The 71,689-nt window shown below is 39.6% G+C and overlaps 4 protein-coding genes and 1 long non-coding RNA gene across 19 annotated transcripts in view; 4 read left to right on the top strand and 1 right to left on the bottom strand.

The window, feature by feature from the left end:
• LOC130737461 (uncharacterized) overlaps positions 1 to 7,476 on the top strand; it is a 10,129-nt gene extending 2,653 nt beyond the window's left edge. For 2 of the 13 annotated variants that reach the window (XR_009018708.1, XR_009018706.1), the window contains exons 5-10: positions 104 to 2,259; positions 2,771 to 2,858; positions 3,085 to 3,184; positions 3,675 to 3,725; positions 4,051 to 4,843; positions 5,092 to 7,476. This is a non-coding gene — a long non-coding RNA (uncharacterized LOC130737461). The remainder of the gene's footprint in view (positions 1 to 103; positions 2,260 to 2,770; positions 2,859 to 3,084; positions 3,185 to 3,674; positions 3,726 to 4,050; positions 4,844 to 5,091) is intronic. The other 11 variants (XR_009018718.1, XR_009018717.1, XR_009018715.1 and 8 more) reach the window with 11 other exon arrangements.
• A 7,674-nt stretch (positions 7,477 to 15,150) lies between these two features.
• On the bottom strand, positions 15,151 to 16,911 carry LOC130735967 (uncharacterized). The gene is made up of 2 exons (XM_057587834.1): positions 16,423 to 16,911; positions 15,151 to 16,338 (listed from the first exon to the last, which is right to left on the bottom strand). The coding sequence occupies exons 1-2, from the start codon at positions 16,909 to 16,911 to the stop codon at positions 15,151 to 15,153; spliced, it is 1,677 nt and encodes a 558-aa protein (XP_057443817.1).
• A 5,476-nt stretch (positions 16,912 to 22,387) lies between these two features.
• On the top strand, positions 22,388 to 23,926 carry LOC130735966 (protein KNATM-like). Its single transcript, XM_057587833.1, has 3 exons — positions 22,388 to 22,540; positions 23,378 to 23,500; positions 23,756 to 23,926. Exons 1-3 carry the CDS (start codon positions 22,388 to 22,390, stop codon positions 23,924 to 23,926), a joined length of 447 nt encoding a protein of 148 aa, XP_057443816.1.
• An 8,791-nt stretch (positions 23,927 to 32,717) lies between these two features.
• Positions 32,718 to 52,651, top strand: LOC130735965 (S-type anion channel SLAH3-like). The gene is made up of 3 exons (XM_057587832.1): positions 32,718 to 33,068; positions 33,603 to 33,880; positions 52,252 to 52,651. The coding sequence occupies exons 1-3, from the start codon at positions 32,718 to 32,720 to the stop codon at positions 52,649 to 52,651; spliced, it is 1,029 nt and encodes a 342-aa protein (XP_057443815.1).
• A 2,819-nt stretch (positions 52,652 to 55,470) lies between these two features.
• LOC130737459 (glucan endo-1,3-beta-glucosidase 5-like) lies at positions 55,471 to 64,999 on the top strand. 3 transcript variants are annotated; one of them, XM_057589226.1, is made up of 6 exons: positions 55,471 to 55,716; positions 56,079 to 56,526; positions 56,784 to 56,842; positions 62,232 to 63,275; positions 63,729 to 64,556; positions 64,650 to 64,776. In XM_057589226.1, the coding sequence occupies exons 4-6, from the start codon at positions 62,755 to 62,757 to the stop codon at positions 64,666 to 64,668; spliced, it is 1,368 nt and encodes a 455-aa protein (XP_057445209.1). In that variant the 5' UTR covers positions 55,471 to 55,716; positions 56,079 to 56,526; positions 56,784 to 56,842; positions 62,232 to 62,754; the 3' UTR covers positions 64,669 to 64,776. The 3 variants fall into 3 exon arrangements, with proteins under 3 accessions (XP_057445209.1, XP_057445208.1, XP_057445207.1); XM_057589225.1 differs by having other exon boundaries at positions 55,475 to 55,716; positions 64,706 to 64,999; XM_057589224.1 differs by lacking the exons at positions 62,232 to 63,275; positions 63,729 to 64,556; positions 64,650 to 64,776 and having other exon boundaries at positions 55,495 to 55,716; positions 56,784 to 60,224.
• The last annotated feature ends 6,690 nt before the right edge of the window (positions 65,000 to 71,689 follow it).

Below are 71,689 nucleotides of genomic sequence, written 5' to 3'. Positions count from 1 at the left end.
TACTTTTATATGCTGATTTATGAATCTGTTCCTTTTAACACTATTAGTTTTTCTTCTGAGACTAATGTTATCATTCTCTTCACTGTGACTATGCGAGCCAAAGAAGGAACATGACAGATCAAGAGGAAGTAGCAGATGATTTGGCTTACCAATTGCTCCATGAAGTGCAGCGAGACATTACTTATTTGCAGGTCAAAATTTCAGAGCTAGCCTGTGTATGTGAAAAAGAAGGGGAGAAGAGAGAAAAATGCTGAACAAAGTGGTTTGATAACCTTTATCATCATGAATCAGGGCAGTATCATTCCCCTCTTTGTTGGTGTTTCCTAATTTAGCTTCATAGTTCCTTACAATCTTTTCTGTTAGAATTGCTGATTGCTTTCCAAAGCATTTCATGAAATTTAGAAATCTTCGACTCTGAAATTTCTCTTGGATAGTATTAGAGTATAAGGCAATTATGCTTTGCTATATACATTGTAACTGTTAGTTACAAGCTGGTTAAGTTTGTTAGTCAGTTGAGTTTGTTATAAGTCAGTTACGGTTAGTTGCTAACTATGGTTAGCCTAACTGTTAACTATAGTCAGTTTAGTTAGCTTGCTATGTAAGTCTCTCTCACAATATAAATACTGAGATACACTCTTGTAATCTTCACCTTTCAATGAATATTATTTTCAGTTCAATTCTCAGATTCAGTTTGGGTTCTCAACAGATAGTTTTAATCTTAGTCAGGATTGCATGATTGAAAGTATTAGTGTTGAATGTAAGAAGTGATGGGATAGTGCTATGTTTTATTCGAACCTCACTTGCTGGCTTCACGTTATTTAATGACTAGAAACTGATTGAAGATATAACTGAGTACTTGCTTCTAAGCATTTCACCTGTCTGACACATGATTAAATGAATATTCATGTTATTAACGTTGGTTTGTGATTTACTAATCAATGCAAAAGATGGACATCTACCTAGTTCTTGAAAACTGATTTTCCAAATCATACTTGTAAATTTCTCCTATGCTTGTACTGATTAAATCTGGAATATTTTATTAAAGTCGGTAATCTGAATATATGATATATGCTTTGTGGTCTTTAAGAGGGTGAAGTCATCTTGCATTTCATATGTCTGACAGAATGTGTAAAATGAGCAATTTTTCTTGTTCAGATCATTCAAATAGGCCATAATTTTATAGGAGAAGTGACTGACTGAATACTTCTCTTTTTCTTCATGTTTCTGCTGAATTTAAGATGAACATCAAGAAGCATGCCCCATTCGAAGAATGCTTGGAATCTGGAAACAGGATAACATGCCTGGTTTGCATAATATCCCTTTTCATATTCTTGAAATGATTAAAGATGGTATAATTTCAGAGGTTTATAGGAAGCATCACCTTTTTCTTGGGGTGTTTTCTCCATTCTCTTTTATAAATTGATTCAATTTAAATATACTCTAATGTGGAATGTTGATGTGGTATCTAAGTCAGAGGGAATTGATGAAGTCCTTCAATAGATAACACTTATTTCCTGCTAGATTTGTATATACCTGTTTGGAAGATTATATCTTGATGAGCTCTTAAATAAATGCTCTTCAATGTGGCTGTGTTTGTGTTTTGTAATTTTCTTTGTGTAAGCAAAGTTAATAATTTAATATTACTGGTTTCAGGTCAATTGTTCTCTTCCTTCTTTCTACAGGTAATAAATCAATAGTATTTATATAGTATTTAACTGAAATGAACTCGGTCAGATTTGATCCCCATCAACATCTCCATTATGCTGTCATTTTCTATCACTTTTTATTTTTTTAATGAATGGATTGACAAGAGGCTGGTTAGCAAAGTCGGAAAAGAAAGTATGCGCTCTCTCTCTTTGCACAAGCTCCATTATTGAGCATAAGCATAATGTTTTTTGTTTCAGCTGGCTACCATAGGTGTAGCTATAGATGAGAACCCAGTTAATTGATGTGGTTCTTTGATGGATTCTGTATGGTTCAACTTTGTATTTGGATTGACTTGTGTGGCAGGTTTGGGCATCTTCTAGGTGTTAATCTCCAAAGCATTGAGTGATCCATCAGGTTCTTTGTAAACCTTTACTATCACTTCATTGAGTGATCCAAAGCATTGAGTGATCCAAAGCATAGTGATATCAAGAGCGATAAATGAAATATTTTCAGGACGCTCCCATGAGAAGGGAGAAGGTTGCAGCTGATGTTCTGGGAAAAGAGTTGCTGAATTGAAGATAGAGTTTTGGAGTGAAAAGTTTCTTCCTATAGGTAAATGGACTTTTAATTAGCTTTACTTTGGGTGGAAAGAAACTAGGCTTGTAGATGGCTAGTATTTAATTTCTGGTATGCACCTATCCTCTCTTGAAGTTAGTTGGGGCAGGGCGTTAGGATTTATGTACAATGTGCAGGTAGCTGTTGGGGATGTTATATATATATAATATATTGTGTATGTTTTATTTTCTAATTTAACTTTCATTTTATTACTCTTTTAATTTAAAACAGTAATCTGGTCTCAAAACTTCTAGCCTGCTTCGTGCTGCTGGAAAACTTTCATTTTCTAACTTAACTTTCATTTTATTCTCTTTCATGTTATCAAGTGCAATTTCTGGTCTCATAGTTATTGATACTATAGCTTCTAATTTTTTACTTTGTTCTTGTCATAATAGCTCTTGATTGTGTGCAGATATCAATTTTCAAGTGCTACTTGTGTAAATTTATCAATATGGAAAACTATCTTAACCTTCTGTAGTTTTTCTGACTGTCTCTTTGATACTTCTAGGAGATTCAAGTTTTGAAAACCCTGCAGCAGAATGAAAATGTATTTGCTTCCAATTTTGTTCCTTTGTGGATGAAGCCATTTTACTCAGGTATTCTTAATATAAGGAAGGGATTTCTGTTGATTGCACATAGAGAATGCCTTTAACACTTTTGTCAGTTTCACTTTTCCTTCTTGATGTCAAACAAACACCACTAACTCAAATTTACTTGACATTTGGGAGATATTTTATTTAATGGGTATATATCTGCCTCTGATTTTTTGAAAAAGAACTTCCTGTGTTTCAAGTTGATAGTTATTATGGTTTATATTTGAAGATTCTTCACTTGTGGGTAGTGTTGTTGAAAGTCTCAAAACTTCTGGCCTGCTTCGTGCTGCTGAAATTGCAACTTCTTTGAGTGATTCAGGACAAAAGTGGTAAGTAATAAGTAATTTCCCAGGTTGATGATTCCATGAAAAAGGATAAACAACCATTTTTATCTCAATTTTTCTCTTCCTTCTTTCTACAGGTAATAAATCAATAGTATTTATATAGAGTATTTAACTGAAATGAACTAGGTCAGATTTGATCCCCATCAACATCTCCATTATGCTGTCATTTTCTATCACTTTTTATTTTTTTAATGAATGGATTGACAAGAGGCTGGTTAGGAAAGTCAAAAAAGAAAGTATGCTCTCTCTCTCTCTCTCTCTCTGCACAAGCTCCATTATTGAGCATAAGCATGAAGTTTTTTGTTTCAGCTGGCTACCATAGGTTTAGCTGTAGATGAGAACCTAGTTAATTGGTGTGGTTCTTTGATGGATTCTGTATGGTTCAACTATTAATTTTCTATCTTTAAATATGTTTTTGGGTTTAATATGAGCATGTAGTGGCCAAACTTCATATTTGGATTGACTTGTGTGGCAGGTTTGGGCATCTTCTAGGTGTTAATCTCCAAAGCATTGAGTGATCCATCAGGTTCTTTGTAAACCTTTATATCACTTCATTTATCAATTACTTTCATAATTCTTTGGAATTTAGATGTTCTATCTGTTTTCCATATACATATTCTTTGATGCCAAAAGATCATGAAACTTGCTTTTTAAATACAAAACTATTCTTTCATCTTTTCTTTACATACAAAGACTTGCATTGTTATCTAACTGTTAAAAGAGAAAGAATTATTCTGAATTGAAATTGTGTGTGATTTAATTATGTGTGATGACAAAGCTGTTGAAATTGCTGCTGAAATTGAGCTATTTAAACTGCTTCTTGGGACTGTTATTTGCATTTTGAATTGCAGGGAACAAAGATGACAAGGGGAGCTATCTCCATGAAGTGATGCACAATAGGAAGATTTTTTGCAAGTTGTTGCAGGGCCACGTCTTCTTGCTCTTGTTGGATCGCCCTCCTTGTTGCTTGTCATCTATGCATTGTTCAATTTTCTGGTTTAGGATTTGGTGCCAGTGTTGATTAGGCCGGTACTAAATGTTGTAGTTTAATATTTTGTATGTATGTGCTGACTATGAGGATAATATGATATTTTATATATATTTTAAATTTTCCTTTCTAATGGTTGGAATACCCTTTGTCTCTCCCGTCAATTAATTATTGTTGATATGCAAGCAATTGAAACTGAGAAATTCTGCTCTAAAATATGCCACGATTCCCCAATTGACTGTGACATTACAAGATACTTATTGCCACGGTTCCCCACTTGACCGTGGCAATAGATGCAACATATTGCCACGGGTCCATGCTTGACCGTGGCAATAGAGGCCACATATTGCCACGGTTGCCTTTTTTCACCGTGGCAACAGGCGAAGCAATTGCCACGGTTTGCCCTTGAACCGTGGCAATTGAGCAATTGCCACGCAGGCTATCGCCACGGTTGAACCGTGGCAAAAGGGCGTGCGGAACCGTGGCGAAAAGCCTTTTTTGTAGTAGTGAAAAGACTATCTGATTTAACTGATCCTGTAATTCTACCTGTTGACTTTACCTTCCAGATTATGTAAAGAAACCTTTTTGTCATTATTGGAATGCATCATATCTACGATCTTGTGTACGCAGCAATTCCAGGACCTACGCAACCTTTGGTGAGTATATGTTTATATAGAATGAAGAGAGTGTGCAACATCACTTATGTGTGTTGCTTTTTGTAGGGTTAGCATGTGGCTTTGTGATGCTCTTATTTATGAAGTTATTTGGTGCAACAACACTTTTCAGTACTAGAAACAGAGTGCTTTAGCCACTAACACATTCTGGATAACAAGAATTGCTAATTCATGAAGGAAAACAGAGCTAATTTTGTGATTGATGAGTTTGTTTTTGTATCTTTTTCCAGGTTTTACTAGGCCAAAAAATGTACATGGAGTACCTAGAGAGAAACACTTCTGTCCAGGTTTGTTTTCTCTATATAAAATGGGGTGGAGTGTAGATTATCTGGCAAACCTTGAGGGGGTGAATGTATTTTACCCTAAATTTAAATTAAAGAAATCATTGACGAACGCACTGTCCTGATGCGTGCCAAAGTATTCTGCTTTGAATGCAGTACAAGGTGATGAACACCAGGATCGATCTCACAAGGACTTGATAAATTATTAATTGATATTAGAGTAAAATAAAGCAATTAAAAAGGGGATTTTTTGATTGATTTGATAGAATGTATCAAACAGAAATTAAAAGAGATTTAATTCAGATAAAAGAAAGTGTTAGTTATCGGATTATAACATTCAAGTGCAACAAACCTTCATTGGTTACAAAAGATTAATTCTTCCTTATTGTTTCCCTAATTCATGAGAGTTGATTAACTAAGCGAAAATCAATTCACAATTTCCTAAACTAAGCGATTAAGAAACAGTTACGAACTAACATGAACTAAGCGAACATGCATCAACTCTTATTTCTAAAACTACGGAATTAAGCAAACCCTAGATCAGAAATAGAGATGAAGAGAATTAATAAAGAAGAAATTTGCATTAAGAATAGAACCTCAAGTTTGCAAACACAAGAATATTAAAAATCCTAAGACTAACTATTGAGTTTAGCAGCTCATATTAGAAAAGATGGAGAGAGATATTAGGAGAAGGTGGAGGAGGTGATGGTGAGATGTGGTGAGGTGGTGAGGTCTAACAAAAGCCTAAACTCACTTATTTGTACTAATAAATAAACTTGTTCATCAAGTAACAATCTTTGTTATCTAAATCTTTTCTAAATCTTCACAAAATCGGGCTCACATAAAGGAGTAAGCTGCTGAACAATCAGGCATTCGGGAGTCCCACAAGAAGTCTGAATCTTCAATTGAGGTAAACATGAGAGTTGTAGCTCTTTAAGTCAGCTTCGCGGGCCTTCAATCGGATCCTAATTCGGAGTTCTGTAGCCCAAGATATGATCATTTTAGTGCAGACTGTTCCAGACTCGCAAGATTAGCGACAACAACTTTGCAAGGCCATTTTGACCATGTTAGAGGCTTGTTCTTCAATTGCGCTGAACATGAAAGTTGTAGGGCTTCGAGTTAGCTTTCCAACGACATATTATGGGCCTTATTTCGATATTGCTAGCTCCATATTCAATCTGTTCTAGCAAAACAGTCGTAGAAACTAAAAGTGTAGAATTAAGCTCTTTTCCATGAATAATCCAAATAAACACCAATGGTCAAAACATGGCTAAGTCATAACAATTAAGCACAAAAATGTAAATAATGAAGCTTAGAAAGACACACGTAAAGTGCATCAATTATGCGCTTATCAATCATACAATACTTAATGGAGGGTAGGAATTAATTTCCACTTTTATTTCTTTGAAAGATAAATACAAGTATTATGCCAACCATTTCTTCTTTGAACATTAAGTACATTTTGTTTTGGATACTGTTAAAGATCATCTGGGGTAAGTTCTTTACGTGGTAGTGTGTAATATCTTATTCAAGTAATAGTAATAATAGTATTTCCCCCCTTAAATCCTATAAATATTAGAATCTGATTTGAGTCACTCTAGCTTTATAAATTGCTCTTTTATTTATCTCTTAATACCTTTTCAGCTTTATTCACTTGGTTTTTGTGTGCTCTCTTCTTTCGCTAAGTTTCCTACTATATTTTCCTTCATTTTTTTCCGTTATTGTGTGAGGGAAACTAGCTTTGATGCTTCATTGTAATCTTATATTTGTTCCCTTTTACTTTTCCTCATGTTTTCGTATGTTCTCGTGTCTACTTTTAGGGTCTACAAACATCTCTCCTTCATTCATGTGACTCAATGGAAAAACAAAGATGTACCCATTTATCCTTCTGTAGAATTTCCAAATTTCAATTCTTCAAGATCGAATGGGTTAGGAATTAGTGGAGGTGGTTAGAATGGGTAGGAATTAGAGGAGGTGGCTTAAAGGGATTAGGTATAAGGGGAGGTGGCTGAAATGGGTTAGGGATGCTGGTGGTAGAAATGACATCTTATGGGTTAGTAACTATTTTACTTGAGGTACTTTTTTTTGCAGCAGGGGATTGGCTTCTTCACAAGTTTGAATGAGAAAATCCAGCTGAGTATGTGTTCACCCTGCCTTCATGACTAGAGGCTTAGTGAAGAGAAGTAGTAGCTGAGGACACAACACATTGTGGCTCACTGCTACTTAACAACTTAAAATTACATCCCTTGATAATTGTTCGCATGTATATATATTGTTATTGTTCTTATTCTCAAATACATGAATGTAGAGTTTTCACGTCCCACCCTTCCATCATTCATGAGTTAGTGTTTTTGGTGGGTGAGAAATATTTTCATGATTGTAAAACCACTGTATGTTGAGGCTCAAGTGCCCGTGATAATCGTTTCAACTAATTAGTTAAGTTTTATGATAATGTTATAATGGTCCCTGAATTTCCTTTTTGAGGAATGGTTGACTGGTTTGATTATATTTTTTTTTACGGGAGGTTTGGTTTGATTATATATGTGCTACATTGACATTTTTTAAAACTTATTCCGCTATGTACTTTTATTGCCCAATGCTTCTCATTCTCAAAGCAGGGGATATGATTAACTAAAGTTTCAATAAATTTATTCTGATAAAAGCCATTATTGAAACAAATGTAATATATAATTTTCTATATCGTTAAATCCTCCCGTATATAACGATTATATCAAAAACTTAATATATTATATTTTAAATAATATATATCGCATTGATTGATAAATTGTAGATAGGTATAGGGTTTAGGGTGGAACCATATACTAATATGTACTTTCGGTTTTGTTAAATTACTTATTTTATTTGCAAGACAATTTTGTTTGAAGTTAAAATTGAATTAAATATTAAATGGTCAAATTAAATTTTATTATATTATATTTAATAATAAATTCATTATATTTATTAACAAATTATAATCTAATACATATTTTAATTTTTTAAAATTTTGCGACCGTGCATCGCACGGGTAACTACCTAGTTTGGTACAAGGTAAAAAGATGCAGAAAGTTATGTCACTAATCCTAATGGCACTACTTTACTTTTGGGTTAATGATGTTTTTGGTCCAGATGAAAAAAGTGAGATTTGATTTTAGTCCTTCATCGAAAGAAAGTTGCTAAAAGATCTTGATGTTTGGGAAATAACTCACTTTTAGTCCTCATATGAGGCTTAACTCCAACAACTGCCCCATAAACGCATAACGCTTTACTTTTCTTAATAGTTTAAGTAATTTAAGAAAGACTGCAAATAAACTCTCAATTTTCCAGTTACATACTTATAACAGAATTGTAATGATGATGATGAACTTTTGAATTAGTAGACTACATTTGTTCTAAGTCATACATGTAAATAAGCACAACGACAACAGTCACCACCAAAGCCAGAATAACAAATAAAAAGGAGTTAAGTTGTATTATGCTAAGGTTTCTCTGAAACAAAACAACAAACACACATGCCACATGGAAGCCAACTATTCAAAAGAGCATGCACAAAATTAATGGTACATTTATGAACAAAAGAGGCTTCAAGGTTCAAGTTATAAAACAAGCTTTATAATATAAGGAAAACCCGTAAATATAATAATATAATAAGCACACAAACCAGAAATTGCAGCGAGGATAGCTTCTGCGGAAGAAAATGCAGATGCAGATGCTTACACTCGTGGACTTCAAATGATGATACTAAGTTTCTAGAGAACAGATAAAAAAAAATCGATAAATGAAACAATGAATCAAGGACCTCTAAGATAGAGAATAGAGAACAATGAACCAGACAATTTGATTTGATGGGAAGAGAAGCGCATGAGATAAGAGAATAAGAAGAAGCTGAAAGAGAGCGTGAAAGAGGTCGAGAGGAGCAGGGGAGAGCAAGGATTTTTAAATCCCCTTGTTTGGGAGATGCAAAACTCTATTCACACAATAACTTCATAGGAGTTATTGACATATTAGTCATTGCAAACTACCATGTATTCTGGTCTTTCTAACATCTGGATGTACTTCAAATGATGGAAAGTTTAACATATATTGTGACTTCAAGGATTGAGATAAAACTTTTTTATAACATTTAAATAAAAAATCCTGCTTCGCGGATATTTAAATTAACATCAAATTAATGATTCAGAACATTTTGTGAAAAACCAAACATTGTAGCAGAGATTAACATCAAAGACTCTTATGCTTGGTAACTGTCAGTAACCACTACCAAGGCTATTTTCTTTTTTACTTTTTAACACCGAAGGTTATTGTACCAGCCAACATTCAATTTTCTTTTTTGCATTTGACTTGAAATGCAACTAAATACACAAGAATCTTAGTAAGGAACCACAATATAGTTCCTAGAAGTCTTCTATACTGAGATGGTTCAGGCAACAACTCCCCTTCTGAATCTTTCTGAATCTGTAAGTGGCAGATTTGGGTTCATTGGAATTGCTTGAGACTTACGTGTAACCAGTATCTTCAAGAAGCTGTATGGTATACTTCCTCTGACAAAGATATAAACAAAAAGAGGAAGAAGCTTTTCCAAGCCTAAGAAGTACTTCATGTCGCCAATAACTTTCAACTTAAAAGAAAGACAGAAGAATCGGTTTGGCAGCGTCGGAAAGAAATCTTACAAAAATCCATAACAGAGGTGAATAAAGCCCCAAAATCTAGAATCAGCAACAAAAACCAGGGATGGAGAATAGACTCACTAAATGCCAACAATCTTAAACATTGTTTCAATTTTTCTTCTATTATCCCTTTCATATACAGAATAGTCTTACTAAATGTCATATAACAAAAGTAAAGGCAAGTCATTATTTCATCAGGACCTCTACAAAATAGGAAGCCTAAAATCAGTCTAAGGAAGATTATTAATGAAAATTAAATAAAAAAAATGAAGAAAAGGTAGAATCTAGATATAAATCATAGAACCGTATTTTCCCCTTCTAGCAGATTGTTAACAAGGATGGCAAGTTTTGAAGGTAAATATACATTTGTTCTAAGTAATACATGTAAATAAGCACAACGACAACAACCACCACCAAAGCCAGAATAACAAATAAAAAGGAGTTAAGTTGTATTATGCTAAGGTTCCTCTGAAAGAAAACAACAAACACACATGCTACATGGAAGCCAACTATTCAAAAGAGCATGCATTTGGACACAAAATTAGTGATACATTTATGAACAAAAGAGGCTTCAAGGTTCAAGTTATAAAACAAGCTTTGTAATATAAGGAAAACCCATAAATATAATAATATAATAAGCACACAAACCAGAAATTGCAGCGAGGATAGCTTCTGCGCAAGAAGATGCAGATGCAGATGCAGATGCTTACACTCGTGGACTTCTAATGATGATACTAAGTTTCTAGAGAACAGACAAAAAAAATCTATAAATGAAACAATGAATCAAGGACCTCTAAGATAGAGAATAGAGAACAATGAACCAGACAAATTGATTTGATGGGAAGAGAAGCGCATGAGATAAGAGAATAAGAAGAAGCTGAAAGAGAGCGTGAAAGAGGTCGAGATGAGCAGGGGAGAGCAAGGATTTTTACACCCCCTTGTTTGAGGTGTTATTTCAAATTCCTTATCTTTGCTTAAATAAATTACCCGAGAAAAATGCCATAATTTCAAAATTCTTAAACATGGCGTTTTGATAGCATGGTATGTGTTGTATATTTTCAATTTTCGTGATTTATTTAAGTGCTTGCTCTTGTAATACTGACTTGAGCAAGGCCAATGCAATCAGTTTCACTCAATTGTTACTATTTGATTAAGTGAATCAATTTATCTTATATTGTTCAATTGTTTTAGCCACATATTTCCATACAAGGATGAAATCAGAACAAAGAAAGGGTAGGGTACACACAACAGCAAAATTAGTAGTCAAAATCAATAAATAAAGAAAAGCTAGCAGCCTCAACATTCAGGGAGGACACAAAAGGCACTTAAACATGCATCAATGTGTAAGCCAAGACAATAGTAGCTATTATGCCACCTATCTTCTTGGCTAACACCTAAAACTGTATCACCTCAAACTTCATAGCCCTCATAAGCCCCTCCTTTAATTCATTCCATATCTTCCCAAAGTCCTCCTCCTCATCATCATCATAATGAGTGAATCACCATTTTGGTCCCTAAGAATGAAGGCGTCGGTCATAATAGTCCCTTGAAATCATTAATGGTTAAAAAAATCCCTGTAAGTATTGACGTCGGTCAAAGTAGTCCCTATTTAAGTTTAGCCGTTAGTCCCTGGGACGGAAAATGTCCATGTGTCACGTGGGTTTCAATTTGGTCCCCGACATTATCAATTTAGTCCCTGACACGTAATTAAATAAAAAATATGAATTAAAAATTAAACAATCTATTAAAAAAATTAATTATTAAAGAAATTAAAATTAAAATTATTAATTAAAAAATTCTTGATTTCCAATTTCAGAAATTTCTAACCTAAAATAACCTTCATCTTCATCCCTCTAGAAACCTGGAAAATCCCTAATCAAACACCTCCAAGAAAAAACCTGAATTATATATCAAGCTTCATTCTTCTACTGTAAAAGAACAAAAACATGCCCAAACCTCTTTCTATCCCTTTGCCGTAAATCCATCCTCTCCACCCTTTCACTCTTTTTTTTTCTTTAAAGAAAATAAACTCTCTTCCCTTTCTACTATGTCCGTATAAGAAAACCACCACCAAATCTTCTCATTTGAATTCCATCACCTTTCTTCTGGGTTTCTTTTCATCTCCTCCCCCTTCTTCATCATCTTCTTCACCCAATCCCCAAAAACCCAGATTTGAGAAAGTTAACAACTTTTTTCTCCCATTTTTCTTCCAAGATCAAGAAAGATAGGAACCCATAAACATCAGAGGGTGAGGAACAAGGAAAAAGATGAGGAAAGAAAACATTTTTCTTCCAGATCCAGCAAGGGTGAACCCCAAATCACCATCACAAAGCCATGATTTGTGGTTCTGCTTGGAAGAGGAAGATGAAGAGGTCGTGGTTTTGATCTCCTCTTCCGATCTGCTCCAATTTTCATTCGATCTGTACCCAACCTTCAATGCAAATAACTTCTTCACACCCAACCCTCAAAACGCAGAACGTGACCCTTCCTTCCTCCATTCTAAGCGACGTATTAGAGTTCATGGGTGTTGCAGAGCTTATTACGTCGGTGAGGGCGAATGGTAGGTCCTGGGCGGATCTTGTAGTTCTAGAAGTTTGGTCATGTTCTTGTTGTGATGCTTGTTCCTTTTTTTTTTTGAATGATGATGAAGCTTCTTCATATTTGGTGATATGTAAAGGTTGAATTTTTCTATTGCATAACATTCAATATGTACCAAAGGAGTTTGAATCATGTATTTTGTGTGGTTTTCCATGACGCAAGGTCAATTTTTTTTCCCAGATTTGTAATCTTCCATGTAACTTTAGTTATGTGGTGGGATTTCTTGCTAGCCATAGAAGTTTTTTTCCATTTCAAGTTTGGTTTTTTACTGGATTTACTGTTATCCTTCTAGGTTTTAATGTTACTGATAATGAATAAGATGGTAATTAATATTTAAAAAAAAGACTCTGATTAATTTTTTTATTCTTTTATTCATAATTCTATTTTCTTAATTTTTAATTCATATTTTTTATTTAATTACGTGTCAGGGACTATATTGATAATGTCGGGGACCAAATTGAAACCCACGTGACACATGGACATTTTCCGTCCCAGGGACTAACGCTTAAATAGGGACTACTTTGACCGACGTCAACACTTACAGGGATTTTTTTAACCATTAATGATTTCAAGGGACTATTATGACCGACGCCTTCATTCTTAGGGATCAAAATGGTGATTCACTCTCATCATAATCCTCTTTCGTTATCCGGGACAAGTCTTGGAGAATCTCATTGAAGGAAGCTAGTCTGGAGTTTGTCAACACTTTTGACAACTCAACAATCTCCATTGTAATCTCCTTCAGTCTCAGTTGCTTCACAATTATGGTATCAATCTCGTGAGCAGGCGGCTTCTGAGCGTTGAGGCGACGCCTGTGTTCCTCCGCCACCATAATACACTCGATGATCTCATCGCATAAAGGCTCCCTGGCTTCGTTCAACTCATGCAAGTGTTTACCATCAGCAACCTGCTTCTGCTTCAAACTCAATGCAGACACCTTTAACTGGTAAAGCTTGTCATGCAAGGTGGAGGAGGAGGAGGTTGGGTTGGAGTTGAAGGAAGGGACGGTGGAGGAGAGTGAATTAATATCCTGAAGTTTTTCAACAGCCACCCTTACTTCTCTGAGTAGGGGATTAGGGTCGTCGTCGGAGGCGGCCATGGCTGAAGGAGAATCAAGAACAAGAACCTACTGAATGATCAGAGGAAGGAGGTGCATTCAGATTGAGCAAGAGACCGTTGAGCGAAAAGTAAACAACGAGCACTAGTATATATAGGCTCACATAAAACAATAAGGGATTTTATGTTTTTTTACAACGTAGAATAATATCTAAATTGAACGGTAATATATTTATTTAGATTCTTTAAAATTATATATATCTTCTTCATAATTAAGAGACCCTCAAAAAATAAAAGAGAACGTTGTATGATATGCCTCTTTTAGAAGTTAATGTTTTTTGAATCAAAAAAAGATATGTAAAATTCTAGATCCCTTAGAACAGATGTCCTGTACGATACTGAGACAATCGATTAGAACAATATGACAGAAAACGCACAAACACAGGTATAAATAAAAAGAACAAGTCACAGCAAGTTGTTGACCCAGTTCGGTGAAACTTCACCTACGTCTGGTTAGCTTTCGCCCAAAGAAAAGGAATTCCACTATCACAAGATCAAGGTGTTACAGACACACATGAACACATCATGTTCATTGTTCTTAACCTAATATACCCAGTGGTGTGGTCTTCTACTCAAAACCACAGCCTAAGTATGAGAGCTCCTCTCACTTTTCCTCAATCACTGCCTCAATGATTGGTAACAACAACAACTCAAGATTTGTTTGACACTCAAACACAACACAGAACAAGGTCTTCCTTTATAGAATCAATGAGCAAGACTTGTTCACAATCAACAATGACAAAGAACAACTTACACTCTCAAAGACACTCAATTTTCAATATTATTCTCACTCTCTTCAGGCTTCAGTTCTTTGTCCTTTTATACTTTAGCGGCGGCGACACTAGGGTTGCTTGGGCTGAAGAACAGACCTAATCCAACCTCATATCCAGTTCTTTGTCCTTTTATACTTCCAAGATATGATATGAGTGATTAACGGCTTAAGGATAGAAACAAATCTTCAATCACTGATTTGTTCCAACAACAAACAGCCAGCGTATATCTCCCTTTAATGAGTTACTTGAATCTCAAGTAATAACAAATCACATACTCTAACCTGATAACCAAGGGACCCACACTGTACGCCAGTTGGGACAAATGTCATGGCCTTCACAAAAGCAGATGTCACAACATCGGCTAGGACATCAAGTTGTTTTTAACAAAATGTATGACAACAAAGGAACAACAATATCCCCCTTTGCCAAATTTTGTCTAAAAACAACTTCACAAACAGAGAGGGGAAATCACATAGAGTCAGCAGCGGAGAAAAAACAAACTCCCCCTCAAATGATGCATCCATGTAGACTTCTTGAAGCATAAATACCAAATGCATAGCAGCACGCACGAAAACTAACACACCAAGTAATGATTGAACATAACCAGTAGAATACTTGAACAATACTTGAACAAACAGCTTGAACAACTAGTACATAACCGATCTTGAATAAGTGTTCATGATTATGAAAGAACAGAACCAGAATACCAAGTCTTCAAAGCAAAATGAAAGAACGACACACCAACCAACAAAAACAACAACAACACTACTCCCCCTTTTTAGCACAAATTTGGCAAAGATGGAAAGAATTAAAGCACAACCAAGAAGAATCAACTAGTACAACTACTAGGACAAGTACTAAACATCAGAAGAAGAATGTTCCTCTGCATTGTCTGCAGATCCTTCCTTCTCAGCAGCAGCTGCAGGCTCACCCTCTTGACTAGCTTCCTCCTTGAGAATTTGAATCAACGCATCCACTTTAAGCTTCCTTGCAGCAGCAACCCTGATGGTTTCTTGCAACTCCTTAGAAATATCTTCCAATTCAGAAAGGACACTCTTGGTTCCAGAAGCTGACATAGAAGCAGGCACATATGTCCTATTGGATGGCAGATCAATGTCCAGGACATGAGGTTCTAAGAATAAGCGATGATCCAAGGTAATAGGATTTCCTCTGGGGAAGGGCACGTCATTCACACCAAGAATATGAGGATGTTGTTTCAGTATAATAGCAGTCAGAAGTGAAGGAAAAGAGACAGGAAGCTTCACTGCACACGTCTCTGCATGCTTCAGTGTTTGAGAAAACACAAAAGAGCCAAAATCAAAATGAATCTCAGTGCCTATACGGTAGATCAACTTGGCCAGCATAGTAGAGACTGCAGAGGTATGATTAGAGGGAATCCAATTCACCACTCCAATCCTATTCAAAATGGCATACTTCACCGTCAAATATCCAGTAGAGAGAAGCTTCTTGGCAGGCCACTTCGTCACCTTACCTCCAGTCAGTTCTTCAGCAATGGTGTCCAGAGAGAGTTCTTCTTCAACAAATTCAACTACACTCCTCTCGAGTGCTCTATTTATGATTGCAGGAGAGAAATTCACACACTGACCCCTCACATAGACTTTTCTAAATTCAGGACTGGCAGGATTGCCAACATCATCAGACAAATTGACTAGGAACTCCTTCACCAGCCTATCATAACACTTGCCTATCTCCATAACAATCTTTCTCAAACCAGCTCTTGTGATAAGAGCAACAATCTCCTTGCATTCCAAAACATCAGACCCAATTTCCCGTTCCTTAGCAATACGTCGCTGGAAGACATACTTCCATTTGATGGCATTCTCAGCAGCATGAAAGGAAAAATTATCAAGTGGAATTGAAGGAATATCCTGGGGAATGCGCTTACCAGAAAACTTCTTTCTCTCAGAAGCCGTGATGTCCAGGACATCAGCTTCAACATCCGAATATGAATCCAGTTCAACCCTGGAAACCTTCTTCTTCTTCACAGTAGTCTTCTTTACTTTCTTGCTAGAGGACTCCACAACCTTTTACTTTCCCTAGCTTTGCACATCCACTGGTTTTGATTTTGAAGAGACAGGAGTGGACTTTGCTTTCTTCTTTTGGCTCACAGGGGTTTCTCCAACAGATGCCCTTCTTCTTTTAAGTAACTTGTCAGCAACACACACTAAGGGTACTTCCTCTGAATCTTCACCGTCAGAGATATCGTGAACAATGGGAGGGGTCTTCATAGAATCTACTAACAGATCATCCGTTGAACCTTCAGCCTTGGAATTCGGATTCTTGGACGAAGGAGAAGAATCCTTTAAGAGTGAACCTTCCTTGTCAGGCTGATCAGAGATTGTCGCATATGAGGAATGTGTAGACGTTGTGACATCGTCTTCATCATTTGCAGAAACAAAAGAGTTTGAAATATCCTCAGACACAGGGGCCTCAGGGTTTTGCATTGGGATTGCGCGAGACTTGTAACGCTTCCTGGATGGATTTCGGGAGTTCTTTTTGGAATGAGCGGAAGAACTTGTGTGCAGACCCATAACCCTAGCACCACCAGCAGTTCTCTCTATTTTCTCCTTCACAGATTCTTTCTTTCCTGTAGACATGTTACAATGGTAATGCAGAAAGAACAAGTACAAGAATTGAGAGAATTGTAAGTAAAGAGAACCGGAGATTGTGGGATCAAGATTAGCAGTTTGTTGTGAGATTGGAATGGGGCCGTTGATGATGATTATATAGTAGTTTAGTGGGAAGGAAGCGATGATGTCACAACGGTAGTTAATGGTAGTTACGAGAAAACTAGCCGTTGGTCTGAAAAGAACCGTTAATTGCTATGCTCCTTCGAAGAGATAGATCCCAAGATTGCCTCTTAAGTTTTCAAATGTAGCAGCATCCAAGGGTTTGGTAAAAATATCAGCCAATTGTTTCTCTGTGGGAACATGTTCCAAAGTGACAATTTTTTCCTCAACCAACTCCCTGATGAAATGATGTCTGATATCTATGTGCTTGGTTCTGCTATGTTGAATGAGATTCTTTGCAATGTTAATGGCACTTAAATTGTCACAATACAATGTCTGATATCTATGTGCTTGGTTCTTCATCCAAACAAGTTGAGTGCAACTACTCCCCGCTGCAATGTATTCTGCTTCAGTTGTGGATAGAGAGATACACAATTTTGCTTCTTACCGAACCATGAAATCAGATTGTTCCCAAAGTATGGGACTTTCTGGGACCCGATGTCACAACATGTGGATCTATAAATCCCTTTGGTTGTTCAACATACACATCCTCATTCAGATATCCATTCAGAAAAGCACTTTTGACATCCATTTGGAATAATCTGAATTTCAGAAGACAGGCAACTCCCAACAAGAGCCTAATGTATTCCAGCCTCGCCACAGGAGCAAAAGTTTCTTCAAAGTCTACCCCTTCTATCTGAGTGTATCCTTGAGCAACAAGTCTTGCTTTGTTCCTAGTCACAACACCATTCTCATCTGACTTGTTTTTGAAGATCCACTTAGTGCCTATGACATTTATTCCTTCAGGTCTAGGAATGAGATCCCACACTTCATTTCTTCTAAACTGGTCAAGTTCCTCTTGCATTGCATTTATCCAGTACTCATCTGTTAGGGTCTCCTTGACATTCTTTGGTTCCACCTTGGAGATGAAACATGCATGAGCAATGTAGCTTTTGGCCTTGGTGGTAACACCTTCTTTAGGATCACCAATAATATTTTCTGGAGGGTGATTCTTTTGGATTCTGATGGAAGGACCTTTATTGGTAGTGGTCATCTTTTCTTCTTGTTCATCTGAGCTTGCATCTGACTCGATGTCGAGTTCGACTGTTGGGACATTGGCTTGGACATGTGGACCATCCTCATCTTCTGTTGCAGTAGAGTCCTCCCTTCCACTTGGTTGATCATCAATAGACACATTTACTGATTCCATCATGACCTCTGTTCGAGAGTTGTACACTCTGTAGGCCTTGCTGTTTGTAGAATACCCCATGAAGATTCCTTCATCACTCCTAGGATCCAACTTTCTTCTTTGATCACGATCAGGCAAAATGTAACATTTGCTACCAAAAATGTGAAAGTGTTTCACTGTTGGCTTCCTTCCTTTCCAGAGTTCATATAGTGTGACTGCAGTTCCTGCTCTAATGGTTACTCTATTATGAATGTAGCATGCAGTGCTCATTGCTTCAGCCCATAATCTGTTGGAGATTTTCCTTGCATGCAACATTACTCTAGTAGATTCTTGAAGCGTCCTATTTTTCCTTTCAACAATCCCATTCTGTTGAGGAGTGATGGGAGCTGAGAATTCATGACTTATACCTTCTGAATCACAAAAGTTAGAGAATTTAGAGTTCTCAAATTCTCTTCCATGGTCACTTTTGATCCTTACTATGCCACAATTCTTCTCAGTTTGAAGCTTCAGACACAACTTCTTGAATATGTCGAATGTTTCAAATTTCTCTCTCATGAAGTCAATCCAAGTGTACCTGGAAAAATCATCAACACACACATACACATATTTCTTACCTCCCAAGCTTTCAACTTGCACGGGCCCCATCAGATCCATGTGAAGTAGTTCAAGGACTTTTGTTGTAGTTGGATGTTGGAGCTTTGCATGAGACGTTTTGGTCAGCTTCCCAATTTTGCATTCTCCACATATTTTACCTTCATCTATTTTTAACTTTGGTAGACCTCGAATAGCCTCTTCAGAGATGACTTGCTGCATACTCTTGAGATTGATGTGACCTAGACGTTGGTGTCATATATTCAATTCATCCACCTTTGAGATCAAGCAGCTAGACACTTGTGCTTTCTCTTGTGGAACCCACATGTAGCAATTGTCTTTAGACCTGACACCTCTCATCACAAGCTTATGATTACTAGTAGTAACCATACATTCTGTCTTGCTAAACAACACATTTAGATCTTGATCACACAATTGACTTATACTGATTAGGTTTGCAGTCAATCCCTTGACTAGTAGAACATTATTCAGATATGGAGGTCCAGAGTTTACCAGCTTTCCAATGCCTTTGATTTTTCGTTTAGCACCATCTCCAAAGGTAACAGATTTACTGGAGTATTCTTTAAGATTTTTCAGATACTCCTTGTTTCCAGTCATGTGTTTTGAGCAATCACTATCAAGATATCAGTCTTCACTTGATGAAACTCTGAAAGATGTGTGGGCTATGAGGCAAGAGACTTCACCTTTGGGTATCCAATCCTTCTTGGATGATTTGAGGACCTTCTGAATCTGGGGATATCCATATAGCTTGAAGCAGTAAGGCTTAATATGACCAAATCTGCCACAGTAATGACACCTCCAAGGAGTTGGTGCAGTAAACTTCTGAGTATTTGTATGCTGAGGCACATGTTGTGACATCGGGTTTGACATCCGATAGTTAACTAGATTTTTGAACTCAGAGGTTTCTTTAGCACTCACAAACTTCTTTGATGCTTTCTGATTTCCCTTATTCTCCTACTTGTAACTGAAACCAATGCCTTTCACACTTCTTCCTTGCTTGCTAGTTTCTTCCAAGATCTCTTCTAGCATGTTGGATCCACTGTTCAGCATACGCACTGATTTAAATGTAGTTTCAAGTTTTCCTGTCAAAGTGGACACCTCTTCTCGAAGCTCAGCAATAGTTAGGAGAAATTTGGCCTTTTCTATAGTTTCAACATCTTTCAGTTTTGTATTCCATTTCTCAAGATCATCCTCTAATTTATCAATGGTTCCCCTCAGGTTTTCATTTTCAGTCTTGAGTAGTTCTACCTCATCCCCTTGCTCCTTCAACCTCTTGCAATTTTCTTTCCATTTGATGTGCAACAGCCTGTAGGTCTCCTCTAGCTCTTCATATGTCATCTCATCCCCACTGGAATCTGAGTCATTAACAGCTCCTGAAAAAGCATTCACTTTGTTGGCAGATAATTCTTCCTCATCCTCAGTATCCTCATCTGACCATGTAACTACCATGCCTTTCTTCTGTTTCTTCAAATAGGTTGCACACTCAGATCTAATGTGACCATACCCCTCACATTCATGACACTGAACACCCTTGCCTTGGCCTGATTTGTCTTCCTCTTTGGCCTTTCGCTGGAAATTGAAGGATTTGGAGTTGTCTGACTTAATGTCCTGGACATTAGGCTTATTTCTCCTGTCTATCTTCCTTAGAGCTCTATTGAATTTTCTAGCAAGAAGAGCCAAGGCTTCTGATAAGTTCTCACTTTCACTGTCAGCATTATCTCCTTCAGCAGTGTTGGATACAAAAGTAATACTTTTCGTCTTCTTCTCAGGTTTCTCACCCAATTTCAACTCATACGTCTGCAAGGAACCAATCAGCTCATCCACTTTCAAACTGCTTATATCTTGAGCTTCTTCAATAGCAGTGACCTTCATTGCAAACTTGCTGGTTACAAACATCAAGATTTTCCGTACAAGCTTTTCATCTGAAATGGGTTCTCCCAGAGCAAATGAAGCATTTGACAGATCACGAACACGCATGTGATATTCAGAAATTGTCTCATCATCTGTCATTGCCAAGTTCTCAAATCGAGTGGTAAGCATCTCGAGTCTAGACATCCTTACCCTGGTTGTGCCTTCATGAGCAGGTTTCAAAATCTCCCAAGCATCTTTGGCCACAGTGCAAGTATTAATCAATCTGAACATGTTTTTGTCAACAGCATTAAAGATTGCCTTCATTGCTTTTGAGTTTTCCAGAGAAGCTTCTTCTTCAGCCCTTGTCCACTCATCCTTAGGTTTTTCTTCAGGAATAGATGTGCTTCCCTCAGCTTGAGCTTTGACAGGATGTTTCCAACCTTTGACCGCAGCCTTCCAAGTTTTGTGGTCAATAGACTTGAGAAAAGCTGTCATGCGAACCTTCCAGTAATCATAATTGGAGCCATCCAAGATTGGTGGCCTGTTAATCGATCCTCCCTCCTTACTGTCCATGAGATCAAGAAGATATCTCCATGGAGCTCACCCAAATAGAACAAGGGTGCCTGCTCTGATGCCAATTGAAATTCTAGATCCCTTAGAACAGATGTCCTGTACGATGCTGGGACAATCGATTAGAACAAAATGACAGAAAACACACAAACACAGGTATAAATAAAAAGAACAAGACACATCAAGTTGTTGACCCAGTTCGGTGAAACTTCACCTACGTCTGGTTAGCTTTCACCCAAAGAAAGGAATTCCACTATCACAAGATCAAGGTGTTACAGACACACATGAACACATCAAGTTCATTATTCTTAACCTAATCTACCCAGTGGTCTTCTACTCAGAACCACATCCTAAGTATGAGAGCCCCTCTCACTTTTCCTCAATCACTGCCTCAATGATTGGTAACAACAACAACTCAAGATTTGTTTGACACTCAAACATAACACAGAACAAGGTCTTCCTTTATAGAATCAATGAGAAAGAATTGTTCACAATCAACAATGACAAAGAACAACTTACACTCTCAAAGACACTCAATTTTCAATATTATTCTCACTCTCTTCAGGCTTCAGTTCTTTGTCTTTTTATACTTCAGCAGCGGCGGCACTAGGGTTGCATGGGCTGAAGAACAGACCTAATCCAACTCATATCAGCACAGGATCTTCCAAGATATGATATGAGTGATTAACGGCTTAAGGATAGAAACAAATCTTCAATCACTGATTTGTTCCAACAACAAACAGCCAGCGTATATCTCCCTTTAATGAGTTACTTGAATCTCAAGTAATAACAAATCACATACTCTAACCTGATAACCAAGCGACCCACACTGTACGCCAGTTGGGACAAATGTCCTGGACTTCACAAAAGCAGATGTCACAACATTGGCTAAGACATCAGGTTGTTTTTAATAAAATGTATGACAACAAAGGAACAACAATATGGTTTAAAAATATGCTAATTTTTCCGAATCAGTGAGATTCTGTTGGTGCTTGTGCGAGAGAGAGAGAGAGAGAGAGAGAGAGAGAGAGAGAGAGAGAGAGAGAGAGAGAGAGAGAGAGAGAGAGAGAGAGAGAGAGAGAGAGAGAGAGAGAGAGAGAGAGAGAGAGAGAGAGAGAGATGATGGAGGGAAGCGAAATTGGAGAAAATGGAAGGAGAAAGGAGGTTGAAGGAAGTGATATTGTAGAGAAAGAAAATGAAGAGGATTTGAAGAAGATTATTGCAAGCCATCCTTTGTATGAAGTATTGATTGAATCTCACATGAACTGTTTGAAGGTAATTTCATGTTGTTTTCCTCTCTTTCTGTAAATTTGCTATTTATGGTCAACAATCACGAGAAAGAAAGAGACAGAAGCCATTATATATAGCACACTGAATAATCATTAAAAGGTACTAAGATAGCTAGCTAAGGACCACATGAATACTTACATTGTTCCCTAAAATAACAAAAAATAGGGTCAACAAGACAATTAAAGGGTGGATAAGGAAATAGCTCACTTTAATAGGATAAATGTGTATTTGAAAAATGAAAACTCTATTTGGGGCCAGAAGGGATTCAGGAAGAAACTGATAGAAGTAGTTTTGTGAAGAAAAAAGTGATTATGTTATGTGTAAGTCATGGTCATACCAAAATTATAGAGAAGAGACATAAAACCATATGATTTGAATTTGATGTAAACGACTATACACTACTGCAATCACAAATCCAAGCCACCTTACTAATATTGGAGACAGTTTGCATTTCAATATATTTATATCAGATTTAATTTACCAAGATCAAATATAATCATATGATTTAAATCAAATAATTATTAGTGAATGACTGTAGTGACTGCGTGAAAATGTCAAGATAGCCAATTCGATAAAACATACATTAAAAGTGCTTCGAAATGCTATAATAAAAGCTAAGAAAAAGCGATTTGTTACTTTGATCTTGCTATCACTTTAGTTGTGATCTTGAAGGGAACAAATTAACTTGACGTATTATGGGAATAGAGGCTAAGAATTTTGTCACAGATTAATGTCAGCATAGACCAATTTATACTTGGAAAAGTAGTCAAGTTAGAAAGCTTCATAACTTTTGCGTACCTTACCCAATTTATTATGTATCAGGTAGGGTCTGAGGAAGCTGGAGAGCTTGATATCACAACTGATGCATGGAAGAATTTGATCAACTCAAATTCCAAAGCAACTTGTAGTCTAGAGCTAGACACTTCAGATCTTGATCACTTCATGGTGTTATAAATGACTAAAGTTTTACTTGCGTTGGGTTTTGGTTTTGAGTTTGTGGATGAAAAAAAATCTGATTCACAAATTAAAAGAGTTACATTTTTTATAAATTAAAGTTAACACATAGAAACTAGAAAGCATGTTGTAAATATTAGTTGTAGAATCATAATTCATATGGGGTGAAATAGTTTTTTAAAAAATATATGGTTGATGAGAATATCTAATGTGTATAACAAAATTTAAGGCTTTTTTATTGGACAGGAAGCATATTGTATGACACTGAAGACGCTCAAAGAAGCGACAGAGGAACCAGCAAAAGAAGCAAAATCTTTCATTAATACCACGTATATTCAACTGAAGGAACTTAGTGAGGCAAATAATCCAGAGCTTTTGATAAGCAGCAAGGACCTTGATGATGGATTCTCACCTTAGTGCAACTTGGTCTTCTTTTGCATCCATAACTTAATTTGGTGTTTAATTGTAACAAATAACTTCCTCAAATCAATGACTTTTGTTGGGTTAGTCATATAAGTTTGTTTTACTTCGTATTTGGTAGGTATACTACATATATAAGTAGCAAACCTCCCTTGTGTTGTGGATATTCTTAATGTGTTATGTTAAGGTTTTTTATTCTAGTTTTTATGTACATGTAAATCTAAAAATCTTGGTTTCCATTAGTGTTGAACCAAAACCCGTTGATAGGATTGAGAAATTGCCCTGAAAATGGTTGGATTTGGTTAGCAACTTGAATAACGCACCCTCTCACCCAAACCAACTCTTAAGATCTAGAGCTAGTGAGCTACCAATAGACCAACGCTCAATCCGTGGGTTAGATATGCATGCTAACTGTGGCGTCCCCATCCTTAAGCGACGAGTTCACCCGATCTCCATCACTTAGGGGTGAGCACGCTACGTGAAATAGTGAATTTTTTTCTTCTTCTTCTTTTCTACTTAGGGTTCCTTCATTAGGTCGGGACCGCAAGAGTAGGGTACTCGAGCGTTTCCCTTAACATCCCCAGGCATTTCGACCTCCTAACCTAAGACTACGGAGAATAACGATATAAACCACACAGAACATTCATAACATGCATAGTTGGTGGGCAGATCCACCGCATAAGTCTACAGATAAGAAGACAACACATAAAGAGGACACAGCGCCCTCAAACACATAGTCTGGTACAAGTAATCAAATACAGAAATGGAAACATAATTCGTCATCATCATCATCAGAAACTCGGACCATATGGCTTCATCCCCTCGGATCTTCCTCCTCCGAATCCTCCTCACTGACTCCTCCGCTGGCTGCTGGCACTGACCCTGGCTCTGCTGTCGGACCCTGCTCTGACTCTCTGACTCCGGACGCCTCGCCTCTCCAAAATCTGCGACGGTAAATCCTGGCATCTCGGGAGAATCTAGGGAATCTCACTCGCTTGCGGGCTGTGACCCGAAAGCAAGACAAGTTCCTCCGGGGTGGAGGAGATCCCATAGACTCCTGGGTCTGCGGAACTCTCTGATCTGGGGATCCTGGTGGGCTCACCACGGTGACTGGTACTGCTGAGATAGGCTCTCCGGTCTCCATAGGCTCGCCTGCCTGTGGATATGGCACCTGTGGACTGCCTGGACTCTGCGGACGAACGTGCTCAGCGTGGGTCGGCAGGAAAAATGAGAACACCATCAGGAGTGTCACTAGGAAACCGATGTGTCCTGCTCCTGGATCCCTGCACCACAAAATTGTGAGTCCTTGATAAAAGCAGTATCCGGTAACGGGGTCAACATGCCAGCCAGCACGGGACGGGAAATCAGCATGGATCGCGAGGACTGGAGGGAAGCTCATTGTCACACCTGCTATCTGGTTTTATAAAAATAAGTGCAAGGGTGAGTCATACGCAACTTGCACAATAATACACATCAGATAAGATAAGCGTTAAAACATAAGCCAACATATCATTAATCACACACATGTTAACAAACACAATCAATAATGCAACATGGTTAAATCAACCTTATTCCTCCGTCCTTCGAATTGACTTCTCTCACTACTTCGTAGGAAATGGTGAGTTCATCGCCAACCTTTTTATTATTTTATTTATCATGTGATGAGTATGATTTAAGGGCCCGAAGCTATTGCTTCGTTATCTTCGGAAAGTCGTCTCGGGAACATGGACACTCCTTACAGTCCACTCTTTACCGGACAATGATCACTCAGTAGCTCACAGACAGAAGTACACAACGCAACTCTTTGCCTTAAACATCATGTCAATCCCGACCTCAGGGGTCCTACCGAGACGGACATGAGAGGTGTAATACCGTGTAAATCCCGGGCCAATTCATCTCTGAACATGACCACCTTTGGCGTCTCTGTATTCCCACTCTCTTAGTGGTAGTGACAGTACTTTCCTACTCCTTATTGCTCCTTAAGTGTATTTTCAAATATCAATCATCTCCCCCTTATACTTCCATTAAGTTTCTAATAAATTAGAAACAAGCATTTGCTGCCTTACTCAGAGTAAGTACACCATAATAATTATAGAGGTGGGATCTTTGATAAGATCAAGTTGTTCTAGGAATGCAAGCGGGAATTCTAATCCGCCGTTAATGGTTATGTACTTTTAATTGCTTAGAGAAAAGGGCTCACTTGCTTATTCTGCTATCATTATTCATTTTATTATTCTACCTATCCTACGGGTAATCCTAAGGTGTTTTAGGTGGTTCAATTTTCAAAAGCAAGTATCCATAACGCATTAAATCAGGGATTATCTTTTCCCTCTTCCCACTACCTCAAATGCTTCAACGTGTCAGGGACAATCCTGATACTATGTCACTTATAATCCTAAGTACCACTATATCCCATAGTGTACTATCATCCCTTTCTACTGTGCATCACTTCAATCATGGATCACAGTCACATCAATTCAGCATAATAATTCATCCAACATTCACTCTTCAAGCAAAACATCCAATCATGCATCCAATAACATATAAGCAAGTAATAATATGCTTTCTACCGTAATAAGGTTCGACTTATGAGTTGTGTACCAAGACAAGGTCTTGTATAACCCCCCTTACCTTTAACCTTTACCAATAGAGGATCGTGTGTGTCCGAGATAACTCCCTCTGCATCATTGATTATGCTTGGGTCAAGATAGGCTAATCGAGGCATTAAATCGTTCGTTACTATTATTATTATTATTATTATTATTATTATTATTATTATTATTATTATTATTATTATTATCATTATTATTATTATTATTATTATTATTATTATTATTATTATTATGCCTTTTACTATCAAACTAGAGTCACTCTAACTTAACCTTGATCTCAACTAACTAGGGTGTAACCTATATTTTGCATGTCCACTAATCTGACCTAATTAGTTTTAAGTCACTAAATTATCCACTTAGGTTAATTACTAATTTAAAACCAATAACTTAATCCTATAGTCATATTATGCTAACTAAGGTAGCGTTTGGAAGACAGGTGGGAAGGGAACGGAACAGGACACATGGGTTCCGTTCTGTGTTTGTCATGTTTTTAAGATGAAACTGAACGGAACAAAAGGCTCCAGGAACGGGACACTTTGGTTCCCTGAAAAAGGGTGGAACGGAAGGGAACGGAACGGAACACTCTCTTAAAACTTTTGCAAGTTCAAAAATACCCTTAATTTATATTTGAAATTTTATGTATTTAAATAGTTTAAAATCACTTCTAAAATTGAAAGCACTTATTATATTTGTAGACAAAGTTAAATGAAAATCTACTTTTTCTAAAAAATCACTTAAAATAAAATCGATTATTTTTTCAAACGTAAAATCACTTGTTGTAAGCTAAACGAGCCAATTAGAGTGCGTTTGATTCAACTTATTTTGAAAAAAAATCACTTTTTAATCAAAAAATCACTTTTTAAATAAAAAAATCACTTTTTGTGTTTGTTTTAGGTGAAGCTAAAAACAAATTATTTGAAACAGTTACTTTAGCTTATCATGAAAATCTATGATGATAAATGAGAGGAGATAAAAAAATGATTTTAATTAGAGTAGTCAAACACGAATCAACTTAATTAAAATATAATCAATTATTTTTTCAAAAGTAAAATATGTTTTTATAAGCAATGATAAACGAGCCAATTAGAGTGCGTTTGATTCAACTTATTTTGGAAAAATCACCTTTTAATCAAAAAATCACTTTTTTAATCAAAATCTCACTTTTGTGTTTGTTTCAGGTGAAGCTGAAAACATATTATTTGAAACAGTTACTTTAGCTTATCATGAAATAAAAAAGTGATTTCAATAACATACTGAAACAACTTAAACAATATATAAGTGATTATTTTAAAGAAATAAGTGATTATTTTAAAGAAATAAGTGATTATTTCATGAAATAAGCAATAACAAACGGTTTCCATGCAAAATGTTCAATTGAGTTCAATTTGTTTTCCTCAATCAAATATTAAACATGCAGGGTTATATATGTAATTAAAATCATGGTTCTGTTCTATTGACTTGGAGTTACCAAACACAACACACAGAACATTATTGTCCTGTTCCATCCTGTTCTGTCCCGTTCCGTTCTGTTATGTCCTGTTCCGTTCTGTCACCAAACGCTACCTAAATCTCATTTTCTAATAGCTAATTCCTATATTATCATCTCTGACTTTATGACATATATATATTATCATAATCTGATTTCATTATTTCTAAGTCATTAGTCTAATGATCTAACTTAAGCTAAAATATTTATACTTAATTATTCTAATTACTTAAGCCATATTATGTAAATTAATTCTATGACTAAGCTACAACTCCTAAGTCTTTACCTGGTCATTGTCCTACTGGTTTCAGGTTCTATTAAGCTCATTTTACTGTTCTCAGCTTAAACTTAGGTTCAGAATCACTTATTTTAAGCACTTAATTCAAAATCTACTTGCAAACTAAGAAATCTATAAATTGAGCCTAATGTTAACATCTAATAGTCCATTCCTATAGTTTTCTACCTTCTGAGTTTAATGGAATCATCAATTTCAGCTTCTGGGCACTCTAACAGTGCCAATTCACGATTTCAGAGGCTGCTCACAAGGTGAAATTGGGGCTTTACTCTTCAGGGCTCTATTGCTACAATTAACTATCCTAAAAGCTCCTATGACGTTCCAGAAGCACAAAATAATCCAGTTTGCAGACCCATTCACTCTCAGAAGCTCAACCCGATAGCCTCTTCGAGCTTCAAAGACCTTGGATCGGTTCTCATCGATTCCTAACGATTCAGGCCTTAAAACTAGTCTAAAGCTTCCTATCTATGTCCTAACATGCTTAAGGGATCAATTTGGATCGAAAAAAAGCTGAAATTGGCGAGTTTCAGAAGCTTACTCGCCGGAAGTTGCAGAAGTCGCCGGAGAAGACGATCGGAGATTCCTAAAACGTCACCATCGTGCTACTCCGAGTACTGGGCCTTGATCTACAGGTTGTGGGGAGTTGAATGGTGCTCGTGGGTGTGGCTGAAGTGCTCGGAGGTGGAAGAAAAGGCGCGTTACAGGTTCGGTGGTCGCCGGAGCTTCGCCGGAGATGGTGAAAGCTTCTTTTCTCGACAAAAACTTGACCAAGAATAGTCAATTCTCTTCCTCTCCTCTCCAGGAACACAATGAGACAAGAATCAGGGTCTAACTCTCTCTGGTTTGAGAGATTCGAAGAGAAGAAGTTTCTGAACTTCCTCTCGGTTTCACTCTCGTTCTGGGCTCTCTGGTTGCTCTCTCAAAGTTTCAAGGGACTCAATGTGATGCTAGGGTCGTGTGGAGTCGAATGGTACCGTTTATATAGGCTGAAAAGTGATTAAATTGCTAAACTAAGCTTAAACTTAATCAAAGTTGCACCACCAATGGCGCTTAATGCATGGTGATTATCCTAGGGTTAAGGGTTGCGTGGAAGGAGTTTGGGAGGCTGCAGAAGTAATCAGAAGTGATGCTTGCATGGTGCAATGGCTGATTGCATACTTGAGTCACCGGCACACAAATCCTAGGGTTCCGACTGGTCGATTTCTTTATTATTTTCCATGTCGGGACAAAACAGATGCAATATTATACTGGTTCAGGTTTGTTAGTGCTAGATTAGAGTGTATTTCCCCTCTCAAGGTTCAATATCATCTCTTTAGAGTGATTAAAGTATCACTCTTTTAGCTTGGTTCGGGTTTCGATCACTCTGAGACAATGCATTATCATTGCCAAGAGATGTGATCAGATCATCCATTTAGCCTATCCTACCTCTATCTCGAGTTCATCCTCTTTTTGGGGTTATTGTGACCATGTCTTTGGTACTTTTATTGCCGGGTCGATTTAAAGTCGATTGACCGACGTCTCAGGTTTACGTGTAAACAAGCAATATAGTAAAATATTCACACATACATGCATACACACACACATACATATATATATATATATATATTATATTATGTATATATTATATAATATAGTTAGATTGCTAGCGCGTATTTAGCTATTCCGACCCTCTAGGGTTTCACATTTTCTATGAGGTCGTTACCTGGTTGGTGGAATGTTACACTAACAAATGCCTAGAGGTACAAAAGTCTTGTGTATTGTTGGGTTGATCATCTGACTAAGGGAACATCAGTCCCCAGTGCTGGGTGCACAGGCCAATGGATGCTTATAGGCACAAAAGCTCTGCACAGGGTTGGCACGAGCACCGGACTACCGAAATAGTAGTCCCTTAACTCTAGGCGTGTAGGGCAAGTAGAGACTGAGAGGTATAAGATGAGCGCGGTTCATGAAGGTCCTATCGTCGTTTTGGTTCAAAATATTCCAATTGGTTCTGAATTTGAAAAGTCATAGCAAAGGGTGCAATCACCCAGTTTGAATGATGATGCTTCTCAATATGTGTGCCCCTCTGATATGATTGGTGGTATACCGACCCATTGTATGCCATGTATGTGGTCATAAATTTGCAATGATGACAACGTGATAACTTTTATGCAAGTATATCTATTTGTCATGTAGTAATAATTATCAGCGGATTAGGTTTGGACCAGTTGGTCTTCGACCATAGATCTTCAATTTTGTAACTCTCTTCTCCTATATATAGGGCGGGCCTTTGTATTTTTCCTGAAATTTGATTATATTTGAGGTTTGAATTTCATGAGGTAGAGTGTTCCCTCCAAGTTTCTCTCTAAGAGATTTTCCTTGAGAATTGTCAAACACTACAAGAAATTTGCCATATACCAACCGACACTTTTAGTGACAACAATTAAAAGCGTGGGTAGGCATTATATACCAACGGAAAAATTACTAACCGTAGCTATAGATATGATACACCAACAGATGATTGCTACATAGCTATATCTTTTAGTGACGAAACATAAACCATGGGTACAGGCATTATATACCAACAGACAAATTATTAACCGTGGCTATAGGTATGATATACCAACAGATGATTGTTACCAAAGCTATATCTTCTAGTGATGAAACTTAAACCATGGGTATAAACAAGATATACCAACGGACAAATTATTAACCATGGCTATATATCTGATATACCAATAGATGATTGTTACCATAGCTGTAAGTGACGAAACTTAAACAATGGGTATATACATTCTATACCAACAAACAAATTATTAACCATCCATGATTATAAGTATGATATACCCATAATATTAACATAATTTTACCAGACGTTTCTTTACTTTCATCGTTATTTTAATGTATCTTAAAATTTTGATTAATGTTGGAACAAGATGATTTCAGATTGAAATTCCCAAAAAGATAATGTGACTTTAACTATTAAGGGAAGGGAGATTAGATTCATGATTATGTTGAAAATCCAACTGTGAAAGAAGTTTTATACTAGATCAAAACAGAAATATGTAGTATTCATTATACTAGTATGACTTTTAGTCCAATGTGTATTATAGGCAGAGCCAATAATGATATTAGACCCAAACATAGCGATTCTCGTTGCACCGCTAGCCAACGACATGCAACGTACGTGGAACGCATGGGGTAAAACCTTTGTGAACTTGTCAACAAAATCCATTTCGAGTTTTCAACAAAATGAAACGCACGTTCTCACGTACAATGTACGTGCAACGCACGGGGTAAAAACGCTAGTTAAATAAAAAAGATTAAACTGCATTATTAATCCTCCACGTTTATCAATCTAACGCCTAACTTCATTCTTAGCAAAAATATGCACTTAAGGCCAGACCACTAACAAAATTAACTCACTATCAAACTTTTTTTAAAAAGCTTGGAGAAATAATAAGATTTCTGATTTGTTTTTTCTAATTCTGCTAATAAATCTTCATTTTCTCCATATTCTACTCTGAAAATTAATGTGAATTTTTACTAAAATACTCATACAGAAAATTAGAGTGTAGACCAAATGAATCATCAATTTACTTATTTTTCTTAAAACTTTCAAAACCGCTTAGACAATAATTATTTTAGTTATTTATTTAAGCAATAGCGTATTAACGGCTAGTACATGGGGTGCTAGAACCCGTATACATAGAGAATCATAAAAAAAGAAAGATAGAACTAATTGCGAAGATTAATAGGAGTCCTACAAGGCACCATAACTTGTTATAGAGTCACACACTTCAGGAGAAAACAATTGTCAAGCTGCAACTACGACAGCAGAGGGTTCTTCATAATCCAAAGGAATAGGTGGCACTGAAGGCATCACACGGTATGCGGGCACAACCGGCGGCTGTTGCACCACAACCGGCGGTAGCTCTACCTTTTTTGGATCCACTAGCACCAACTCTGCTTGCGCTAACACTACAGGTGGCGGTGATGGCGGTGGTGGTGTCCTCGAGAAATACCGGCGTCCAATGAAGCGTGCGATGAAGAGGAACGCACGCTATGTGACCAACGCCAATATCATCAACCCAAAAATCATGACCGGGGTTTTCCAAGGTGCTGATGGTGGTGGTGGCAAATGGTAGTGAAGTTCTACCTTGGGCTGATACTCTTCCCCTCCGACTTGTCCGGGTTCCCGAATGTGTGTGGTGTATTGGCGGGAGGTCGTGTTTGAGGGATAACTTGGATGGGAACAGAGGAGCTCATTATCATGAGTTGAGATGACAAAAGAGATGATGATATTGGAATGGTTATAAAATGGCAATAGAAAGGAAAACATAGAAATTTGAGAGAGAAAAAGATTTAGTGAACTTGTCACCCCGCAACAAAAAAGTGTATTTTAGCGGTAAAACTATGGTTCCAATTCCCTCTACTGAACCAGGAACTGCAGGTTTTCTGCCTCCACACTCATCAAAGTGTTACTCTCAACCAATGCCAAAAGGTTCTGCACACCCAGAGGGAGCTACTAATAATAGTGCCAAAATTTCCAACTATCCTAGCATCAAAATGTTCAGGGATAAGAGGTTTGATTCTTTCAAAACGTGGTCTGGGACATTAGAGAGACTGTTAACAATGCTACGCGGAAAGACGCCTGAAGATTCTACAGAAGATGGCACCAGCTCGAAGAGGAGCAATATTGATAGGCCTTTACCAGTTGACCGGTATTTTGATGCTTTGGAAGGTCCAGAGTTAGAAACTCTTAGGGTATGTGATTACCTTCTACCAACTAAAATTCAATTATAAGCATCCATTTATAGAAGATCATATATATTCTGCATATAAATAGTATCACACAACATTCTCAGTGTTAATTGAAACTAATATGCAATTGTATATTAATGACCTTTTTTGGTTTTAATCTTGCGGTATATATATTCAATAATCTAGAGTAAGGAGTAAGCTGTCCCAATATCTTTTACATACACAATAGAATCCTTGAACCAAAACATTATTTAAGTTGAACCAAAATTATTCCTACACAGTATGGAACCATGTTTGAAAATTCTTATAGAATTGATTATGAATCCATAATCAACTACGTGAAGAAAGCTTCTATAAGTAGCTTATGGTCTAAGAATTGATTCTCGGATAAGAGATGTTGATCCAAATATGTTATGAATCAATAATCTATAGGTAGACATGTTTTATTTGCATCAAACTCAACAACATCTTATTTTACTTATTAATGATTGAAAGTTGTAACATATTTTGACATGTTTTGTTTTTCTCATCTAACAGTCTACAGAAGAGATTATGCTTCCAGATGACAGTAGATGGCCATTTCTTCTCCGGTTTCAAGTTTCATCTTTTGGTATCTTCCTTGGAGCTAGCAGCCCAACCATTCTCTGGAAAACTTTAGCCACATGCCCTTCCAATGAGTTCCTCCACATAAGCCTCAAACTGAACCTAATCTTGTGGATCATCTCAGTTGCTTTTATCGCAACCGTTTTCTCCATCTACACTCTTAAAATTATTCTCTACTTCGAGGCGGTTCGTCGCGAGTACTACCACCCAATCTGTGTGTTGAGCCAAGATCATTAACGCTACGATCCTCGACACCGGTGTCAGGAAGATGGTTTCTCGACAGAAGGGACCATGGTGAGGCTTGAGACTCGTCAGGTAACATCCCCCAAAGTCAAGGAAGTAAGGGAAAATTCGACAAACTCAGCGAAGGAAGCAGTTACCGAGTGATGGGCAATTATCAGCACATGCGTGTACCCACGATGCCACGAATGACAACGGTTACCCACGACTCAAGACCTCCCACGTTGCAATTAAAATAACGTGCTCAGAACCTCCGGTTGAACGTGGGGTAAGGCGCCAAAATTCAAACCCACGAAGCCCTCGTGCACTGAAGAACAACCGCCAAGAACGTGGGGGAAGAAAGAAGCACTATAAGTACGAGAAGAATCATCAGGAAAAGGGTTCCAACTCAACTCTAAAAACTTCACTAAAAAGCTATAACGTCCGCATCAATGAGACTCAAGGAGCAAGACGTGATGATGGAGGAGTACGTTGCAGAACCAGTTGTTTAGTTTTCTTGCATTTAAGCTTGTCAATCATCAGTCCTATTGTTTAGTTTCTTGTCGAAATCTACGTTTCTTGTTGTTTTCATTTCGCTTTGTTACCCTTTTGATCTTCATGTAATTGATCCGTGTTTAATGAAATCCGGTTTCTTTTGAATTGTTCATTGTTGTCGAAAACCATCAACTCACACACAACACTTTGGCAAAATGTTTTCTCAAAAGGACCCCGAATCTAAACTTCCTTTAGTCGAACTAAGAGGATATTTGTTTACCAAAAACCACCGTAAACAAATTGGCACACCCAGTGGGACCGTTTTTGTGAAAACTAAGTTTTACAGAAGCGTTTGGTGTGTTTGGTTTATTGCATGCTATTTGGTATTTGTTACTTGCTTTGATTGTGATTTACGTTTTATATGCACCTGAGAAGTGGTAAGACTGTAAGTATGGCAAGCAATCGAGGAAGAACCTCCCCCCAAGGGTCTAACGTGGGCAATCAGAGCAGCCCCGGGGGAAGTAGCGGTAACAATAATGAAGAAGTATCTACTGGGATGGGGCCTGGCACCACCATGCCAACCCAGAATGTGGTGATTTCTGCAGTTGCAGAAATGCCCGTGTCTACATCAGTGCAGGCACAGATTGTCCCAACGGTGACAAGGGGAGTGGTAAACATGCCACCAACCTCATTTATGCAGAATGTTTCTTTGCCCGTAAGAGACATGCCTTTTGGTATGCCCGCATCTATGATGCAGGGCGTACAAGGCACTTATTCGACATTCTCCGAGAGTGTTCCCCCATTTAGTATACCCCCTTTTGGGGCAAATGGGACAATGTTGAACTTAGGGAGTCGAGTTAGTCCTCCTGGCCTTACCCCTGGGCCCAATTCGCAAATTTATTTGTCCACAGGTATGAACTTTGGTTCACTTCAGGCCATTAGGCAGCAAGTGGATGATAGCAACCATGAAATGGTTAACATGCTATCTCGACAGATAGGTGATATCATTAACCCCGTGCTCCAAAATAATAATGCCAATAATCAGCATTTAGCACATCAGATGGATCGTTTGGCGACAGCCCTGGGGGCACCAGTCGAAATCCAACCAGCACCAGGGATTAATCAAATCTCATTGCCTAACCATGTCCCCGCTCCTGTGCGCTATCAAGCGCCACAACACCAAGACCTGGGGGAAAACCCTTGGTTAGGAGGAAACGAGGGAGTGCAACCACCATTGCAAAATGTGTATATGGTGAACAGGGATGAGCACGCTGACGGTGTGCTGGAAAGAATTCGACACCAGAACGCTGGGGGGCAACAAAATGTTGCTGCAGTAGTGGAACAATTGTTGAACCAACATAGTTTCAACGTAAGTTTCGCGAATAGACCCCATTTTGTGTCGGCCTTTACAGAAGAAGTTCTCGAATCTGAGCTTCCTCGAGGTTGGAAGGTCCCCAAGTTCACCAAGTTCCCTGGGGACTCAGGAGAGTTTACTGTAGAGCACATAGCCAGGTACCAGATTGAAGCAGGGGACTTAGCCATCAATGAAAATTTAAAAATGAAGTACTTCCCAAGTTCTTTAACTAAGAATGCGTTCACCTGGTTCACCACCCTCGCCCCAAGGTCAGTCCATACATGAGCCCAATTGGAAAGAATTTTCCACGAACAATTCTTTAGGGGAGAGTGCAAGGTGAGTTTAAAGGACTTGGCTAGTGTCAAAAGAAAGACAGCAGAGTCCATTGATGATTACTTAAACAGGTTTAGGATGCTTAAATCTCGATGTTTCACTCATGTCCCTGAACATGAACTAGTTGTCTTAGCCGCTGGCGGTCTAGAGTATTCTATTAGAAAGAAAATCGATACTCAGTATATTTGAGATATGTCCCTACTCGCAGACAGAGTGAGACACATCGAATTACTAAAGGCCGAAAAATCTGAAGAAAAGGCCAAGACCACTAAGTGGCCAAAGAAGGAAAAAGTAGCGTACATAGACGCTGACCCAATGTGTCAAAATCCGTGTGTTTATCGAGAAGTCCCTGCAAACATTGACATAAATGATGTCAATCTGGCTGAGCTCCAGCCAGGCGATCCTTACGTTTGTAAAGCATTGAAACCAAATGAAAACAAACTTGGGGGAGAAAGCCCCAAGGATACCACTCCTGCTGTGAAAACTTATACTTTTGATGTGACCAAATGTGATGCAATTTATGATATACTTGTGTTCGATGGTTTGCTTGTGGTCCCTGAAGACCAAAAGCTTCCTTCTCCTGAACAAAGGAAAGGGAAGAAATATTGTAAGTATCATAACTTTTTTGGTCATTGGACCTCACAGTGTGTTCGTTTCAGGGATCTTGTGCAGGGGGCATTGGATTCAGGGAGACTCAAGTATGATGAGAAAGCTAAAGGCCAAATGAAGATTGATTCTGATCCGTTGCAGGTGGCTGAGACCAACTATGTGGAACCTTTCTATATTGGCATGGTCGACATTTCTGAAAAACTAGATCTGGGCCTGACACTCGGGGAAGCGAAGGAGGAAAACACTGCTGTCGAGGAACCAGAGGTAGAGAAAGAGGTGAGCTTAGATGAAGTTTACCCCAAGGCCGGAGAAACTCTTGTTGAATTTCTATCCTGGAGCAAAGATGGCGAGAAAGAAGTCATGCTGTGCCCTCGATGCAGCGCCGTCTTCGACAAGTCTGCAGCCAAAGCCTACCAAGATTCTGAAATGAAAAAACATTATCAGAAGAAAGTGCCTGTGTCTAGAAGGCTGAAATATCCCCACGAGGAGTGGGTTGAGAGAGGCCAGGAACTTGATGGCCATAAAGGCCAGAAGTTAAGAGGTAAGGACAAGACTTACGTCCCTGATGCTGGGTTACCAAAAAACCAATGGTTCAGGCCAGCACCTCCAAGGCCAAAACAACACCAAAAGTGGCAGAAAATCGACTTGGGCCAGGGATCTTCTTACATCAACAATTCCCGCGTGTCGCGAAGCTACTCCTATGGCTCCGGGAACTACTATGCTCCTGAACAAATGACCAGAACTCAGTTTAGACGTTTCCTGAGGAAAAGGAAAGCTGAAAGGGAAAGGGGTGGTAAGTTCCGTTCACTATGGGACATAAAGCCAGAAGACAATCCTAACAAGGAACCTAGCGTGGCGTCAATTATCAATCAGCTGAACCACGTCATCAAACAGGGAACAACTGTGCCACCAAACCCGGCCAAGGAAAAGGGAAAAGATGTTGCTGAAGATGAGGATGAAGACATGCTTGAAGATTTCGATGACAGTGATGGAGAAGACCTCAACATCATTTGCATAGTGTCTATCTTACCTGCAGAATTCGATAGAATCTCAGAGGTTACAGAAAGAGAAGAAGACTACTATGTCGAAGAAGAGCCAGATGATAATCCTTTGTGTTACTATGTGATGCAAAAAGGGTCTATCGAGGTTGAGAGAGCTATTTTCCAGAGGCCAACAGAACAGATGAAGAGTCATTTGAAGCCACTATTCGTTTGGGCTAAAGTCGAAGAGAAAGGGGTTAATAAAGTCCTTGTCGACAGAGGAGCTGCAATCAATCTGATGCCTAGGTTTATTGTAACACCCCGATTTCGGTGGCGTCACTTTAGTAACTCAAAATAAAATAAAGCCGAAAAGCAGGTATTTTTTTTCGTTTTGTTTAAATAAAAAGACTTGTCGAAATAAAGACTCAACCCAATCGCGATTAACAGCGATTAATATACAATACAAGCACAACCCTCGCTGCAACTAAAAACATCGTCACGAGTGACCTCCAGTGACGGAAAGGTAGTGCCCGTGGGCAATTATGTACAAACTAAAACAAAAGGTCAAGTATTCTGAATACAGTCCTCCAACGAAAGTAAGTCGGCCCAAAACGGCCTCAAAAGACTTCCTACGTCCGACAAACTCCCTGTGATCCTCATGGAAGGGAATCACACGAAAAGCTAATAGTCGGGGACCTGCCCTGCCCCAAAATAAGGAATGACAATCAGAGCTATGACTCTAACAACCAACTCAAAGACTCTAACCACCCATATCCCACACTACTTTCATCGACCCTTCCTCGATCAGGCCTGAAGTCCGGGTCCTCGTCGAAAGCTTCAGTAATAGTCATTACGCTCCTGGTCCTCCTCGAGTGACGAGTCATCACGAATCGGCTGACGGACGCCTGGCAGCAGGCCGACCGCCCAAACACAAACATACAAACAAAGCCAAGGCGCTAGGGTCAACTTACAGAATACAATAGATATACAACCAACATGCGATAAAGGGGGTATATATATGTTGTATATATACATATAAGTTATGTGTTGCCTACCCTAAGGTATATACATGACATGTTATCAAATCTCTTACACAATTCAATCATCAAAACACATAACGATGTTTATCAACATCAAATCATCAAGTCTCAACAATTATAGTTAGAGTGCATGATATGTCATACAACGGTAATCATAATAAGATGCATGGTGTGCCAATGCAGAATATGCTGACACAAACCCGAATAACGTCACTCTGCTTGGCGACGGGACAAACCAATGGCATTGCCACTTAAAGGCTGGGCACCTCGAGACGGTCGTAACACTGGCCTCGTGTTTAACCATTTCTGCTCGGGCGTCGCTTATCACCTTTGTCTATAGTCAAGACGATCCAACTCTACATGGTTCGACCATTTCTGCTTGCTATGTCGGACATCAACAGGCACGATACAACTCTACATGGATGATCGTTACCTCCTGTTGTGCCAGGTATAGTCAGGACCGATTCAACTCTACACGGCTGATCGTTGCTTCCTGCTATACCGAAGTACTCCACTTGGCACTTCATCGCGTGTATGCATGGGTGCAATATGGTTAGCTAAATAACGATTCGTCCTCACAGGTAAAATTGGTTCATTGACCAAAGGCTTCTACAACGAGAACCCTAGGCTATAGTCAAGTCGGTTGTGACCCTACGGGTTTAACCATTCTGCTTGCTACGCCAGACATCAACAGGCACGATACAACTCTACACGGCTGACCGTCACTACCTGTTGTGCCAAGTGTACTCTACTAGGTACCTTACTAACGCCCAGACCCTTGGCTAAAGCCCGTCTTCAAATTCTTTTCCATAAAAATGAGTTCCCTTAAAACAATATTTCTTTTATTAGGTAAAGTGTTCCATCGTGAGTTAATCCATTATGTCGTTAATTCCAAAGTTCAGTTTTCTTTTCCAACACCTTTCAAAATAAAGTTCCCAAAGCTAGGATCACCGACCCATTCCCGTTTTCCAACTCACTTTCATTCCTAAGTCTTTTCCGTTGAATCATCGTCATTAATTAAAAACATTATATTCTTAATAAATATATTATGGATTTATTTACATAAAACAGATTATGATTATTTTCAGTCCAAAACTCTATAAGTTCAAAGTTTCCATCAAACCCAAACAACTCCCCGAGAAAACACTAGATCCCCTAGAACAATGAAGGTTCGAACCTTGGTCCGACCTAACAAACGTTCCCAAAACAAACCCGTCCTTGTCATGACGAAGGTAAGTGTATTCTACACTCCAAAAGTGGCATCAAAATGCACGAATATAGTCAGCACAATTTAATCATAAACGCAAATACATCAAGCTCTATCGAGCGATGAATCAATATGGCAGTGCTGTAAACATAACCTTGTCATATCCACTAGAAAGAGATAAGACAGAAACCAGTAAACGGCCGAAGCCTCTCAGAAAACGGAGACACACGTCTCATATAAGTTCACCCGGCCGAAGCCTCCAGAAAACATTTTCCAATTCAAAGCGATAAACAATATCCAAGCAATATTCAATATCAAGCAATACTCAAGTCGAAGTTATCGACGCCTACAATACAAATAGCTAGTAAGTAAGTTGCCCTAACCTCGAGTTGTTCTAGTCTCGTGGTGCAGGTCTCGCTCACAAGCTTGCTCAGTCAATCCCAAGGTTTCCACAATTGAACCTTTGAGCAAACAAAGCAATAATGAATCAACACAAGTCGATACAGTCGAAACAATCCTAACTAATGGTCGACAAAGCTCGAGAAGCTTCAGAGTACAACATTTAGGCACGAATGGAAGGGCTTCCCCCGAATGGATGAGTTTTGACTCGATTCAAGTTTTGTAAAACACTTTATTCGCTAAAACGTGCATAACTCGAGCTACAGAACTCGGAATGACACAAAACCAGCGCCAAAATTTCGACAATTGAAAGAGCTACGCAATGGCTCAGGTCATAGAGACTCAAAAATTATTTTTGGACACGGTACCCAAGCAAATAGGTTTCGGCCACTATGGAAAATAGGGTTTTCGAACTTTTTCTTCGATCTAAATCAATTCCTAGGTATTCTTAGGCGATATCTAGGCCAGGGAAACTCTCAGAAAAATTATCGGGTCGAAAACTGTCGCAGGGGTATTTTGGTCAATATTTTTAGCTCGGAAACTCAAAATCAGAATTTCGAAAAACAAATTAGATGGGGTCGATCCTAACGACATTTATAACAACTAATCCTACTAAAGCTAAGCTCAGTCGAGAGTTTTTGATCCAAAAAGCGGAACCTCAGCATAAAAATGGGTTTTTGAGCAGAATTGAAACTCGGCGGCAATTCGGCGAGATTCAACAGAAAACAACCGGATATTCATGCTCTAGAGCACGTAGGCAATAAGTTTAGACACTGAAATCAAGTTATTTGGACAGTTTTACAAAAAGCTCCAAACTTTGAGCTCAGAAAAACATAGAAAAAGTCGACAGATCTGACGATCAGAAGTGAGGGATAGTAACTATACCTCGATGTCTTCGATTAACAACGAACGGAACGACGATCGGTCAAGAATTGGAAAAAAAACACTTTTCCTCCTTTCCTCCAAGAGCTCTCGGCCGTGTGTGTGTTTTGGGATTTTTTTGTTTTTTTTTTCATTTTTCATACTATATATAGGAAATGGAAAATGCGGAAAAATGAAAATTTCGCAATTCCGATTTTTCCTACTGATTCCAACGTATTTTAGACACGATATTCTTCCCGCTGAATCTTCTAATTCTTCAAAGAAATATCAGTATGATTTTTGGTTTTCGAGGCTTGTTTTTAATGCTTACCGGCATTAAAAATGCACTTTATGCACTTTATGATATTGACCTCGGATGCAGAAACTTCCTTCTGAAGAAAGATTTGGAACGTCGATTAGCGTGGGCGTGCGTGGATGAAATCTTTATTTGAAGCTCCGAATAGAAAAAGTCTTCATCGTCCGTCGATTTTAGGGTTTTTGAACTATCAGGGATTCCGTTTCGGCAAACTTCCGAGAATTGGAATTTGACGTTCGTACATTCCAGGGATTCGCATCGAAATACTTGTTTATAGACGAATAAGAGAAATTCTAACATTTCTCTGAAGATTTTTGGAATTAGTTTCCATCGCGTCCTAAAGTGTAAATTAGCTATTTACTAGTGTCTTTGACCTAGGCTTAGGCGAATATTAATCGTGCTATAACTCTTATCGGTTTTGATACAATCCTTGAACTTTTCCTGAACCTTCTCCTTCATAAATTTATTTCATCCAATAAACTCTTGTTCAGGTTTCCCTTCACGATACATCGAACTTATTCGTTAATAAGGAATTCACTAATTTATTTTAAGCTTAAAATCTTGGGTCTCACATTTATGCTCAAGAAGTTGGGCAAAACTGAAGCAGATCTAATCCCCCATGATATGGTACTTTCTGATTATGAAGGAAAGACGGGTTCTTCCTTGGGGGCAATCATGCTGAACATAACCGTAGGAACGGTGGCCCGCTCCACATTGTTCATTGTGGTACCTTCAAAGGCCAATTACAATTTGCTGCTGGGAAGAGAATGGATCCATGGCGTGGGGGCAGTGCCCTCAACTTTGCATCAACGCATATCCATTTGGAAGTCAGATGGGGTTGTCGAAAACGTGCAAGCAGATCAAAGCTACTATTTAGCAGAGACAGGCTACGTCGGCAAGAAGAATTTCGAGAAGAGCTTAGCCACAATTGCTCCTTTAGACACAGTGGCCAATCAATATTTCAATCCATACTAAGAGTATTCAGTGACATTGGATCCCATCCGGGGACTAAACCTTAATGAAGCTTGAAAACATGATGCCATGAGCGGATGGCACAGCGATGAAGAAAAGGATGCCTACTGAGTGGCAAAACAATTGTAAAGATGATTAATTCGAGCATAGCTCGAATTTCGGCTTATGCAGCCGAAAATAGAATAAGAACGGCCTTAGAGGCCGCGAGAATGGCCAAAGAAATGGGTATTGATGAAGTTACTGATGTCTCAATTCTGCCCGTCGAAACGACACTTCAGAATGAGGCAACAACAAGAAAGGATAACACGCGCTTGGAAGAAGACGAGCAAAGCATCGAAGAATTTGAAGATCTCCGCAACTTGAGGTTAGATTGCATCTATGATGATAGCCCATTGGGTTTCGAGAAAATGGAAGCACAGGATCCTTTGGAAGAAGTAGACTTGGGTGATGGCTCAGAGAAGAGGCCAACATACATCAGCGCCCTTATTGACCCAGAGTTAAAGGATAGGATGGTTAAATTACTCAAAGAATTCAAAGACTGTTTCGCTTGGGATTATGATGAAATGCCAGGACTTAGTCGAGAACTGGTGGAATTGCAGTTACCCATCAAGAAAGACAAGAAACCAGTCAAGCAATTACCCATGAGGTTCCATCCAGATGTGTTGGTAAAAATCAAGGAAGAAATCGAAAGGCTCCTTAAGTGCAAATTCATTAGAACAGCTCGATATGTGGATTGGCTAGCCAACGTGGTCTCGGTGATCAAGAAGAATGGAAAGATGAGAGTTTGCATTGACTTTCGAGATCTTAATGCTGCCACCCCAAAGGATGAATATCACATGCCCATTGCTGAGATGATGGTGGATTCAGCGGCTGGTCACGAATACTTAAGCTTGTTGGATGGTTATTCAGGCTACAACCAGATCTTCATAGCAGAAGAGGATGTGTCGAAGACAGCTTTTCGATGTCCTGGTGTCTTGGGGACATATGAGTGGGTGGTCATGCCATTTGGGTTGAAAAACGCTAGCGCGACCTACCAAAGGGTAATGAATACCATTTTTCATGATTTTATTGAAACTTTCATGCAGGTTTACATTGATTATATTGTGGTAAAGTCCCCATCGAGGGATGACCATTTATTGCACCTGAAAAAATCCTTTGAGAGGATGAGAAAATATGGCTTGAAAATGAACCCCCTTAAATGTGCCTTTGGTGTCATTGCAGGTGATTTTTTGGGTTTTGTGGTGCATAAAAAGGGCATCGAGATCAACAAAAACAAAGCAAAAGTCATTCTCGACACAAATCCACCAACCAGCAAGAAGAAACTGCAATCGCTACTGGGGAAGATTAACTTCCTAAGGAGATTCATTACCAACCTCAGCGAGAAGACCAAGTCATTTTCTTCACTTCTTCGACTTAAGAAGGAAGACGTGTTCTGCTGGGAAGCAGAACACCAAAAGGCATTTGATGAACTCAAAGAGTACCTGTCCAACCCACCAGTAATGGCACCACCCATAGGAGGGAGGCCAATGAAGCTGTATATCTCTGCCACAGATGAATCCATTGGAAGCATGCTGGCTCAAGAAGATGAAGGTGGCAATGAAAGGGTCGTATTTTACTTAAGTAGGGTGTTGAATGGCGCAGAAACTCGATACACCATGATCGAGAAATTATGCTTATGCTTGTACTTCTCTTGTGTAAAGCTGAAATATTACATAAAGCCAATTGATGTAATGGTTTTTTCTCATTATGATATAATAAAGCACATGTTATCCAAACCTATCTTGCACAGTCGAATTGGTAAATGGGCTTTGGCCCTAACCGAATATTCACTAACTTATGCCCCATTAAAAGCAATTAAGGGGCAAGCAGTTGCTGATTTCTTAGCGGATCATACTTTGCCTAAAGAAATCGTAACTTACGTGGGCATACAGCCTTGGAAGTTATATTTCGATGGTTCCAGCCATAAAAATGGAACCGGAATCGGGATGTTCATAATGTCCCCGCAAGGCATCCCCACTAAATTCAAATTTTGGATCAAGGATAATTGCTCAAACAATGAAGTTGAGTATGAAGCGTTGATATCAGGCCTCGAGATCTTGCTAGCTATGGGGGCAAAGAACGTTGTCGTAAAAGGAGATTCTGAGTTGGTGATAAAGCAACTCACCAAGGAATACAAGTGTGTTAGCGAAAATCTAGTCAAATATTATGTAAAAGCGAATAATTTGTTGGCTAAATTCGACGATGTTGGAATAGGTCACGTCCCTAGAATAGATAACCAAGAAGCCAATGAACTGGCGCAAATTGCATCAGGATACATGGTTGATAGGTCTAGACTGATAGAACTAATTGAAGTCAAAGAAAAACTAAATCTCTCTGATCTCGACATCGTAGTCATCAACAATATGGCACCTAATGATTGGAGAAAGCCAATTGTCGATTATTTGCAAAACCCTGTGGGTACCACTGATAGAAAAATCAAGTATAGGGCTATGAATTATGTCATCATGGGAAACGAGCTATTCAAGAAAAACGTCGACGGAACACTACTGAAGTGTTTAAGCGAAGATGAAGCATTCGTAGCAACCTCGGCTGTCCATGATGGATTATGTGGTTCCCATCAGGCAGGAATCAAGATGAAGTGGATCCTATTTCGACAAGGGATGTATTTGCCTACTATCATGAAGGATTGCATGGAGTATTCAAAAGGATGCCAAGATTGCCAGAAACATGCAGGGATACAACATGTGCCAGCAAGTGAACTGCATTCAATCATCAAACCATGGCCATTCAGGGGGTGGGCTTTAGACCTAATCGGTGAGATTAACCCATCTTCTTCTAGGCAGCATAGGTATATAATAGTGGCCATAGACTACTTTACCAAGTGGGTAGAAGCAATTCCCCTACAAAACGTTACCCAAGACACGGTGATCGATTTCATTCAGAATCACATAGTATACCGTTTCGGGTTACTTGAGTCACTCACTACAGACCAAGGCACAGTATTTGTAGGTCAAAAAGTGGCATCATTCGCGGAATCTTGGGGTATAAAGCTTCTAACCTCGACTCCTTATTATGCTCAGGCGAATGGCCAGGTAGAAGCGGCCAACAAAACACTAATCTCCTTAATTAAGAAACATGTTGGCCGAAAACCTAAGAACTGACATCAAACTTTGGGCCAAGTGCTTTGGGTTTACAGGAATTCACCTAAGGAAGCTACCGGGGCAACACCATTTCGACTAGCGTATGGCCAAGAAGCTGTGCTGCCAGCAGAAGTGTATTTGCAGTCCTGTAGAATCCAAAGGCAAGAGGAAATTCCAAGCGAAGACTATTGGAATATGATGCTTGATGAGTTAGTCAATCTCGACGAAGAAAGATTATTGGCATTGGATACCCTAACCAGGCAAAAGAACCGCATTGCTAGAGCTTACAATAAAAAGGTTAGAGTTAAATCTTTTATGCCCGGCGATTACGTGTGGAAGGTTATTTTGCCAGTTGATAAAAAAGACAAACGTTATGGAAAATGAGCTCCAAACTAGGAAGGCCCTTTCAAAATCGAGGCAGTGCTTTCCGGTAACGCTTATTCGATTAAAGAGTTAGGGGGGTAGAACTCGACAGTTAACAATAAACGGCAAGTACTTAAAAGCGTATATGCCAACGTTGCATGAAATAAAAATCGAGTAAAGAAAATGAGAAAGATATTGCCAAAATTGAGTGTTTTATTAATTAGAGTAAAACATTACATATATGGCAAAAAACTCTAAAAGGGAGAGTTGGCCCTATAACTGTTGTATCTAACCCTCAGAGGCTCTAAACGCCTCAGTACATCTTCTTGCTAGGCTTTCAGTCACGATTTCTCTTGTCGAAGATCTAGTTCCTCGCGAGGAGTAGTGGAAATCTTGTTAGCCAAGATTTTCAGAGCTCCCACACTCCCCTCAGGACCTACTTGACTCAAAGCAGCCCTCATCTCGTCAAACTCCTCCATCTTCTCATTAATTTGGTGTTCAGCAAAGAACACTCGAGCGGCGAATTCCCGGTGTTCTTCATACAGGGGCACTGCTTCATTCAAGAGTTCCAGGAACTCCAGGAGAGGAGTTTTCACGGAAGAAATGATATTCCGCTGCAGAAGTTGGTTGATGAGCCCAGTAAGCTCTTCAGCCAAGGAGAGAGAGGAATGTAGCTCCCAAAACAAATCCTGATCAAAGGCCAAGCTCCGGATTTGATTAAGAAGACGACTGGCCATAGTTAAAGGAGTTTTTGAAAACGGGAAGGAAACTCTGGAGAAGTTACTGAAAAGAAGTAATGAGGACTTTGAAGAAGTTACTGAAGAAAAGTAACAAAAAACGCTCTATTTATAGTATAACAAAGGATTACATTAATTAATGGCGATCAGTTGCCAACTCTTCACCTTATGGTTACAGGCCACGTAGGTTGCCACTACCATCGTAAATAACTTTGGTCTTTAATGGATAGGTTACCACTACCATCGTAAATAACTTTGGCCTTTAATGGACAAAGACTTTCACTGAATCAAGAAAACGTGGTAAAAGACCGCAATAAATTGTCCTATTTCCTAGAAATCAAGCGACGACTACATAAATAGTGCGATGGAATTTGAACGGTGCAACAATAGTAAGTAGCCGTCAGAAAATGAAGCATAAATGCGTGGTGGAAGCTGAAAAGACTTGGCAGATTAAAGGTCAAATTATATGGCCCAAAAGACAAGTGCCAAAAACATTGTCGAAATAAGTACATGAAATTTGGCATCGAAAGCCATGATCAAAACAATATCATCATTACAAACCGGCAAATGAAAAGAGGAATCCTAGAGATGAGATTTGAAAGAATCCAAGCGGTCAGCAAAAGTGGCAATTTTGGCTTCGAGATCCCTCTTGACAGCCTGATCAACCTCCAAGTCCTTGATAACCTCCTTCGTCGAGACTATCAGAGCCTAGGATTCCTTAGTGAGCGCATCTAGTTGAGTCTTCACAGCAGGGCCTTCCTCGACTAAATCAGCCCGTTTCTTCTCCAATTTGGTAATCTCTCGACGCAGCTCCTCAAGTTTAGTGTTGACATCAGATATGTCATCTGCAATTAAAACCTTCATGGTAGTGAATTTCTTGAAGTCCTCTTTCATCGCCGCAATCTGAGCTTTGCCAGAAGAGACTTTAGCTTCCTTGAGGCTAACAGCTTGGCCCACGTCCTTGGCTTGATGAAAAGTGGCTAAGGCATCCATCAAAAAGGATTGAAGGTTGGCCAAAGCAGCAGTCTGGCGAGAATCAAGCTTTTGACCAAGCAGGAAGACGAGCAATTCCTTAGCAGTATGACCCATTTGAGAATCAGCTCGAATCTGGTCGAGGAATCCACTGTCGAAGACAATAGCCTTCAGCCGACCCAGGCCCTCCTCAATTTGCTGGAGATTGGCAATTCCACTGGATTGAGCAGTCTCAGCAGTAACATCAGCTTGACGAGGCGGAGAATCCCATTCCAAAGTGCCATCGAGAAAGCCATCCAAAGCCGCTAGTGGGTCTTCTTCAAATAAGGTGTCAAGCTTCTCGCTAGACACACAAGATGAAGAGCCGCCCTTGGCTTGAGGCGAAAGTTGCACAATAGCAGTCGTCGACTTTGGAGGAGGCATGAGGCTAGCATCCTTGTCAGGAAGAGTTTCTGTTTCATGAATAGGAGAAGTTGCACCTTGAGTTTCCTACGGGAGAAAATCAGAAAAGTCAGCCTAGGCCTCTTTAGTGGCCCCTTTGGTAAAATAGGATGCACATCCAAGGAGCCACCAGAACGTGGAAAAGTTATGGGAATGAATGATTACCTGGCGAGTAGACCCTTTGGAAGGACTTGAGTTGGTGGAGCTCTTGGAATGGTGAGGAGACTTGTGACCAGATTTGCTCCTAGTCTTCCTCCTCCCCTCAGATGTCGAAGTCTTTCTAACTGAAGACGCAGCCTTAGGAGGCTTCTCGACGCCCCCAATTTTGGATTTTGCAAGGTTGGGAGCTGGAGAATTTTCACGGGATGGAGGATTGGAAGTGGAATGCTCATGGACATCAGCCTGAGAAAAAGGGCAAAACTCGATCTGCTTAAGGAATCACAAACTAAAATGGCGCAAAGTATTCTTGAAAATAAGAAACATACCTGAATAGCGGCGTCGCCACCACCTCCCTTGCCATCGATTTCAGGCTGAGCATCAGACACCAATGTAGAAGCCTTGCTTGTTGTGGAAGCACCAGCCCCCTTGGCCTTCTTCTAGCTAACTGAAGCAGTAGGCTTAGCTTTCCTTTTTCGACCCTGCAGAAGAAAATATTAGTCAATATTCCAAAGAAGTTAAAAGGAAAAGGAAAAGCCGAAAGGAAAATACTTTGAGTTTGTCAGCAAGGCTGACATTATCGTCCTCATCATCATCATCCTCAATCTCGACCGGCTTGTCCTTAGAGGAGTGGGCCACCGGGGAAATAACTTGAGGAGTCGTTTGGGTAATGACTTCAGCTGCAAATGGAAAGAGAAATTAAGAGGTAAAACAGCAAATTCAAGGCCAAGTCGAAATATTACCTTGACCAATACGCATGTTCAGCGATATGTGCTTGAAGATTTCGACGGGCACATGATACAGAAAGTTCCATAAGTGGTACTTAGTCCAAGTCACTCGCTTTCGAGGAAGGAGAGCTTGATTGGCTAACACATTTATATTTACATGGTCAACCCATTTGGGCGAGACCGGTGGAAAAGCCAATGCAAACCTACTCGTGGGCAAAGATGGGAACCTAAAGCCAGTTTTTCGAATAACAAAAGATAGACCTTCCTCACCAGGAGGAATAACTAACTTGGATTTTTTAGTTTTAGATTCCCATTTTTGCCTTAATACTTGAGCTGCTTTCGCAACTGTATCTCGAAGGCGAAGAGTTGGATAATATACCACACCAAAGAACTCTTGAAAGGATCGGATTTCTGCCAGGTGCATACCTTTGGTCTTCTTGAGGTCCTGCTTCTGCAAAAGAAAAGCATATGTCATGCATTGAAGACAATCTACGAGGGGCTTCGAAATCTTGGCCCAATACTCAGACCACCAGGTTTTGAAAGCATTAGTGGCATAGTACGAAGGAGCATAGTTGAAAGGGCTCAGGTTGAGAAGCTTCTTGTTATAGAAGTGAACCGTCGTGTCAAAAGTAGAAGCCTTCTTGATGGTCCCAGGGTATAAGACAAGACTCTTGTCAAACAGGGTGTTGGGCAAAGCCTGGCTAAGCCTGAATTGTCGAGATAGCAATTGAGGGTTATAGCCACACAAAGTGTAGTCGTTACTAGCAAAGCCTACAGTCAAAACCCTAGGCGAAAGGATGGTCCTCCAGAGAGTAACGTGGTGTTCCTTGGGTGACGTGGGGTCACATGTGTTAGGGTAAGAGTTCTTCAGCCAGAAAGGGCCACGGCTAGCTTTACTATAAGGAGAAAAACTAGATCGATAATACTTCAGCTCAAGAAACATGGTAAAATATCTCCTGAAGTCAGCTTCAAAACTCGACGAGTCATAGGCCGGGGTCAAAGTTTCGAGCCTATAAGCATCAATCCTAGTGCTAAAACCAGTCGGAGGATTGTCTCGCACCGGCAAGAGACATTCGAAAACTGCATTCAACCAAAGTTGAAATAACCACAGAGGTCCAGCCGCATTCAAAGAAATGGTCTTGGTGCTCCGAACGTCCTCGACAGCTTCATTCAGCATTTGATAGAGGTTGCCGAGAACAAGCCTGGCCATAGCGAGTTGTCGACCCTCGTGGATCAGGTTGGCTAAAGGCAAAAGCTTAGCGGGTATGCGCAAGGACTTGGTACAGAAAACATAAGCTGAAAGCCAATACAACAGGAACGCAACATGTTCAGCGTCGGACACTTCGCCATTCTCGACATAATGGTCTTTAATAAACCGGCCAAATGAGATGTTATCAGTAGGAATCGAGATGGGCTTAGCAGCTGCAGGCACGGAGTGATAATCATCACCAATAGGTCATAATCCAGTGATGGCAGCAACATCCAGGAGGGTTGGGGTAATCATGCCAAAGAGGACATGAAGGCAATTAGTAGACCTCTCCCAAAAGTAAAGCGCACTCAACAACATGGCAGGGTTATACGAGATTTGGGATCTCGACAGCTGAATCAAGTCGAGAATCCCAACATCTTTCCAGTGTTGCCTCTTGTGGTCCTCAACCCTATCTAACCATTTGAGGTAGGCTTTGTCGTTAGAAGAGGGGTTAGGAGGAGCTGAACGAAAGGCTCGTTTCGGGTCATTGAGAAATGGCATGCGAAAAGAAAGTTGGAAAGCCAAAATAAGCTCTTCTCCTCTAACACTAGGGTGAAACGATTCATGTTCCTCAGGAAGACTATTAGGCCTATCATGCTTCACTACTTTCAAAGGACCCAAAATGGCGCGTAAAGTACCATTAACAGAGAAAGAAATGAGTACCTGGGATTTCCAGATAGCTCTCTTCTCCGCTTCGTTGGGGGGTTCTTGGATTGCCACGCATTTGGATTCATCTAGCTTAAGCTCGGTGGCCAACGGAATGGTCTGCTCAGGTTAGAAGCCATTGAAGAAAATGATAGGTGTTCTGAGGAAAACGGAGGAAGACGAAGTAAGAACTCTGGAGAAGAAAGTTGAAAGCTTTGTGAAGAAAGTAAAGCTTGAAGAGGAACGTTAATGGGGTATTTATAAGCAGAAATGCAAACGGAACTAAGGCCGCATTATGCCTCAGTTTATAAAATTTGGAGTCCAAGTGAGTATTTTATTAATTAAATCATGTCATTGCCCAACTTTTTGGCATAAACGAAATCATGGCCCTAAAAAGGCTATAACTGTCAGCTAGTGGAAAGTCATCAGACGTTATGACTGCTGATTGGACCTAAGGATCGAACGGTCAAGGGTACAAAGCATTTGAATTGTTGAGATTGAACGGACGCGATAAAAAATGCTTGGTGTCTTCAAGCTAAAGCAGTCGACAACCAACATTTTTGGGGGGCAACTGTTGAGCCAAAATCATTAACGCTACGATCCTCGACACCGGTGTCAGGAAGATGGTTTCTCGACAGAAGGGACCATGGTGAGGCTTGAGACTCGTCAGGTAACATCCCCCAAAGTCAAGGAAGTAAGGGAAAATTCGACAAACTCAGCGAAGGAAGCAGTTACCGAGTGATGGGCAATTATCAGCACGTGCGTGTACCCACGATGCCACGAATGACAACGGTTACCCACGACTCAAGACCGCCCACGTTGCAATTAAAATCACGTGCTCAGAACCTCCGGTTGAACGTAGGGTAAGGCGCCAAAATTCAAACCCACGAAGCCCTCGTGCACTGAAGAACAACCGCCAAGAACGTGGGGGAAGAAAGAAGCACTATAAGTACGAGAAGAATCATCAGGAAAAGGGTTCCAACTCAACTCTAAAAACTTCACTAAAAAGCTCTAACGTCCGCATCAATGAGACTCAAGGAGCAAGACGTGATGATGGAGGAGTACGTTGCAGAACCAGTTGTTTAGTTTTCTTGCATTTAAGCTTGTCAATCATCAGTCCTATTGTTTAGTTTCCTGTCGAAATCTACGTTTCTTGTTGTTTTCATTTCGCTTTGTTACCCTTTTGATCTTCATGTAATTGATCCGTGTTTAATGAAATCCGGTTTCTTTTGAATTGTTCATTGTTGTCGAAAACCATCAACTCACACACAACACTTTGGCAAAATGTTTTCTCAAAAGGACCCCGAATCTAAACTTCCTTTAGTCGAACTAAGAGGATATTTGTTTACCAAAAACCACCGTAAACACTATGTCAACTTCTTCTTCGCTCCCTGGATAGCTCTCTTGTTCTTGGCTATGGGGGTTCCACCATCAGTCACCAAAGTCCTTCACCACTCCCTTTGGTACATTCTAATGACACCAATTTTCTGTCTTAAACTTAAGATCTATGGGCAGTGGATGTCTGGGGGCCAAACGAGGCTTTCAAAGGTGGCCAACCCTTCAAATCATTTATCAATTGTTGGAAACTTTGTGGGGGCTTTATTTGGAGCTTCTATAGGCCTAAAAGAAGGGTCTATCTTCTTCTTTGCTATTGGTTTGGCTCATTACACTTTGTTGTTTGTTACTCTCTACCTTAGAATCATCTTCATGAAAATACTTGGACACACGTCTCCAACCCATTTATCCTCACTACGACTTGAGCTATAATTTACGGAATAAAAATAGTAAACATGGTATTTTTTTTTTGCTACATAAAACATGATATATTTAATAATCCCCCATAAATAAATTTTATATTTGTTATGCACTTGAATAATATAATTTTTTTCTCGGTCAACCAAATCAGTGTCTTTAGAGTGAGTTGCAGCAAGACGCAGGGGCTGAGCCAAGGCCCGGCCTGCTAGCTAGGGCAGGTGCCCAGGCTTCGCAAAAAATATTCTTTGTGATAAAAAATAATTTGTTGGAAAAAAAAACGGAATGGGCTGAAGCCCAGACTCAAGTGACAAAAAGAATAATCAGAGGCCAAATAATAAAAACACAAAAGCTTAGGGACTAAAAGATAAAAACTTGAATCCAGCCCCTTCTCGATCTCAAACAGAAGCTTCTCGACTCTCGAGTCTCAACGTCCATCGCCACTCGCCACCGCCCGCCAGCACCATCACCCAGCGCCGTCTCCGCCCCTGCTCCATCGTGCGTGCCACCGTGACTTCCTCCACGCGCCTCCGGCCTCCCTCCGTTGAGGTAAAATCTGGTTCTATTTTTTAATTTAGGTTTAATCTTGTTTGTTATACTGTCTGTGTTTTCGTAGTCAATTATACGTTCAGTTCTTTCCCCTATCAATTTCGAAAATTTCAATTGCTTCTGTTGGATATTAGGGTTTTGAGATTCAATCCTTTTCCCAATTTTCCATTCTTACAATTCCATTATCCTGTCTGTCTAGATTTTCGTTGTTAATTTTACTGCTTCAATTATTCTGCTCAACGCGTTCACTAATTTTGATTCTTTCCCAAATTTTGTCATTTAGGGTTATGTTTTAGTTTGATATTATTAGGGTTTGTGATTTGATTTGTCCGGTGACTACATCCCTGTCGAGGTGAAGGGTTCTGATTCCATTGACACCATCAAAGCTAAGATCGAAGAGAAGGAAGGCATCCCAGCTCATATGCAAAGGATTATCTTTGACATCCACGACGTCCCCAAGGAGACCTTGTCACTGAGAACCCTCAACCTTGACGACACCATTGACACCATTGATAATGTGAAGGCCAAGACGACCACCAACAGTCAAGTGAAGAAAGCCGGAGGAGAAGAAGAAAGCACAGAGATAGAGCCAAACAAACTTGCTGATGATGCTGATGATGATGATGCTGATGATGATTCTGATTTTGATGATTCTGATGCACGTACTGAATGTAGTATTTGTGGATGTCGCTGTGGATGTGGTAGTTTTCTTAACCCTAATAGGGTCTGTCTCGATCACTATGAACAATTAGATCATACTCTTACGTATCTGGAAGGCAGTGACGATCCCAATGACAAGTTATTGTATCTAAAGCGTAAGGCTCAGTACGATGATTTGATTTTTGATCTTTCGTAAGGCTGGGAAGCAGTTGGAGGATGGCAGACTTTGGCAGATTACAATATCTAGAAGGAGTCAACCCTGCATCTTGTCCTGCGCCTTTGTGGTGGTTTCTCAAGTGTCAAAGCGCTTTCCTCTTCTGTGTCAGTTCCCTTTGTGCCGGTTTCCTTTTGTTTCTTTTATCCCAAATCCAGTCTTTGACTTGTAGTTTGCAGCCCCTGTATAGTGGCTGTAACTATGTTCTAATGTTTGTGAACCTGCTTTAATGATTTCATTCCCTTATGTTGAACTTTTAATAGAGTAATGTCATGCTTGTGTTTCATCTAATGTCATGCTTGTGTTTCATCTAATGTCATGGGCTCGTTTATTGTTGTCTCTTTTCTTTTGGTTTGTTGCTGGTTTTTGTATGCTCATTTAGCAATTGGTGCTGGCATTATTAACTTCTTAGTGTTGAGACCAAAATGTATCATTCCAAATTGCTATGAACGAAAATGTAGTTGCCTTAGCAAAACCAAATTAAGTTTTGTAGGTAGATCTCTTGGAGTAGATAACTATTGCTAAATATATAACTAGTAGTAATAATCTTAACACTATGACTTGCAGGCAAATGTGTTGAGTTTTCCAATATAACTTCCTTTCTGTTAGTTTTGCATCTAAACATGAAGTCCTCAGTTTAGCTCTGCAGATTGTGCTCTTTTGTGGTAGTTGAAATTAACACGTCAAATATAAGATATATGCCCTCTTTCCTTTTCATTCTATAAGATATATTCCCTTGAAGATATCAATAACTCCCAAGATTTGATTGTGACATGTTCTGGATGATTGAAATTCTTCAATTAGAATTGTTAGACGTACTGGACGCGTTATGCATCGGACGATATAGTCTTGGAAGCTTCCTTCATATACATAAGCATACATGCTCAAAACTCATCTGACATCTCTATATTAGGAACAGTCTCTTAATTTGACCAATTCTACATGAGGATATCAGGTTTTCTCATAAATTTTACATTCTGTTACCAGGAAGAGTCTCTTAATGCAGTGAGGAAGAGTCACGGTGTATGTGTGTTAATTTTTTGTATACAATGGACAAAATAGCAGTGATGTTGAATGAACTAAACTAGGGAATATTATGGATCAGACTCTCATTTGGTACAAGGTAAAAAGATGCAGAAAGTTATGTCACAAATCCTAATGGCACTACTTTACTTTTGGGTTAACGATGTTTTTGGTCCAGATGAAAAAAGCGAGATTTGATTTTAGTCCCTCATCGAAAGAAAGTTGCTAAAAGATCTTGATGTTTGGGAAATAACTCACTTTTAGTCCTCATATGAGGCTTAACTCCAACAACTATGCCCCATAAACGCATAACGCTTTACTTTTCTTAATAGTTTAAGTAATTTAAGAAAGACTGTAAAGAAACTCTCAATTTTCCAGTTACATACTCACTCTCTAGTCACTTCTTTCCCTTCACTACTTCTATTGAGTTCTGAACAACAACCAAAACGGTGACGTTTTCGAATGATCCCAAATGGACCCTCCTCTCATCAACGACTTCACATTCTCCCCCGCTTTCGCTCTCGCCGAGATTTTGCCCCGACCAGGCGGAGGAGATGAAAATTCCACCGTCACCCAACTCACCGGCAAGAACAACAACAACCACTCCACCACCTCCGAGGACGATTGCTCCAAGGTACTCACTCACTTCTCTCCACCACTCAAAATCTCTTGCTCTCTTCAATTTCACACTCCAATTTGCACTTTCCTCCACAATGCTTGGAAAATTCATCTTCACTTTTAATTTCATTTTTTTGTAACTGTTATAATTTAAGATTGGAATTAAAGTTACTCTCTTTATTGTTTAGTGAATTTGTAAAGTTGATAAAATTTTGAACAGAATGATTCTGGCTTGCATACCTAATTAATCTTCTTATTCAATTGCATTTTTTTTCTGACTGTTATAATTTAAGATTAGAATTAAAGTTAGTCTCTTTATTGGTTAGTGAATTTGTTAAGTGGATGAAATTTTGATGGGGTGGGTGAAATTTTGAACAGAATGATTCAGGCAATAAAAGGATAAGATTAGGAGGAGGAGGATCTACTGTTGAGAATGGTGGATGTGGAGGTTTGAAAGCTGCAGAAGCTAGTTCCGTGGCTGGAAGCAACAACTCTGATGAACAAAGCACTAAACCTTCAGAATCAGAGCCACCTAAGCAAGACTATATTCATGTTAGAGCACCAATAGCAATATCTTGGCTTATTGGTGACAATCTGTATATAATGCAGATCTTACTTAGTTGTTGGATAAATTAAGCAACTTCATTAATTCTCGTGTGTGCACAATTTAGATAACTGGTTTTCCTTTCTTCTTTTATCTTAATATCTGATCGACAGACAAAGTCACAAGTCGTTCTTCGAGAAATCAGATCTATTCTTTGTGTGCCTGTTGCGCCCTCTTACTTCTGACGTCCAAATACAAGAGATAGAGATTGAGGCTGCAAAGGTATGTACAATTAATTGAAGCTAGGACAACATGTACAATAAAATCTTCACAAAAGTTTGGGCTTGTTAATAAAAATGTTCAGTGTTTATGGACTACCACAATTTTTATGAAGCCTTATTTTTCCGAATTTGCTTTACTTTGATGCATACTGTCTGACAATAAATTGTATTTATTGAAAGAAGATTTTAAGGAAATTGTTTATAGCCAAGGGCACATATCCTCATTCCTCAATCCTGGATATTATTTCTCTGCTGCAGTGGATGCCGTTTGATGATTATGCAGCTCAACCATTTATTGAAAAGTCTGAGATTATGAGGTACATCAGCGATATATACTGATAGAGACTCGAACACAAAAGGGGAAATGGGCTTAGGAAAGCCCAAGGTGTGGAAAGTTTATGAAAGAAAGAAAGGGAAAGGTGCTGAGGTGTCTCAGGCAAAATGGAGAGGAGGGAGTTAGTTAGTAAGTTAGTATATAGAGTAGTGAGGTGTGGGGTGAGAGGGGACTGATGAGTATCAAATTCGGTTATAGGAGAGAGAAAGAGGAATCTTTCTAGGAAGAGAGCCATTAGAGCTTCTCTGGGTTGTTAGAGCTTTCTCTAACAATACACCATCTATCTTTTTCTATTCCTGTATTACTCCTTACCTTCTTCAATATAATTCTCATTTCAGTATTAATCTTCTCTGTTCTTCACTTGCACAATTTACATACCTATCAATTGGTCCGACCTACCGGATCAATACACCCCCAGAAAACCAGTGTAGTAGATGCCACCCAAGATGGTTGATCGTATGGAAGCTCTGGAGACACAGATGGGCACCGTGACTGACACGTTGCAGGAACTCGCACTCCAGCTGCAGCAGCAGAGCATGGTTCTGAAGGAGTTGAGCAATCAGATGGGAAAGAAAGTGGTCCACGAAGGGGAAACCTCGACGGGTGACTCCAGTTCCGGCGAATCGCGTCTCGCCGGGAAGAAGGTCAAGCTGCCCGTGTTTGAGGGAGACGATCCTGTAGCTTGGATCACGAGAGCGGAGATCTATTTCGATGTGCAAGGCACCCCCGATGAGCTTCGCGTGAAGCTCGCACGCTTGAGTATGGAAGGATCTACCATCCATTGGTTCAATCTGTTGAGGGAAACAGAGGATGAGCTTTCCTGGGAAAAGCTCAAACGAGCGTTGATTGCACGCTATGGAGGACGACGATTGGAGAATCCTTTCGAGGAGTTATCGACGCTAAGGCAACGCGGCAGCGTGGAGGAGTTCGTGGAAGCCTTTGAGTTGCTCTCCTCACAGGTAGGGCGATTGCCGGAGGATCAGTATCTGGGGTATTTCATGAGTGGGTTGAAACCACCGATTCGACGGCGGGTGCGTACCTTGAATCCCAGCACTCGCATGGAGATGATGCGAATTGCGAAAGATGTTGAAGACGAGCTTAAGGAAGAAGACGAAGAAGAGGGAAAGCGGGTGATAAGAAAAGGCGGGTACGAACGCTCGGGTCAAGGCGATTGGGCCGGGTCAGCCTCAAATAGGAGTGGGCTGTTCAATAGAGATGTAACCCGTTTTACCAAGGCCAGCGGGTCAAATCAAACCCGATCCCGGAGTTCTGTCGGATCCCACGCACACTCATCTTCATCGCTGGGCTCAACGGCGAGAAAGGGTGACAACGACCACCGTGCAGGCTCGACGGAGCGTTGGAAAGGGGTCAGGAGTTTCCTGGTTGACGAAATCGCAGAGCGAAGGGCCAAGGGACTCTGTTTTAAATGTGGGGGCAAATACCACCCCACTTTGCACAAGTGCCCGGAGCGCGCGATGAGAGTTCTCATCCTGGGAGAGGGAGAGACCATGAATGAGGAGGGGGAAATCGTGATGCTGGAACAGGAAGTAGAGGAGGTCGAAGAAGAAGAAGCTGTAGAATGCAAAGCTATGGGAGTTCTGGGTTGTTTGGGGGATCACCAGACAATGAAGTTAGCTGGCCAAGTGGGCAATGTGGAACTTCTCATCCTTGTTGACAGTGGCGCGAGCCACAACTTCATTGACCCAAAGATCACCTCTGCTCTGGGACTTACCATCACCCCGATCACCACAAGGAGCATTAAACTTGGAGATGGCCATAAGGTGATAACCAGGGGAGTTTGTAAGGGAATCAAAGCCAAAGTGGGGAACATTGAGATTACCATTGATGCACTGGTGCTGGACTTAGGAGGGCTGGATCTGGTCTTGGGAGTGTCCTGGCTCAGTACACTTGGGAAAGTCATCATGGATTGGAAGCACTTGACTATGCAGTTTGTGCAAGGGGAACATGTGGTGAAATTGCAGGGAATGAAGGGTAGAAGCAGCTATCAGAGCAACCTGCACTTTTTTTTGAGTGACACTCAAGGCAGAAACCTTGGGGAAGGATGGTGGCCTCAATTCCAAGCTACAGAAGCAACCAAGGAACACCATGACATACCTCAGGAACTGAGAGTTGTGCTTACAGAATTCCCAGCAGTATTCACAAAGAAAATGCAATTGCCCCCTGTCAGGTCCAAAGTACACCAGATTGTTCTTAATCCTGAGCATGGGCCAATTAATGTCAGACCCTATAGGTATCCTCATCACCAAAAGGAGGAAATTGAGAGGCAGGTGGCTGAGCTCTTGGAGGCAGGGATCATAAGACCTAGCATGAGTGCCTTCTCCAGTCCTGTCATCTTGGTAAAAAAGAAGGATAAGAGTTGGAGAATGTGTGTGGACTACAGGGCTCTGAACAAGGCTACAATCCCAGATAAGTATCCAATTCCAATTGTGGATGAATTACTTGATGAGTTGAATGGGGCAGTAATGTTCTCTAAAATTGATCTTAAATCGGGATACCACCAGATTAGAGTTCTTGAGGCAGATATCCCTAAAACTGCTTTCAGGACTCACAATGGACATTATGAGTACCTTGTCATGCCCTTTGGGCTGATGAATGCTCCTGCCACTTTTCAAGCCATCATGAATGACATTTTTAGGCCATATCTGAGGAAGTTTGTGTTGGTTTTCTTTGATGATATCTTAATTTACAGTAGGAGTTTGTTGGAACACCAAAACCACTTAAAGCTAGTCTTGACAGTGTTATCATCTAATTGTTTTGTAGCCAATCAAGCAAAATGCAAGTTTGGTTGTGCCCAAATAGATTATTTGGGTCACATTATATCTGGGAAAGGAGTGGCAGTTGACCCTGAGAAAATTAAGTGCATTGTGGAGTGGCCAGAGCCCAAGAATGTTAAGGGAGTAAGGGGATTTTTAGGGTTAACAGGCTACTACAGGAAATTTGTCAAGAATTATGGGAAGATGGCCAAACCCCTCACAGAACTGACAAAAAAAGACAATTTCACATGGGGTGAAGAGACCAAGCAAGCTTTCCACAAGTTGAAGACCGTAATGACAAGTTCCCCTGTGCTAGCTCTCCCTGATTTTGAAAAACCTTTTGAGGTTGAATGTGATGCAGCTGGGAGAGGCATTGGTGCCGTTTTGATGCAACAAAGGCAACCAATTGCTTATTATAGCAAGGCTCTATCTCCTGGGAATTTATCCAAGTCAGTTTATGAGAAAGAATTGATGACATTGGTTCTTTGCATCCAACATTGGAGGCACTACTTGTTGGGCAAGGCTTTCATTGTCTACACAGATCACAAGAGCCTCAAACATTTCTTGCAACAAAAAAATTACTTCCCCTGATCAACAATGCTGGTTGGCAAAGCTCCTTGGATATCAGTTTGAAGTGAGGTACAAACCAGGTCAGGAAAATAAGGCAGCAGATGCACTTTCTAGATGCTATGATGAGAGTGATCTCATGAGCCTGGTATCTTTTCCTCTGTGGGAAGATAGAAAGAAGCTCTTGGAGGAGATAGCCTCTGATGCTTACATCCAGAACCTGACACAGGAAGTGCAACAAAATCCCCAAGCCAAACCTGGGTTCTCAGTCCAGCAAGGGGTGCTGTTATACCAAGGCAGGCTTGTGCTCTCTCCTACATCACCTTCAATTCCATGGCTTCTGCAGGAATACCACAGCACACCTACTGGGGGTCATTCAGGGTTTCTACGAACCTACAGAAGGCTGGCTGAAACTCTATATTGGGTGGGAATGCAGAGAACAGTGAGTGATTTTGTAAGGGGTTGTGACACTTGTCAGAGGCAGAAGTATAGTGCAATTTCTCCAGGGGGTCTGCTCCAACCACTTCCTGTTCCAAATGCTATCTGGGAGGATATATCCCTTGACTTTATCACAGGGTTACCTAAATCTAAAGGCTTTGAGGCAATCTTGGTTGTAGTGGATAGGCTATCCAAGTACAGCCATTTCATCTTGCTTAAACACCCCTACACTGCTAAGTCCATTGCTGAGGTCTTTGTCAGGGAAATAGTAAGGCTCCATGGGATTCCAAACACTGTTATCAGTGATAGAGACCCAATTTTTGTGAGTCACTTCTGGTCTGAGCTATTCAAATTACAGGGTACCAAGTTGAAAATGAGCTCCTCCTACCACCCTGAGACTGATGGCCAGACAGAGGTCATAAACAGGTGCTTAGAGAGTTATTTGAGATGCTTTGCCTCTGAGCATCCGAGGACTTGGTCTTATTGGGTTCCTTGGGCTGAGTTTTGGTATAATTCTACCTTTCATTGCTCCATTGGCCAAACTCCTTTTGAGGTGGTTTATGGCAGAAAAGCACCTCCCATCATCAGGTTTCTAGCTAATGAGACCAAGGTAGCAGCTGTTGCTCTAGAATTAAGTGAGAGAGATGAGGCTTTGAAGCAACTGAGGGCACATTTACAGCGAGCACAGGAGCAGATGGTCAGTTATGCTAATAAGAAGAGAAGGGATTTGAACTTTGACATAGGAGAATGGGTCTTCCTCAAGCTCAGGCCCCACAGGCAGCATTCTGTTGTCAAGAGAATTAATCAAAAACTAGCAGCAAGGTTCTATGGCCCTTTTCAAATTGAAGACAAAATTGGAGCTGTTGCTTACAAGCTCAAACTGCCAGCAGAATCAAGAATCCACCCTGTCTTCCATGTGTCTCTTTTAAAAAAGGCTATAGGCAATTACCAAGTCCAAGGGGAGCTGCCTACTGATTTAGATATTGGGGAAACTCCTGACTTTTATCCTGAGGAGATTCTGGGCACCAGAAGTATCAGGCAAGGTGACAGAGAGGTTCACCAAAGTTTGATTAAGTGGACCAACAGATCAGTGGATGATGTCACTTGGGAGGATAATGAGGTCTTAGTTGGTCAATTTCCAGACTTCTGCCTTGAGGACAAGGCTGTTTCTAAGGGGGAGGGAATTGATAGAGACTCGAACACAAAAGGGGAAATGGGCTTAGGAAAGCCCAAGGTGTGGAAAGTTTATGAAAGAAAGAAAGGGAAAGGTGCTGAGGTGTCTCAGGCAAAATGGAGAGGAGGGAGTTAGTTAGTAAGTTAGTATATAGAGTAGTGAGGTGTGGGGTGAGAGGGGACTGATGAGTATCAAATTCGGTTATAGGAGAGAGAAAGAGGAATCTTTCTAGGAAGAGAGCCATTAGAGCTTCTCTGGGTTGTTAGAGCTTTCTCTAACAATACACCATCTATCTTTTTCTATTCCTGTATTACTCCTTACCTTCTTCAATATAATTCTCATTTCAGTATTAATCTTCTCTGTTCTTCACTTGCACAATTTACATACCTATCATATACCGATCAAAATTTGATGGACAGTACTCTGGATTTACCCCTGTATCTACAAAATCAACCTTCTGTAATCAAACAAGCAGCTATCTCTACTTGAATGCTGGAGGCCTGAAGAGGTGTGATTCTCTATAAGCATCAGCGAAGGTCTACACAATTAGAAAGGATTCAAGCTAAGTAACTTAATAAGTGTTATTTGATTTTCATTGTGTGAACAACACTATACTACTATCCTGTCTAAATTGAATTGAATTCTGAATAAAAAATGCAATAAAAACAAACATAGAAAACCAGCTACCAAGCTAGCTAGTTCTTCCAAACATTTTCAGATGCAGACATAAACCCTTGATGGTGATGCGCTGAGGACATCATCATCATAGTGGATGATGATGGCATTGGCGCACCACCAAGATCATCATGATCAACCTGCTGCTGCTGTTGCTGTTGCTGCCTCCCAATGAAATTAGAATTAGTCTTCTCCCCCTCCATGTCCCTGTACTTATGGAGGTAACCCTTCAGGGGCTGCACATACTCTTCAAAGCCGAGCGTGGTCATGGCCCACACAAGATCATCGCTGTTGATGGTCTTCCTCTTCTCGTTCTGGCACTTATCAGAGGCCTCTGCTGTGATGAAGCTGATGAACTCTGATACACACTCTTGCAAAAAGTGTCTGATTTTGTTAACCAAAGAACAAACCAGCATTTTCTTCAGGGCCAGTGGTAGAGTAATAATGTTAGAAGTCAGGTTTGGTGGTGCTGTTTTTTTGTTGATGTTGGCATGGAAGTGGGTTCCAATGACGGAATCAGCAATAGGGGTGAACTGGGGCACGGTTTCTTTCCACAAGTTGAAGCCTTCCACGGTGGTTGAACTCTTGAAAGATAACAAAATTCCAAAAGTGAAGCTATTTGAGGCAGAGCATGCTGTTCTTAAAGCCCTCATGGGGAGTGGGATTCAGGTCATGGTTGGGATTCCCAATGAGATGTTGCCTCTCTTGAGTTCTTCCCCTGCTGCTTCTGATTTATGGGTTCACCAGAATGTTTCTGCTTACATGGGTAAAGGTGGTGCTGATATCAGGTTTATATAATTTACTACCTCTCTTAGTTCTAAGCTATGTATGTATATATATCAGTTCTTTATTCTACCATGTTTGGTTCTCCAATCACTTCTACTTAGAAGCTCTAAGTAAGTATTATATATAGCATGTTTAGTTATAGAATCACTTCTGATTATAAATTACATGTCTTAATTTCTGAGTAAACATGTCTTGAACTAGTTGCAACAAACATGTAGGAACATTTACTCTGGCTATGCTTCTATATCCTTCTTCCTTTTTCAAGATCAGCAAACATGTTTAAAATCTGCAAAATAATTAGCTCATCCATTATATATGCATGTTTCTTTCTCTTATCAAAAAATATCATATATTGAAGTGAATGAACAGAAGGGGCAAGGTGGTACTACTTAAGTCTTGAACATATTGATTTGATTTTCTAATTCCATCAAACTTTTGGTGTTTTTTTGTTACAGGTATGTTGCTGTGGGAAATGAGCCATTCCTGAAGAGTTATAATGGTCAATTTGAGAACTTGGTCGTGCCTGCGATACAAAATCTACAGCAGTCTCTAGTGAAAGCAAATCTTGCTAGATCAATAAAACTAGTTGTCCCGTGCAATGCCGATGCATACGGGGCAACAGTTCCTTCACAAGGCGCGTTCCGGCCTGAGCTGACCCAAATCATGACTCAAATAGTTGAGTTCCTCAACTCCAATGGTGCTCCATTCATGGTCAACATCTACCCATTCCTCAGCCTCTATGGTGATGGAGACTTCCCACAAGACTATGCATTCTTTGAGGGAACTACTCATCCTGTCACAGATGGTTTCAATGTTTACACAAACGTATTTGATGGAAACTATGACACTTTACTTGCAGCCCTCAGTAAACTTGGATATGGCCACATGCCTATAGTCATTGGGGAAATTGGTTGGCCCTCTGATGGAGCCATTGGTGCAAATCTCACTGCAGCAAAGGTTTTCAATCAAGGTCTCATCAACCATGTTTTGAATAACAAAGGTACCCCCTTGAGGCCTGGTTCTTCTCCTATGGACATTTACCTCTTCAGTTTGCTTGATGAAGGAGCCAAAAGCACACTTCCAGGAGGGTTTGAAAGACACTCGGGGATATTCTACTTTGATGGGAAAGCCAAGTACACTACATTCGACACACCGGAAGGAAATGATTCTGTTGCATTGGATCTTAGCTCGATGGGAAAAGGCGAGGCTTGGGTTAATGGACAAAGCATTGGTCGTTATTGGATTATGTTTCATGATTCCAAGGGCAAACCCTCACAATCACTGTAAGTTAATCCACTAGAAAACCATTAAATTCAATCTTGTTAATTGTTGTTTTTAAGATTTTCTAGCTCATATTGTTTATATGCTCTAACTAGAGTCACGGTGCGGAGATAGTACTAGTTAATGCTGTCAATGTGTTATGGTGGTGCAGATATCATGTGCCTCGGTCTTTCCTTAAAGACAAAGCAAACAACACTTTGGTTTTGGTGGAGGGAACCCTCTTCATATCCATCAACACTGTTTCAGCACTCACAGATTTACATGATAACTTTTCTAAATTATCACTCCCTTCCTCCGTTTAGTATTGTTTATCATAAAGAAAGAAAACACACATGTAAATCACACACATACAGAACCTGTTTCCTTTCAAGGCTAGAATGGGAACATTTCTTGCTTGTAACATTATTAAAATATGATTAATATAAAAAATTAGTAATTCATATGATCTTTGGTCTCATGTGACAAGAGATGGTTATTTATTTCGAAAGAAGAAAATCTCGTGTTCATTTGCGATCAATCCTCTGAATAGAATTGAAAAGATAAAAGTTAAATTTATTGGATTTTTTCTTATATTTAAGATTCGATAAAAATGTGTCAGACGATGTAGTTCATGTTTGATATACAATGAAAATCAGGATGTATATAAACCATATATGGGTACATGTGATTTTTGACCTGCTATAATCAGTCTTAACATGTTTTCTCGGGGCCATTTTAATAAATTAAAAACAATTAGGGTTAATCTCACAAATTGTGTAATGATAAAGGACCTTTTGTTGAGGCGCTTCTGATTCAGCTAAACGATGAAGGAAAACGCTGCCGTGAGAGGGGAATATGTCGTGGTTGCCGTCGCTGACGGCGGTAAGGCATGGAATTTTGATGGTGGCTCCGACAACCACCTTCTTGTGCAGAGGGTCATGCAAATCGTGATGTTCGTTGTTAGTTTCACGGTGGTTGGGATGTGCCTCCACAACTATGCGTCTTCGCTTGGATTCATCTCGCACTACTTCGTTGTTGATAGGGGTGTCAAATGGATGAGTTGGGTGAGTTTAGATATGGATTGTAATGGATTGGTTAAAGCCAATACATTAACCCACTAGTGACCCATTAAAAACAGCTCAAAAAATCAAACCCATCCATGACCCATTTAACAAAATCTCATCCAACCCATCCGTTAGTGATTTTCAATGGATGGATACCCAACCCATCCATATACTTAATTGACAAAAATAAAATTATACTTAATTTTTTGAAAAGTTAAAAATTCGGGCCGAAACTTAAAAAGTCGGTTTGAAACCCTAAAACTCAAAAAGTCGTGGTTAAACACAATAAGTGGGCCTGAAACCCTGAAATCGGTCAAAACTCAAAAAGTCGGGCCGAAACTCAAAAAGTCAGCCTTAAACTCTAGAATAAAGAGGAAATTGGTGCACTATCTGCTTTTCTTGTTGCAAGTGTTCCTGAGATCAAGAATAGGCGGATTATAAGCAAGGCCAAGGGTGTGGATGGTGTTGTCCAGGTTGAAGGTATGAAAAACGGTAGAAAGGGGGGGTTTGAATAACGTTTTCAGAATAAAACTTCCACCTTAAAGATTTTATCAAATCTTTCGAGAACAAAGTGCTTAAGATAAGAGATAGAAAAGCACACAAGGATTTTATCCTGGTTCACTTGATGAATCACTCAAGCTAATCCAGTCCACCCGTTAAGGTGATTTCTTCCTTCTTAGAATGAAGGCAATCCACTAATCAGGTAAATGTTACAACTGCACTTGAACCTTCAAGTGACTAACAATACACTGACTTAGCTCACACTAAGATTCACTCTCTTAGTCTTCTCTAGGATCCGATCAAACTTGATCTCCTAAAGGTAACTAAACAACTGTTTAAGAAAGAATGTTTACAAAGAGATTGCTTCTGAAAAGCTAATGGTAAACACAATGAATTCAAGATGAAAGAATGCTTAGAAGGTTTGAATATAGCTTGCGCGTGTAAGATTCTTCCAACCGCATCTTTCAATCTTCAGCCTCTATTTATACTCCAAGGATTAGGGTTTGAACGCTGCATGGGAATGCTACCGTTGGAGGGCAGTTCTGGAAATTCCAGCTTCTGCTGTGGCTGAGAGAGTTAGGTAGTCGTCAGGATAGTACATCTGCTTTTGTACTTGGATAGTGACTTGACCTTTAAACCTAGTAGACTTCTGATCAGGGGAATGCTTCATGTTGGAACTTGTGAAGCTCGTTGATCAGAGTCAGAGGGAAGCATGGATCTTCTGACTGTTGTATCTTCTGATTCTGAACTCAGAGCGAAGTACTTGGTCTTCAGAGCCATCTTGCTTCTGGACTTCAGAGTCTCCACTTTTCAGCTTCTGGATCTTCAGAGTCTTCTACACCATCAGAACATCTGAACCTTCAGAGTGTCTGGGTTGTCAGAGCGTCTGGATCTTCAGAGCTTCAAGTGAGCTGAGTCCTTATCAGAGCTTGATATACTTCAGATCTTCTGAAGCTTTTCTACTGTTCAGACTGAACATAGAGATTGCGAAAGCGTTGCTTGGGACACTCTTTAAGCACAGTGCTTCTGATTTGTGTGAGATTAGATGTAGGTCAGAGCCTGTAAAAGCACACTCAGAAAAACACGTTAGAGTATCAAAATTGTTCATACTAAAATGTTAACTTGTAATCATCAAAACATAGAGTTGTACTACTCGATCAAAACTTGATCTTACACAGGTCTCTCTTTCTCTATCTCCTATATCTGTATGGGTGCTATGCATACATGTTCCTGTGTGTGTATCTGATGTGAAACTATTTTTTCATATCTTAGGTGACATAACCTCGAATATTAATTCCAAGGAAGTGCTGAAGCATTGAAAAGTCAGAAAAAATATCTTAGCAAGGTAAGCTTTCATTATTATAGATCACATTTCTCATTTTAAGTTTTCGTTACCAGTTTTGTTGCAAATAGTGTGTTGCTGAGAGATGATTTTACTATGCTACTACATGGTTAGCATTGAGGTACTTCATACTCTTACTCTTTTACTGTTCATGATTTTACTATGCTACTACATGGTTAGCCTTGCAAGTAGTGTTCCTCGGCCACCATGATACACTCGATGATCTCATCGCATAAAGGCTCCCTGGCTTCGTTCAACTCATGCAAGCGTTTATCATCAGCAATCTGCTTTTGCTTCAAACTCAATGCAGACATCTTTAACTGGTGAAGCTTGTCATGCAAGGTGGAGGAGGAGGAGGTTGGGTTGGAGTTGAAGGAAGGGACGGTGGAGGAGAGTGAATTAATATCCTGAAGTTTTTTAATAGCCACCCTTACTTCTCTGAGAAGGGGATTAGGGTCGTCTTCGGAGGCGGCCATGGCTGAAGGAGAATCAAGAACAAGAACCTACTGAATGATCAGAGGAAGGAGGCGAATACAGATTGAGCAAGAGACCGTTGAGCGAAAAATAAACAAAGAGCACTAGTATATATAGGCTCACATAAACAATAAGGGATTTTATATTTTTATAATATCTAAATTGAACGGTAATATATTTATTTAGATTCTTTAAAATATATATATTAATATATATATCTTCTTCATATTTAAGAGACCGTCAAAAAAATAAAAAGAGAACGTTGTATGATATGCAATCTTTCAGAAGTTAATGCTTTTTAAATCATAAAAAATATGGTTTAAAAATATGCTAATTTCAAATCCCCTAATTGTGGAAAGTTTCGATCTTTTTTATTTTGAAATTATTTTTCGTCATTTTTAAACCAATCTCAAAAAATAATTTACCCACCACTGCCTCAGTCAAGTCAAGTTCCACACATATCCGTGCAAATCGACCTCTGTCCGCTCTGAGAGTATTCATGTCCACTTTGATCGGCTTTCCTATCACTCGGGCTACCGAGAGTAAGAAACTTTCATCATAAAATGCCACGTTAAGTCCTGGGATACGGACCCAAGCAAGTGTTTTTTGAACCTTCGCAGCTGGGGAGATGAATTATGGACTCCATGTAGACACAGCCAAATAATGGTCAAAGACCATCCATGGCCCCCCGCCAATCACCTTCTCCCTATCCTCCTGGCAATCAAACTTTGCCATAAAGAAACCATTTCCCACATCAAGCAAATCAAAATCACCTGAGAGCCTCCACACCGCTGCTAACTTGGTTTTCTTCATTCTGTACCCAAGAGTCTTGCCAAGCAAGCACAGCATCAGCGCTTCCTTCCACGGCTGGCACATCTCTTCCATGACCTCCTTGTCAACGCTGATAGGCAGCAAACGATTCCCACGGATGAGGTCCACCCTCATCTTCCCTTGTTCAACCAGATCGACGAACTTCTTAGGGGCAGAGGCTTTCGCCCCACCCATCAGTTTATCTCGAAAGGACATAGGCTTCCCATCTTTAGGCTCCAGCGGCTTCTTCCTGGTGCGGTCACCTGCACTCTCGTTGAGAGAAGCCGTAGGTGGGTCGATATCCATCTCGAAAAGTAATAATAATAATAAATGAAAACTAATCTAACCCATGGTTGTTGAATCGCGTATTGTATCGTGTATCGGAAGACCTATTTTTTGTCTCGTGTATCGTATTGTATTATGTATCGTACGATACAAACACACACAAAAATAAGTTATAAATGAAAAATATATGATATATATAATATAATCAATCAAAGGATGACAAAATGCAAGTCTTCATCTCCTTCAAAATCATCAATAACATGACAAATGCAAAGCACTTCCATACCTGTTAAACTATGCTTTGATCATACAACTTAATAACAGAGGTGAACAGCCTTGAAGAATTGAAGTTGAACCCGTTGGTTTTGATTCTGATAGAACATGCATTGAAATTTGGGGTTTTAGGGTGATTTCAATCTCTAAATTGATTATGTACCAAAAAACATCTCTAAATTGATTGGGTCAGTTGGGTTGACCCACTTTGGCACAGATTAAAAAAAACGCAAAAAAAATGCTTAAAATAACAAATATCTGAATCGGTGCGATACATCTTATTATCGCGATACAACGATACCTGATACGATACAACCGACAAGTGTGATAAAGGGAGAATTGGATACATAAGTATGATACGTATCATTAGGCTAAAAAATGTATCGTATCGCGTATCGTATCGGATTACCGTACGGCACTTACTAACCTTTAATCATTTATTCATTTTAATTAAACAATTATTTAAGAAAAGGAAGAAAAGTGATCACACGGTCTCACTTTCTCCTCTCTCTCTCTCTCTCTCAATGCCTCTGTATCGCTTTTCTCTCTCATTTGTGCCGCCAATGTTGAGAGATTTTTCTACACCGATACTACTTTCAAAATCCTCAAGATTCAATTGTAGTATCGTATAGGTTTTTGTCGTATCCACAGGGAATCGCTAATACAAGTGTCGTTCTCTAGTGAAATTACTCAAGCAATGGATTTCCAAAAGGTTGATAATTGTTTCGGTAACTAAAAGCTTAAACAAAGCGATATAAAAGATGATTGATATCAAGAGAGAAAACTGTTGGAATTGGAGTTCACTGTTTAACTATTAGTGTCCTATTATACTATATGAATATTCATTCCTATCCATGATTTATCTACACCGTTTCTACCCTACTTCATTGATTCCTCACATGAGTGGATATCTATAACTTATTTTCCTAAACTTTGATTCGTCACATGCATAAAAAAACCAAGTTATCTCTAAGCTCATATGTTTAAGGGACTAACAAACCTAACTCTATTCCTAGCAATTAGATTTATTAGATGATTAACTCTAGTCGGACTCTAGACGTTGTAGCTTCCGATTTTATGCCGAATCAAGTGATATGTTCTATGTGCGCAAACTAAAACATAGCATTAAGAACAAGAGAAAACCATTGAATCATGTAATAGAAACGATATTTCCATCTAGAAATCAAGAAGAACAAGTCATAGTCAAAGGCTACATCCAATTCCAACAAAGAAACTTAGCAACCCATATCCATGGATTGCTTACAAAGCTTACAAGAGTAAACTAAGGTGAAAGCGGCGACTCGTGCCGTTCTCGGTGTGTCTCCAGCACGATGGATGGTGGATCAAAGCTCCCAAAGTTTCTCTCCTTCTTCTCTCTGCAATTTTCTCTCTCAAAGGTCCAAAATATGTCAAAAGCTCCTTCAATTCTCATCTGGTCGAGCTATTTATAAAACAGGACAACAATCTCGCTTAAGCTGATAAAGGTCTCGCTTAAGCGAGCAGGTTTCTTCAAATTCAGGTAAGGTCAAGAGAGACTATTTCTCGCTTAAACCGAATTGTCTTCCAGAACCATATGCCACTGTGATATAATTTGGCTTAAGCGAGCCAACACTTGACTTAAGCCAAATTCAAGATATCTGCTACTGCTACTGCCATGGAATTTGGCTTAAGCGAGCCAACATTTGGCTTAAGCGAACTTCAATGAATTTAGCCCTTTTAATCTTCAATTGTTTTGCTCTCCCTGACTTTTCTCCTACAATAAAAATTAAAGAGTTTAAATGATAAAACTAACATATCTTACATAGTATCTATATAAAAACTATCTACTTACTAAATTAACCTATTGAGGGATAATTTGAAAGATAACTTACACATTTAGAACAGATAATTGCCCAAATCAATACAGAAAATCAAGTAAATTTGGCACTTATCAGCCAACCCCTGCTTTCACGGCGGTGGAGCACTCAATCCCCCCCCCCCTCCGACAGTGGTTATTGCTCGACATGTCTTGGGTACCGTTGACGACCATCACTAGCCACGACGTCAAAGTCACCCCTTTCGATGGTGCTCTAATGAGGGCACAATCTTTTTGAGGCAACAGTTATAAGATGTTAGCCCATATAATTTACAAGATAACATATCAAAATTAAAATTTATGGGGACAATCATTCAATGTTAAGATATTAGTGTTGTGTAAATAACATTTTTATGACAATAGTGGAAGTTTGTTTGCTATTTTCATTTTAGCTACACTTTTAGGCTGTATGCGGCTCCAAACTAGGGAGATAATATCTAGGGATGGAAGTAGGCTGGGCTTCAATAGGCTTTGTTTAAATAGGCCGAGCCTACTTAAAATATTCAAGGCCTGAGCCTGGCCTGTAGCCTATCAAAGGCTTTTTTTTAGGCC

Source organism: Lotus japonicus, chromosome 2, assembly GCF_012489685.1.
Source record: "Lotus japonicus ecotype B-129 chromosome 2, LjGifu_v1.2".
Classification (NCBI taxonomy): Eukaryota; Viridiplantae; Streptophyta; class Magnoliopsida; order Fabales; family Fabaceae; genus Lotus; species Lotus japonicus.
This window is presented reverse-complemented; position numbering and strand designations above follow the sequence as displayed.

Excerpts from the sequence above, each read along its gene's own strand:
- LOC130735966 (XM_057587833.1), top strand. The coding sequence starts at position 22,388 with ATGGAGGGAAGCGAAATTGGAGAAAATGGAAGGAGAAAGGAGGTTGAA. Across the intron at positions 22,541-23,377 it reads CTCACATGAACTGTTTGAAG|GTAGGGTCTGAGGAAGCTGG; the intron begins GTAATTTCATGT and ends ATTATGTATCAG. Across the intron at positions 23,501-23,755 it reads CAGATCTTGATCACTTCATG|GAAGCATATTGTATGACACT; the intron begins GTGTTATAAATG and ends TTTATTGGACAG.
- LOC130735965 (XM_057587832.1), top strand. The coding sequence starts at position 32,718 with ATGGTTCCAATTCCCTCTACTGAACCAGGAACTGCAGGTTTTCTGCCT. Across the intron at positions 33,069-33,602 it reads CAGAGTTAGAAACTCTTAGG|TCTACAGAAGAGATTATGCT; the intron begins GTATGTGATTAC and ends CTCATCTAACAG. Across the intron at positions 33,881-52,251 it reads CGCGAGTACTACCACCCAAT|CTATGTCAACTTCTTCTTCG; the intron begins CTGTGTGTTGAG and ends CCACCGTAAACA.
- LOC130737459 (XM_057589224.1), top strand. The coding sequence starts at position 57,294 with ATGCCACCCAAGATGGTTGATCGTATGGAAGCTCTGGAGACACAGATG.
- LOC130735967 (XM_057587834.1), bottom strand. The coding sequence starts at position 16,911 with ATGTCTACAGGAAAGAAAGAATCTGTGAAGGAGAAAATAGAGAGAACT. Across the intron at positions 16,339-16,422 it reads CATCTGTTGGAGAAACCCCT|GTTGTGGAGTCCTCTAGCAA; the intron begins GTGAGCCAAAAG and ends GGAAAGTAAAAG.